This window comes from Schistocerca gregaria, chromosome 2 (assembly GCF_023897955.1).
Source record: "Schistocerca gregaria isolate iqSchGreg1 chromosome 2, iqSchGreg1.2, whole genome shotgun sequence".
NCBI lineage: Eukaryota > Metazoa > Arthropoda > Insecta > Orthoptera > Acrididae > Schistocerca > Schistocerca gregaria.
This window is the reverse complement of record NC_064921.1, coordinates 482,204,523-482,276,611: the sequence shown is the minus strand read 5'-3', so window position 1 is coordinate 482,276,611 and position 72,089 is coordinate 482,204,523. Positions and strand designations below refer to the sequence as shown.

Sequence of the window (72,089 nt, the reverse complement as noted above, 5' to 3'; positions counted from 1 at the left end):
TCCAGTAATGAAATTAGAAAATCCAGTGATGAACTTCGTGGAAAAATCAAAGAATCTGCGAGGCTCGTTCAATAAGTGATGCCCCACTTTTTTTTTAAGCCATTAATATACAAAGACAAATGTCCTTGTTGGTACCTCACATCTGATGTTTGTTCTGTGCGCCGGTGAAGTTCCGAACCGTTCCGGCAAATGGCAGAGTCATTACATAGTACAGAGTCAAAATGGAGTGTACATAGACTCAAGTTACACGCTGCGTGCTGGTATTGAACTCTTGTATGCAGAAAAAGAAACCGTGGTGAACGTCCATAAACGTTTGTGTGCATTGTATGGCGATTCTACAGTTGATAGTACAGTGGGGCGATAGTTAAAGAAAGTAACAGCCAAAGGAAATGCAGAAACAGAGTTCCATGATCGGCCACGCACGGGACGTCCTGTCAGAGCCATTGCTCTATACATGCTGAGTCATGCGGGTGACATTATTCGTGCCAGCTGGTGCATCACAACTCGAGAATGGGCTCTACAGTTATCGGTCAGCATTGGAAGTGCGTCTGCAGTGATCGAGACTCTCGCATATTCAAAGAGGTGCTTACGATGGGTTCCACGAATGCTATCAGATTCAAAGAAATGTCATTTGATCTGAATTGTTGTAACGTTTTGAGACGGACTGGGAACACACTTTTGAAGACGACGTGAGTGTCAGTCATACAATGAAAACGTGGCTACACCTACAGGGCAGCAGGTTGGCTGGTTGACTTTGGGGAGGAAACCAGACAGCGAGATCAGCGGTCCCATCGGATTCGGGAAGAATTGGGAGGGAAGTCGGTCGTGCCCTTTGAAAGCAAGCATCGCGTCATTTGCCTGAAGCAATTTTAGTGAAATGACAGAAAACCTAAATCAGGATGGCCAGACGCGGCTTTGAACCGTCGTCCTCTCGAATGGTAGTTCCGTGTGGTAATCACTGCACCACCTCGCCCAGTTTACTAATAGGGAATATATGCTCTTCCACAGCCTTGGCGTACGCCCACAGAACATGATGGTGACTACGTAGAAAAAAAGGACATGGACAAGACATGTTGATGTATATTGTCAGCAAATTCTAAGTCTTAGCAAAAAATATGTTCTGAGGGGAAAAAAGTGGGATATTACGTACTGAACGTAAATTTTAAGCTACCGGAAAAGAATTTCCTGATTAGACTAGTGACAATATGAATCGTAAATTCAAGGAAAGGTTACAACGGTTGAAAACTCACGTACGAGAGGAACTCAAGTCGGATATTAATAGTCTTTAGCCCAGACTTCACCATGTACAATCTGTTGATATTTTTGAGTAGAATTAGCACAAAAGCTGGAGTTATTACAGCTACAGACTAGCTTGAAGTGTCAAAGACACGAAATCAGTTGATGACTGTTGCAAAACGTGTCGAATAATTATCCGAGATAATAACGCAAACGAACGATGATTAAGATAAAGGTTAGACGACAGTCATCCGCTTCCGTCCACTGATAACGAAGCATTTCAGTCTCTACAACGTTTTAGAGAAGGACAGGTGACGATAAATCTGTAAATTAGTGCACAATTGAGAAAGATAAAGGAAAAGCTTGCGAGTATCGAAGAAAAGATGGGTCGCGACAAGGATACCAGTATCCTCAATAATTATCACGTTACAATCACAATGAACACTCTAATTTTGGAAATATTGATCACTTATATCGTGAACGAGATATGTTTGCAGGACATAATGACTGGAATGCGAGTTATGATATGAATTGGAACTCATTCGTTCAGAAAAACGGTGGCTTTGATTAAATTTTCTCAGAGTAAGGAAACTTAAAATTTTTCGTGATGTTAGCAATGAAATACTCCCAAAGGAAGTGGTTACATTAATTTGACTATTCTTTGCGACCAACGTGACTAATTGGCCACAACCTTGAATTCATTTGAAGTTATCGCGGAGGAGAACCTGCAATAAGAATGAGATGGATAGCATGTGAATGTCGCACGTACAGTGATTTTTATCACTCGTTCGTGGCCGCCTAGTGCTCTGAAACAATTTAAGATCGCGTGAAACATAACATTATTATGATGTACACCTATTAACAATCGAATTTCTCAACTTCTGTGCAGTACTTTGACAAAAAATCGTCCAAATGGCTCTGAGCACTATGGGACTTAACATCTGTGGTCATCAGTCCCCTAGAACTTAGAACTACCTAAACCTAACTAACCTAAGGACATCACACACATCCATGCCCGAGGCAGGATTAGAACCTGCGACCGTAGCAGTCGCGCGGTTCCGAACTAAGCGCCTAGAACAGTACGGCCACCACGGGCGGCTACTTTGAAAACATAATGCGCATGAACACATATTTAAGTAATCCGTACATTCCGTCGGAAATAATCCGCACTTATTTGGCTAAATTACGCCACAAAGTTTTGGCAGGACGCTGTAAGGATGACTTGGAAGCTTTACAAGCAAGATTTGAATTTCGCAACAATGATCACACACACTAAGATACAATAAGGATCAGTACTGGGAAAAAAACCATCAGCGACGTAACCAGAAACGTAGATGGGATTCGCGTAAACGATATGATGAGAGACGCGACGAAAACAGGCATGATATGAGACTTCAGCCCTACAATACGGATTACAGACACTTGAGAATGATTCTCACGACTGTCGGAACTGTCAGTACAGCAACAGAGATCGCAGACTGCTTAGACGTAAAAGTTGTGGCAATGAAGATACTTTTAGAAGTAATGCTAGTGACAGAGTAAATCGAAATTGGGGTGACCGCACAAATTTTGATTCCAAACGTGGCGCTCAGGTTGTAGAAATCAGAGCATCGAGCTCACGGGACAGTCTAACGAATAAAAGTTACGCTAGACAAATTAATTATGATGGTAAATCAAATCAAAATTGGCGTGATCGTAAAAACTCAAATTCTGAGCGGGGTGCAACCGTAGCAATCAGACCACCCAAAACACGCAACAACTATAGGCAAGACGAACCGTCACATCAGTGAGTAGCAGCCACGACTGCATACAAACCGTTTGCAAATGCCGGCAGTCTACGTGGGAACCATATTAACTTCGTAGGTTTTTATTACATTAGACAGACATTGTTACAAGAAAATGACGACTGTGAAAACACGCTTGTTCATCCTGTTGTAAATATTTCCGTAGGAAACTTCCACTTTCTGCCGTACTTGACTGTGATAGCTCAGTTCATGTGATTAGTGAGACAGCGTTTAGTAACTGTGGTCAAAAATCTGTTTGCCCAACTCTGCCACTATTAAGAACTACTGAAAGGAGTAATTCAAGGAAAGAGCGTAGATGTACGTAATCAGACTTCGTTAGTTAACATCAGAGACACAAATTTTCTGCGAATTTTCCTGTAGTTCCTCTTTTGACAACAGAAGAGTTTCTACGCGATTGTAAAGTTATGTTAAATTTTTGCGATTGTGAAGTAATGTTACGATTAAATCATATACCAGTGATGCTTAAATTTAAAAGTTGGTTGACAAAGCAGGATGAAGATGTGAATAGTTTGCGTTTTCACTTACGTACGAGGCACAACATTCACTGAATTGTCTGACGATTGCATGAACGATATAACAACATTTCTTTGTTAAGTTCAATAATCCAGATGAAGTAGATTCTGATCGAGACACACATGAATTATTCGAAATTTTAAAGGAATATTCTGAACTTTTTTGATGGCAAGGTAGGAACTATACGAAATTATCTTTATGAATTCAAGGTTAAGGAATCTAACAACTTTTTTCTACCTCCTTCTGTTATTCCGTTGACAAACAGAGAAAAAGTTAAACAGGAGATACAATCGGTGCTAGATCAAGGAATAATTAGGATGTTTTGAGTTCATACAACAGGTCGTTACACGTCGTTAAGAAGAAGTATGATTCTATTACACTTGGTGTCGATTCAAGATAATCAATACTGTAATACAACTGGAGACATTTCGACCACAAACACTAGACGAATTATCACAGAAATTTCATGGGGTCATTTCAGGCCGTCATTTCTCTCGATTTACGATTTAGCCTTCGGCAAATCGAATTAAGTCCTGAATGTAGGAAGTACACAGCCTTCTCTGTTTCAGAAACAGCTAAGAATGTTTCACTAACTGCATTTATCCGAAGTCTGAATACTATCTTACCAAAACATCTGAAAGACAGAATCACCACCTATGTTGACGACATTTTGGTTGCAGGCAAATCGTGGCCAGAACACAACCATGTACTGAGCGAACGATGACAGACATTTCTTGAGCGTGGCATCACAGTCAGTTTATAAAAATCAGAATTTGATAAAACGGAAATTAAAATTCTTAGCCACATTGTCTCTACGAATGATGTGTCACTAGAGCCAGAACAAGTGAAAGTAATTGAAGAAAGGCCCGTACCTACAAATAAACGACAACTTAGAGGATTCTTAAGTCTTCTGAATTTTTATCGATGTTTCATCAGTTTAAAGAGGTTGTCTACATTTAGACTACGTCAACTGATAGGTAAGTATAAAGCTTGGGACTGGGATGGTGTCGCCCGGACAGAATATAATGATCTGAAAACTGCACCGGTTAACTCTTTCGGTGCGGCTGGCGCTTATACGCGTCCGCGCTCACTGTCGGATTACCCAGTCTAGTTGTAGCGTCTAAGCGAGCATCAAAGCGAGTAAAATTTTGTTTTCTGAGGTCAGTTATTGAACTATATTGTTCGTAATGGCGGCTGATGAACTGACACCAGGACCTTTCAATGTGGAAAGGAGCAGGAAAAGTGTTAAACTGACAGAGCAACAGTTACTCAGTGTACTAGACGACAGTGATTTTGTGTGTAGTGAGGACGAGGCATACCACGGAGTTTGTTATTTAGAGGCTGCAGAAGAACTGCAGAGTTATGATAGCATGGAAGCACAGCTTTAGAATCTGTTTCGTGACAGTTCCGAACCTGACGATTCGGATCACGACGACTGTGTGGAAATCGACGACGAAAAAGAGCCCAACCTGTCACACAGAGATAATCCAGGTGAGTCCTGGCATGAAGAACCACATAATGTGCAGTATTGCCCATTTACGAAGGAAGAAGTTTTGCAGATTCAGCCTGCTAGCAATTCTCCTATGGATTTCTTCTGATTATTGGTAACAGACGAATTGTTGCAACTTGTAGTTGACTAAACGAACGATAACGCAGTCAACGTATTGCTGAGCGAAAATACAAAAGTGGTATCTATGATCGGTAAATGGAAACCTCTAAGCATAGGCGAAGTACTAGGTTTCACGGGTATTTCATTACATATGGGTAACGTTAAATATCCGCGGTTACAAGGCCACTGGAAGAAAGAACCGCTGTTTGAGGATAGAGGAATAGCGATGAGTATAAGCAGAGACCGGTATTTGATCATATTACGCTCTCTGCATTTTGCAAAAAATCGACTTCCATGAAAGCCGAAACCAGAACATCGTTTATATAAGATACGACCTATATTCGATTATTTTAACACGACAATGTCTCAAGTGTATTACAGAGAAGAGATCTATCAATAGATGAATCAATGATTCTTTGGAGGGGAAGATTGTCATTTAGACAATACATAAAAAGCAAACGTAATAAATATGGCATCAAGATACGCTCAACAGTCCAGACGGTTTCATAAATAAGTGCGCTGTGTACACGGTAAGTAGTGGAGATATGCGGCGAAAAGGTCACGTTGAGGAGGTAGTTTTGCATTTGATTGCAGAAAAGCTGCATGTTGGTCATCACATTTACTTGGGCAATCATTAGAACAGTTTTCATTTAGCTACAACTCTGTTGAACCTAAAAACACTTTCCACAGGTATTCTGAAGTTAAATTGGAAATATATCTCCGAAGATGCTGTGTCGACAAAACTTGGGAGAGGAGAGAGAACTGAGTGGTATTCTAACGGAGTGATAATTGGAAAATGGAAGGGTCGACGAGAGGTTTCCTACATTTCCACGGAACACCTGAATGTTATGGAGCAACTGACGAATACGCGCCAGTAAATAGTCACGAAACCTTTGCCTATTATTAGGTACAATGCGTGTATGTCTGGGACTGATAAACAAGATCAGATGTTATCGTATTATTTATGTGAAAGACAGACTATCAGCTGGCCGAGAAAGCTATTCTTTCAAGTCGTAGACGTACTAGTTTTCAATTCTATACATTTGTACAACAAATTCTCAGTAAATAAAATCATGTTGCACGATTACAGAATGAACATTACAACGGGATTTCTTCCACTAATGGACGTTCCACGGAATGTGAGCGAGTAACATAACAAACAAACAAACAAACAAACAAACAAACGCTGTGCAAAAGCGGGAAGAAGCAAGTTATGAGGAAGCGGTGTAAGAAGTGCGCGGAACAAGGTTAGAGCATTGATAGAGCATACGAGTGTACAACCTACCCAGACAAAACCTGGATATTGCTTGAACTGCTGTATAATTTCCCATAAGTAGGAAAAACGCGATAATATCAGGGAAATTCCGATTATCATAGACAACTTTTATTTCTTTTGACATTGCACGGTTTGTTTTTATGACGTGAGAGGTTAGAACTTTTGCTTTCTTTTGTGTTAAGTCGACTTATTTCTTATTGCGTTGTAAAACTTTCACTTCACTTTTTTGCGAAAGAATTTGTTGTCCTAAATTTGTTTTAATAGCACCGCAATTGAAATGATGGGGGACACAAGAGAAGCCTCCACGTAGGGTGTGTTTCGCTTACTAATGTCTACACATCCGGTGGTCCTCTGGGCGTCTGTAACTAATGTAGACGGCTAATTCTCTCATAACAGGAGCAAACATGCTGCTAAATTGACGACCTCTGTCAGTCTGTCTCAGTCTTAAAAATGCGCATTTGAAGTAAATATAATTTCAAATGAATCCAGTTTCCTTTCTCCTTAAGAATTTGCATTTTGGAATCCAAATTTTTCCTGAATTCAGTGGATTTGTTGCTTGTCTGAACTGAATTATTTTTTTACATTGTCAACAAATCACAAACATTTTAATGACGCTCGTGACCCCTGTAGGTGTCACATAGTAAACAGACTTTAAAACATGACCACAATACAGTCGGAACTTATTTGAAGTAATGCATCTATGGTGTCATTATTGAACATGATCCTACAGATCTTTTAAGGTCCTGACATCAGGCTGCAGCTCAGGTGTGCCTAGGAGCGTCGGCTACAAGCGGTACCTGTCGTATCAGAGTGTTACCTGCCCGCACTCGCACGTCGCCGGGCCGCAATGGAGAGTTGCACGCCTGCACCGATGCCGCAGCGAGTGTGTTAAGGCACTCGTATTATCATATCCTGATTTATATCCCGATTTTTGTCTTTCGACGAATAGTTCAGAATTAGGTCTTGGTGCACTCTTGTTTCAAGAAGTTGTATAAAATGGAATTCTTACACAGAAAAGTATACCTTATGCCAGCGGAGTCTTAACCCAAGGCGAAAGTTGCAATTCTGTCTCTGAGCTCGAAGCATTAGCCATTATTTTGTCTTTTGATGAATTCCCTTTGTTTCTACCAGGTAAACAAATTAAGATATATATCGATTAGCTAAACTAAATCGTGATCGTTATGACGTTGGGATTTGTTCCTTCAGGAATTCGGTTTCACTTTGATATTCACTCTGGGTTCAGAAATCAATATTTCTGATTCACATTCATGTGCACAGTAATTAGGGTATACATGTTTCAACAACAATATGGGAAAGCGAATTCGTACTGTCTTGGCAAAATTCAAACTGTGCCAAAAGACAAAACACCTAACGTTACGCTTAGAACGCCACTGCTTCTGATCTTTCCCATGAAACTAAGTGAATTAGTTGGAGTTGACATTTGAGGCCTAGTTCCGAGATCTAAACAAGGTCATTGAACTATTTGTGCAGCTGTTGACCTTACCTCTAAATTTGTTTCACTCACATGGATCAAAACTTTCAGACGTAGAAAAATTAAACCAATATTTATATCAAGTTTATCGCAACTCTTCGGAAGGCTCTATGAAAGAATTAGATATACTTTCGAGAATGTATTGCTATCGTCGACACAGGAACTGTCATTTACACTTATAGGATATTCAAAATATCATTAACGAGCTGCCGAATGATTCCACAATTTGGCTCCCCCTCTTTTTTTTTTTTTTTTTTTTTTTTTTTTTAAGGATAAACCACTACCAGATCGAATGAAACAGTTACTGGCCTTACCTACATGACATCGCTTAAGACACCGCGAAATAAGTAATGAACGGAAAACTTCAAGAAAGCCGCAGAGAAAAGGAAGAAGCCACAGAACACAGGTGCGGACAGAAAGTGTTTACAGAACTGAGGTGTGGACAGAAAGTGTTTACAGATAGAGCAGAAAGTGCTGCTCAAATCTCATCGTTTATCTCAGAAAGTGAAGTCTTTAATCAGAAGGTTTTTCTTGACCTATGAAGGTCCTTTTTGCGTACAGCGAATGTCACATGCAAATACTGTAGAACTTGAAACCTTACGCTGCTGCCTGCTGTGTGTGTGTGTGTGTGTGTGTGTGTGTGTGTGTGTGTGTCATGTCTGATGGGCAGTAGTTTAACTAGGAAATTTTCTAACTTGCTTATTCTGTTACTTAGAAACTGTCTTGAATACTGATAGTATTAGTTGTTTGCATACATATGATCACTCTACGGAATACTGTGCGATATAGATGAGGAATACTATGACGAATTTTGCTTTAGAATTGCCATTTGAGGCTTATGATAATGTGATTTATTAAGGCGTAATTGTGTGAAGTGGATTACGATCCGTAGGATATTATGGTGAAGGTTAATGAATAATGTTTCTCTCAGGAAAACACACGAAGCATTGTGCATGATTTAAGGAGGAAGCATATATAATTTATTTATTGTTTTTGCAGTTATTGATGGAACAAGACAAGCGATGTACTCTTCAAACGAAGCAGTCCACAGCTGTAATAGATGCATGTTGGTTCTGTTTGTGGAAATTTTGTACGGAGGAAGAATCACAGCGATATTTTCAAAACAGATTTATTTTGTCACGAAAGGATTTCTGACAGGATAGTACAACTGAAGTTCTGTTGCTACCAATGGGATGTGTTATGACGTGTAAAAGCTATCTATTACGGAAAGAATAAGAATTAAAGTCTGAGAGGTCAATCATACCTGCCGTCCTCATTGAAAATTCCTCTGAACTCTACCTTTACGTGTATGAAACACCCGCACATTGAGATGACATTTTGTTTTCATCTATTTGGAGATAAGAGTGCATATTTAGATGTACCTGACGACTAATTAGCGTGACTGGGTTTACATATATTTTTGTTTACTTCTTCTGAACTACGTGATGTACTTACGAATTTTCTAGTTTGTCAAAAATTTAGAATGAAACTATCAGCGAACAAATTTTGTCTTTGTATTTATTACTGTTTATATTTACTGTATGATTTTTCTGTGTCTCACACCATTATAATTGAGTTTTGTTCTATTGCACAAGTAATAAACTTTGCTTTTGTGGGAACTAAATATTTTCAGATCGGAGTGTGGCGTACGTACCGGGCGATTTACATTCTAACAGTGCGAATGCTGCAGTGGTCTGTTACGGTGAACAGCGCGTTCCTGAAGTATCCGGTCGTGTTAAAGTCATTAATACGTGACTTTTATATAGGTAAGTTATACACTTTGACAACTTTTATTTTCAATCTGCAGCTGTTTTACACCTTCACGCAAGTTGATCGCTATATTTGTTATGTATGTTAATAATTGCGTTAAACAAGTTACTTCAGTACTGAAGTGCCCATTTAAAAAACTGTATTTCAGAAGTTCTCTTATAGTTCTGCTGCAGCAGCGATGCAGTGCCGGTTCTCCGACGTTATGTTAATGACAGACTTTTTTTCCTCTTTCAATTAAGCAGTACTGAAGCTGAAAATAAGTTACTTGATTTAGTTTCGGTTAACGAAGCATTTCTTTCAGCTACAACTAAACCGTTTGTGGACAAATCCTTGTGTTGCATCTTAGAGTAAGGTATGTCTCTTGAATATTGTATTTACTTTGTTATTAACCAAAGCATTGCCATACAATTCTGGCTCCCCACACAGACGAGCTCACATTTGATATCGACTATTGGCATTGTGACGCAATCAGCTTTTTAACGATCAGGTAAACAATAACAATTTATTTTCAAAACGAAGTAATTATTTTTTAATAAGAAGTAATTGTGATGATCACTGACCCCGTATTCAATTTCTGATTTTGAAGTTATGACAACTAAACTGACACTGCAGTAACATGAAATGACACTCTTTAATAACTTATTTTGACTGGAGCGAAAGTCATTTATACCGTATTAGAAGGGATTCCATGTATACTATTTTTTAATGTCTGCCACATACCTTTACCTACAATTTTCTGGATGTGAATGCATCTTCGAGCAACGTTGATTTCCTGTTGTGCGGTAATTTAAGTCACTACATTAACTCAATCTACTGTTAATTGGAACATTTTTTAAATGTATCACAATGTCTTTGGACAAATCTGTATGATGTACTATGTCACAGTTGATGTACTATGATGTACTATGTCACAGTTTGCATATTCTGGATCAAAACTACTTCGTGGTACTCCATTGACCGTCAGGATTTGTATAGAACAAGTTTGCCCCGTGTGGTCGGCGTTGACTTGATATTTATAACAGTACTACAAGAAACATGAAACACTGGATCGTTTCCTGAGCACTGAGCTGATGTGCCTATTTTCATAACGTAGGTCCTATATTGAAATATATATATATATAACGTACAAGTATTCATTTATTCGCTGTAATTTGTTACCAGGTCATGAGGCATTCGATCAATGTAAGTTACGAGAACCTGTTTCCTCAAAGTGATATAACGAAGCTTTTATGGTAATGAATTCTTTGGTAATCAACACACTTGGGCCTGACGCGACCAGTACTAATTCTGTACAGTATTTTTATATGAATATGAAAAGGAGTGACACAAACCATTTTGGTTTAGTCTTCAGTGGACAGTTGTCAAAGTCTGCTGCACCTAAACCGTGTATTTCTTCACCTGGTTTTCTATTGCCAGTTGAATTTTTGCTCTCTTGAGGAACTAAACTTTTCGTTACCTTATCAAATGAACTACCGCCCATGTCATGCACATATGAGTGCTTTCCTTCACAGTACTTTTTTTATTTTCTCACTCTTCGCAATTTTGTGCAGCATGTGTCTGCAGAAGTGAAGGACTTTTTTTTTTTTACACTCTTGGAGAACATTTCGTTATCGTAATCTATGTACTAACAATGTCACGTCGATATGATTGCTTATATATACGGAATGATATTTATATATTTTTTACTATTGTGTATAGTTTATCAATTTCCTATTGTGCATGTAATATGTTATATTTATGTACTTTACCACTTTTGTAAGTAGTCAGGTGCTGTTCTTTCTCAATTTTTATTTGCTCTTTGCCAAAGCTTTAGCCAAGAATAACACCACGAAGTTCTTAAAAGTGAGGGTGGGAGTTACGAAAGTTAGCTATGATTCTGTTGGGACGTGCATGAACATACGCAGATACCTCATAAGTACCGAGCGAACAGCTGTTTGAAGGAGTCTTTCGTGTGACAGCCTGTAGTGAAGAGATCGCGGCCTGCTGTGATTGAGCTATTAATGTCGGAGTACTCTCTGGTATTAATTGAAGATTTTGGTAATTTGCGGTTTTGGTACACATAATTGTTGCTTGGGCACTGGAGGAATTTTGTCAGATTTCTGTATGCATACATTGAGACTTATATTCGCATCTTTGTTGTTGCCAGAATAGTGATTGATAATAGACATTGTGGACTAATTAAAGTTATAAGTCGAACGAAAGGAAAGGTATGTGTGAATTTCAGTATTTAAATCAATTTTATGAATATACCAAACCGCGATATTTATTCGTTTCTTTCTTTTCACCGCTTAAGACTTGTTGACCAAATCACACCTGAACTATTTGAATATATGACAAAATATTGCAGAAGTTGTGTTAGTAGTTGTGACCATGAATTGCAATGTGTGTGGATCGCAGTATATCTTTTGACGTATCTTAGTATGTTGCTGGTCACGCAGTTGCAGCGAAAAGACGAGGTACGTTGTCTGGTGCGTGCAGATACTGGACAATGTATTTCTTAGGCTCTGTAGGAAGAGAAATTTATTTCTGATTTCATTTGTTCTCAATCTGAATACTATTATTGCCAGAGACGCAACAGCACACATTTTCATACGTCTTTCACCAGTCCAAATAATAATTAAAAAAATTAAACGACTTCCAACAGTTCGACTGGAAATCCATCGATTGTATAATGATCCAGTTAACTATTCGCTGATACCTCTGCAATGATCGTGCTCGGGTTTTCAAGAAAGAAATGTGGCCCAACGATTCGAGTATACTGTCTAATAGCACACCAGGCGTCGACCTTTGGCTACCCTGCGCCTTCCCATGAATGAGGTGCGGTTTTGTGGACGAGTAGTAGTGGGAGCTTTGATTACTGGAAAATCCATTTATATGAAACTTTATCTCATCGGACATCAGAAGTTTTGTCGCAAATGCGTCATACTTGTCACGTCTGTCCAGAAATGTTGCGCCTAAATGGTGCTTACTATATCTTCTGTCCCTACCTTGTAGGCATGAATGCTTAAATCCTGTTCCTCAATTCTTTGCAGACACTTGCGACGGAATTTTAATCCTCTGGAGTAGTGAGAGATATGTCCTTGCGTGCTTTGTTGCAGAGCTGCAATAACTCATTGGAAACTGAGGCATTGGAACTATCATAGCTTTCAACTTGTTAAGAACCGGTCCCACGCTATTGTTGTATGTATCTGGAACATGTCGTTGGAACTTTTTCGTAGCGCATGCGTTGCGCATAGCACAGCTGCAACGCTATGCGCGTGACGGAAGTAGTCCGCTACCTCAGTGGTAGCCAATGTTCCACACTGAACTGAATGGCGTATTACGTTGGTCCGGGTAGCCGTCTTGCCTATTTGCGTCTTAGAAAATGTCCAACTGGAATTAACTATTCCACTGGCAGCCTTGTGGAAACGCAGTGAGTTCTGAAGTGCTTCGTGGCCTTAGCATTCAGTTCCAGCCCTAGTTGTAACAGTGCGACCTTGTGGCGTCGCATACGACTGAACCGCCTCAGTTTAACTATCGCTAACCTGTAAAACCATGGGCTAGTGTGACTATGTGGCCCGCCAATTCTCCCTGGAGTTTCACACATAGACCTACCCCGTTTTGGACTCTAAATGTAACATGTAAGACATATCGCGTGAGACCCAACTCACTTTATTTATGAGACCCAGAAAATATTAGATACAGACTCCCAGTTAGATGGCATTTTCCTTTACTTCCGGAAGGCGTCCGATACAGTTCCTCACTGACGTCTGATAAAGTAAGAGCCTATGGAGTATCAGACCTGCTGTGTGGCTGGACTGAACAGTTTTTAGCAAACAGAACTGGTGCAGGTAGTAGCAACTGACCCTTAACGTAGACAAATGTATTGCTAACACACAGAAAGAAGGATCCTTCACTGTATGATTATATGATAGGACATACACTGGTAGCAGTTACTTTTGTAAAGTATCTGGGAGTATGCATAACGGAAAGATTAGAAGTGAAATGACCACATATAATTAATTGTTGGTAAGGCGGGTTCCAGGTTGCGATTCATTGGGAAAGTTCTTAGAAAATGTCGTCCAACAAAGAAGGTGGCTCACAAAACACTCGTTCGACATATACTTGAGTATTGCTCATCAGTGTAGGATCCGTACCAAGTCGGGTTGACGGAGATAGAGAAGATCCAGCGAAGAGCGGCCCGTTTCGTCACAGGGTTATTTGGTAAGCGTGATAGCGTTACGGAGATGTTTAGCAATGGCAGACTCTGCAAGAGAGGCGCTCTGCATCGCGGTGTAGCGTGCTCGCCAGGTTTCGAGAGGAGGCGTTTCTGGATGAGGTATTGAATATATTGCTTCCCCCTACTTATACCTCCCGAGGAGATCAAGAATGTAAAATTAGAGAGATTAGAGCGCGCACGGAGGCTTTCAGACAGTCGTTCTTCCCGCGATCCATATGCGACTGGAACAGAAAAGGGAAGTAATTACAGTGGCACGTAAAGTGCCCTCCGCCACACACCGTTGGGTGGCTTCCGGAGTATAAATGTAGATGTAGATCAAGAAACGTTCCTCATTCCGGCCTTTGGTCCAGCCATTCAAATGAATACTGAATACATAGTATTCAAGGAGCACGAAAGAGGCAGTCTCACGACATCGCTATATAAGAGAATCGAAATTATTTTAACATTCCAGAACGAGATTTTCACTCTGCAGCGCAGAGATTCGAACTCTGAACGTTTGCCTTTCGAGGGCAAGTTTTATACCGAATGAGGACGTCCCATGGCCAGTCAACATTGTCAACTATTTCGTCTCTTGTATCCCCAGTACCATCACATCCATATTACCAGGAGACTATCCAGTTGCAGGTTGCCTCTTTTTCTTTATTTCGCGTAATTATTGAACGAATTCCAAGATTTAGAATGTTGCCTTCTACTCATTAAGAGTTATTTTACGTTTAAAGTTTAACACAGTCAGGTAGGTATTACATTTGAAACTGTGTGTTTCCAAGCAGCGCAACTGACGGCTACCAGATACGCGGACTTACTTCATTCAGTATCCAAGAGAGAGCACTTACCTACTTCCAAATACTATACTCGTAATTTCAAATCCTTACTAAACATGCTCGTTCATACCTCCCGGAGCTTAATGAAAGGAATAAAATTTATTGCTGATTATCTTCGCCTTCATGTAATAAAGCTTCAGCATCAGGAATGACGTTTTATTTTTTTTAGTAGTTATTTGTAACATTTTGCAGACAGTATCAGTATGCATCACTAACTACCTTCGAGATTTTATCGCCGTACGACACAGTTCAGGAAGTGTGTTGTCAAAATTTGAGAGGCGTGAAAAACTTGCTGCTTCTTAAACTGGTGTGGAAATTACCCAGACTATATCATTCCCTTGCTTCATAGTAAGAGTACCTTGACTCCCAACAAACCTACGCATAATTTAAACCTTTTGTAAAGTTTCTTGCTTAGATGCTTGTCACATTTTTAACATACTAACTCATTTGGAAAGTGATCAGACGTCCGACGCTATTTGATAAATCGGAGTTCAACTGCTGAAGGAACTGAGCTTTTCTGAAATACTGTAAGTAGCATCAAATTTGAAGTGCAGTTTTATTGCTGACCAATTTTATCAATAATACTAAGCTATCAGTTGGATAATTGAGGCTTAAGATAGGAGACAGGTGGCTACTGATGTTTCGTAATACGTGTTTAGCCATCTGTTCTGCCCTCGTGCTTCATTCTGCATTAATTATAATGGCTGTTATGCGGTATAATTATGTGACTAGCCGCTCACTTCTACATTTTTGCTGTTTGCGTCTCGTTCCTAAATGAACGCACTTACGCATAGCAACTATTTCAATGTTTTTGTGTAGTGACAAGAATTAGAAATTAATCCATTTTCAAAAATGTTTCGTACTATGGAAGAGTTCGTCTCGTCGATTCATGGTTTTTCCGAACCAATTTTTAAGTCCTCGGGAAAATTTGGGTCTATTATATTATCTGTGTTCGTAGTTTTCTCACATGGCAGTTGGCCACAGGTGGTCATGTTCTTTAGAGTAGGGCTTCCCGAGCCTGCGGAAGCTGGCCACCTCTCAGTGCTGCCAATCTTATGCAATAAATCCTCGAAACTCTTACCTTGCCACTTTACAGCCCCTTAAACACTCAGTTCTGTGTAAATGTACATAATATTACAAAGCGGCCTGTATCATATCTTGAGAAAAAACATTTTAAGCACAAATTTAGCCCCGGAAGTGTATTTGACTGAAGGATAAAGTAATCTGTAGTTATTAAGGAGAGGAAACGTACTCACTCAAAGCACAACAGGAACGTCAAAGGTTACCATGTAGTAAAAATTGAATATTGAACACGTTCAATAAATTATATAGCCACGATACCACCAGAAGTCTTGGAAAAGATGTCTCATTTGGCACCTATTTTGCCTACACTTATTAATATTTAGCCTGTGTTGTGAATGGAGTTATCTATGATCACGTATTTCAGTACAAATGTAGTGAATAGTCGTTGTCTACGACTTACCTTGTTCGAAGAAAATAGTCTATGACATAAAAGCTTAACAGGTAACGCGTACAGTAATGCAACCCTATATATGAACATAGTCTGGAACAAGAAGCACACTACCCCACGAAACTGCATGTAACGTGGGTGAGAATACGTGACAAAATTGGGAGTATGAGGAAAACTTCTCTACGAAACCCAAGTGCTACACATGGAATATGGACACTCGTGCGAATAGAAGTGTTTGAAATTGGTAATACGAGAAAAAATACCAACTGGAGCCAAATGACTACCATTTTAGTATAGAAATAGACGAATAACGAGTAATAATAGTGAACACATGTCGAAGGAGCTTGTCAGTATCACATCAGTTGTATTACAATTCCCCTGAGAGGTCGCAACTGTGGGCAAATTTATCTGCCGCGCGTGTCTGCACATTCCAAACGCAAGATACTGATTGAGATCACGACGTGTTCTGAATCAAGAAGTGTGGACAAATCTCATTTTGCGTGCGTGACTCGCACACAAGAGCTCACGAGGACGACTTAACGTATTTCCCTATTAACTAAACACGATTACAAAACTTGAAGTGGGTTGCCAACGTACCGAAGATCCGGTATTTTTTGGTCGAAGGTCCTCATTCACACTTCATGTGTCCTCCAGACTATTTGCTGTACTATACAGCGTCGGGTGACTAATGAGGATCGAGTAGTTCAGTTTCACATGACGAAGGAAGGAAGGAAGGAAGGAAGGAAGCTATGTCTCGCGAAACTAAACTATTTCTGTCGCGTTTCGTTTTCAGTTGTCGAAACTGGTCAATGACGTTACGTATCACTAACATTCCTGCACTTTATCGATTTGATAACCGGATCTCTTATAAGCAGAAAGAGGCAACGCACAACTGTGTGAATAAAAGAGATAACTGAGCTGTACTAGAGACGCTCATTCTACACGACCATCATTCAAGATAGCGACTGACACTCGACCGATATCCTCACTTCAGTAAAATGCCATGTGGCATTTTTCTTACCTCCATTATCGTTCAGTATCGAATTTGACAGAATTGTTACCTATGTTGGCTATCGTTAGCAACGTTCGGACCTGTAATACATTTCTAGAGAGGAACCTGTTACAAATTTTCGTGTCCTAGAAGTATCTTGCTCGTATACTTACGCTAGTCACACTTCGGTTGGAAAAAAGCGTTTATTAATGTAATAGCAGCCAATAATACCTTAACATTTCTTTTGAAACTAAGAATTACCATCTGATTAAAATGCTTGAAATAAACTATTTTATTAAAATTCTGTTACAAATTCATATTTTGACAAAGCTACACACTATTTCACAAGTTGTCAGGTGGTATTAACGAAGAGCGATTAAAACGTTAAATTGATTCTTAAATACGTATTTCCCCACACGCAGATGAGATTGCGTGACCAACTACTTAGAAACTCATTTGAAATTTGGATCACCTAGCACATTAACAATGGCATGTCTTAACTTAAAACTTGAGCCGGTTTTCAGCTCAGTTTCAGGAGTTCAATTTTTCTCGGTTTGTCAATCGATAATTTTTAATATTCCAGAGTAGTATCACGACTACACTGATCCGTATTTAAAAAATTCACGTATGAGAAGTCTCAGCAATATGATTCTCAGAAATAGTTCTACTGTCCCATGATGTTCCATCAAGTCATTACTCAAAGTCACTCACCTCTAAAGTGTGTGCCATTGTATCACCCACCCTCAACTTTAAAATCCTCTTCTCAAGTATCAATATGCGCAACGAGTGGGGTAAATACTGAACACTTATCTTACAGCCCTATTAGTCTAAACTGAAATGTTTTTCACAATCAACATTTCTTCTGAAGTACCGAATTTTATAATCTAGAAATTTATTTTTCTGAAATTGCTGACTTGTGATTTTTCTCAATCTGACTGTGATGAATAACCTGTAACTTACTTTTTGAAACGGTAGGGCAGTGTCAGTTTCGCAATCGAAAAATCTTCGAGACCCTTCAGTGTCATCTCCAAGGCATTGAGAGAGCTCTGAGAAGCCCACATGAGAGCTTGGAGAACGTCACACGGGCCGTCCCCACTGTTTTCGAAAGCCATACTCAGGACAGCATCGTGGATTACGCCGCTGGCCGGGAGTACGAACGAGTTTCCTGTGTCTGGATAATATTTGTCCTTCAGTTTGTCCAGGTAGGTTTTGCATACCTGACTCACCTGCAACTCTACAATTTCCACATCGGCGACCAAGTGCCGGATCAAGTCAATGCCGTCGCAAGTTTCAGTCTTTATGTTGAACAGTGCCCTTTCTGCCAATTTCAGACAGTCCACTACAAGCTTGTGAAGCTGTACCGCCTCCTCAATCTCTCTCACAGCCGTCTCCGCACACTGCGAGGCTGCTATCGCTGATTCTGTCACCGCAGCGATATAGTCCGCACTACGTCCTGCAGATCGGAAAGCCGCCGCCTCTGAAATAGCCCTCTGCGCCATTCTGTTCGCCTGCAGTGACTGGTTCACGATTGGAATCACGGTCTTCAAGCAGCTCAGCATCACCCAGTTCATGGTCCTCATTCCACACACGCGCGCTTCAACCATGGAGAAGATTTTGAACACTGCTGCTGCCTGGCGCGACTTGCGAACTTTTCTCTGCCTTTCCGTTTCGGGGTAAATCTGTTCATAATGGCTCAACAAAGCATACTCCCTGTGATCTTCCTCGCTGCTGCTGCTGCTGGAACTTGAAATGTAACTGGAGATTGAACTTGCGCGCGATTTTGATGCTTGTTTCGTTCCCTTGAACACACTGCTAATTTTCATTGCCACCCTTAATTGAGCTAAAGTCTCTTGCTCCATACTCCCTGAAGCAGTTTGGCCAAGAGAATCGGTCTTCTCAGCTGGTAACCCCTCCAATGGAACTTTCTGCACACCACCTGATTTAAGCTGGCTGTCAGAGCTTACTTCATCTGGTAACACCCCACTCTCCGGAACTTCAGTTTCGTGACAAGCGGAAGCAGCTTGAATAGCAGAGCCACTTCTTTCGTCTGATAACATGCCACTTTCCGCCATTCGCATCTCAGCCTTATATTCCTGGATGATCAGTTCTGCGATTGCCTCCCCTGTAGTGTCGTCACTGGCGGATCTCGCATAATCTCTAACAGCCTGAAGCCTACGTTCCAAACTAGCACACAATTCTGACCACTCGACCCCGTTATCCAAGCTGTTATTAGAACCAGAGGGTTGTGCAACATCAAAATTATCGAAAACTTTTGTGGCAATAATACGCAGGTCTGCCATCGAAGTGGATGCTAAATCCACATAGCCTTTGATCACGAATATAATGTACTCCTCTGTCTGCTGCTGTTCCACATCATCGAAATAATCGCTAAAGGCGTCTACCAGGTTCATCAAAGATGTGACAGATGCGACGTCATCCATCTCTTCGTCGTCACTATCTGAAATGCTTGAACTTCGTAAACTTAAAACACTGTGCTTCGTAGGGTCGCTGCCACTGTTGCTGCTTGTACTGAAATTCAGACTCATACTCGAGCTGCTCGTCGTTACACCGGCGTCTGTATGGCCAATGTGTGCAGTCCAGCTATTACTGCCATGTGGGTGTTGGTTCAGAGTTGCTACATGTTCTGACGTCCCATGGGTTGAGAGAGGAGGTTCAGATTCCATTTGACTGCTTGTGTTCTGCCTCACAGTACTGCTTGAAGGAACACTGTCACTTGCTCCGTTTCCATGATCACTTCCGCTTGTATGTGGATGGCCATTGTATGTGTCTGCGATGATACCATCAAGGGAGGAGGCTGACCATGTAACATCGGTAGCGTTACTGATCCAGTCTGAACTAGAGCCTGCTGAGGAGCCTGGAATGCTTTCTGGGGGCAGTGGGGACAGGTGCACTGGCTGCATCTCCATGGTGGGAGGTGCGGATCTGCTGCGTCCACTGCCAACGGCCTCCAACACTGAGGGTTCTGGCTCTTGGGCTGCCATTGGTGTATCCTGTCCAGCGCTGATGGGGTGTGGTTGTTGGGCTAATGCTGTTGCACCTTCTGCACCCATAGGTTCTGGCAGTTCGATTGGCGTTTGTGTACTCTCTTCTGCACCCATTGGTTCTGTTTGTTGGACTTTTACTGGTGCACCCTCCTCTGCACCCACGGATTCGCGCTGGGCTGATACCAGTGCACTCGCTTCTGTAGCCACATACTCTGACTGTTGGCCTGCTACTGGCACACTAGTGTCTTCTGATTCCATTTTCAGTACCGTTCCAATACGTCAGCCATCGATGTGTAGATACCTGTGGACATACATAATATTCTGAGGCACATTAATACGTATACATATGGCGGGGAGGGAGGGAGAGAGGGAGGGAGGGAGGGAGGGAGGGCTTTTCCCTACACCCCGATTCCAGACGTTTTCCAGTGCAGGAAAACTGAAGGCTATCCCCAGGAACACAACCTAGTATTACCACGCCAGCGTATAACATTAGTGACCTCTGGAGCCTACGCATCTCATATTCCCGTCAGTTAATCGTCAGGCCCCAACCAAACTGATTTTCTATCATACATCTTGTATCGTGTTTTATACGTACCATCTACGGCATTTACTGTCAAGACAAGGAAAATGATTGGTTATTTATCGCCACAACTGGGCGGGAAGTTAAATGATGATATCGGCAATGAACTAAATCAGTGTGGAAGATTTAATTTCACACGTCATTAGTAAATACTTTATGATGAAGTTTTCACTGACCGGTACTCGACCGTTGCTGTAATTCTTTTAGTCAGTAAAAATACACTACTGGCCATTAAAATTGCTACAACACGAAGATGACTTGCTACAGACCCGCAGACGCGAAATTTAATCGACAGGAAGAAGATCTTGTGATATGCAAATGATCAGCTTTTCAGAGGATTCATGTAAGGTTGGCGCCGGTGGCGATACCCGCAACGTTCTGACATGAGTAAAGTTTCCAACCGATTTCTCATACACAAACAGCAGTTGACCGGCGTTGCCTGGTGAAAAGATGTGATGCCTCGTGTAAGGAGGAGAAATGCATACCATCGCGTTTCCGAATTTGATAGAGGTCAGATTGTAGCCTATCGCGATTGCGGTTTATCATATCGCGACACTGATGCTCGCGTTGGTCGAGATCCAGTGACTGTTAGCAGAATATAGAATCGGCGGGTTCAAGAGGATAATACGGAATGCCGTGCTGGATCCCAACGGCCACTTATCACTAGCAGTGGAGATGGCAGGCATCTTATCCGCATGGCTGTAACGGATCGTGCAGCTTTTTCTCGATCCCCGAGTCAACAAATGGGGACGTTTGCAAGACGACGTTTACAGCAGCATGGACTATCAGCTCAGACCATGGCTGCGGTTACCCTTGACGCTGCATCACAGACAGGAGCGCCTGCGACGGTGTACTCAACGAAGAACTTGGGTTCACGAATGGTAAAACGTCATTTTTCGGATGAATCTGGGTTGTTTACAGCATCATGATGGTCGCATCCGTGTTTGGCGACATCGCGGTGAACGCACACTGGAAGCGTGTATTCGTCATCACCATACTGGCGTATCACCTGGCGCGATGGTATGGGGTGGATATGGTATGGGGTGGCAATGGTTACAAGTCTCTGGCACCTATTGTTCGCATTCAGGCACATTGAACAGTGCACTTTACATCTCGGATGTGTTACGACCAGTGGCTCTACCCTTCATTCGATCCCTGTGAAACCCTACATTTCAGCAGGATAATGCACGACCGCATGTTGCAGGTCCTGTAAGGGTCTTTCTAGATACAGAAAATGTTCGACTGGTGCCCTAGACAGCACATTCTCTAGATCTCTCAACAACTGAAAACGACAGATCAAAGGTCGCCAAGCAACTGGCTCGTCACAATACGCCACTCACTACTATTGATGAACTGTGGTATCGTGTTGAAGCTGCATGGGCAGCTGTACCTGTACACATCATCCAAGCTCTGTTTGACTCAATGCCCAGGAGTATCAAGGCCGTTATTGCGGACAGCGGTGGGTGATCTGGGTACTGAATTCTCAGGATCTATGCACCCCAACTGCGTAAAAATTTAATGACTTGTCAGTTCTAGTATAATATATTTGTCCAATGAATACCCGTTTATTATCAGCATTTCTTCTTGGTGTAGCAATTTTAATGGCCAGTAGTATATATTGTATGCTTTGAAATGTTTCTGGAACAGAAGTTATACCACTCTTTGCATGAAGACAGTTGTTTATTAAACAGTTTTTTTAGATACTTGAAATCTAAACATGTCGATTCTTACGAAGTAACAGCCCATTGAAAGTAACTAGCTACTTGAAACTAGGTTTGACGGTTCACGAAGGAAGGTTGATGGGCAGTTTGTGGCTGAGGTGGTTTATGTAACTAGTCTCGTTCCTTGTGTGGGTATTTTCATGTTTCGTAACAGGTACTTTTTTCCTTCAATTCAACTCCAATATAAACCCAATGTCTCTGCTGACCAGTCAGCACCTTACGAAAGGTCAACAGACAAAGTATGTATCACTTTATTCCAAGTCCACACTGGCACTGTGGGTGGTATAAGAACTGGGATTAGGCAGTCGTCTAACTATCCGAAGCAGACAAATCACGGCCGTCTAGTGGTTCACGTAGGCCCACTGCCAACGCTTCCCGTATGGAACGGGGCAAATACAGAAACCGAAAAGTGTCTGGCTGGAGCCATGTAGTGTGGTCCAGCAGATTGCGATTTTCCCACTTTCCAGATCATGCTAGGCATAGACTGCACAAACCGATCAGTGAGGTGTCCAGACTGCATTATGTGCAAGGGAGTATTTCAGGCTGGGAGTGGTGTTTTAATGTTTGGAGGTGTATCCCAGCAAAAGTTCAGTCCCCTCCGGAGAGCTACTATATACATGAACCAGGTGCTTTATTTCAACATTCCTGCAGACGAAGTATTGTCCTTACAACGTGCTGGGACACAATCATGTTCCAGACTACGTTTACCAGGATGGAATACCTAAGTTCCTGGTTTGACTGATTCAGGCACCATTTCGCCATTTTTATCCCATTAGAAATATAAATGTTGAGGCTGTATAGAACAGTGAAAAAACAGCCACTGTCATCACCGCCATTTTTTAGTTTTGCAGAATCGAATTATCGAGGACTTCAGCTGGATAAGGCATAACTTACTATAACTTCACTCTTCCTAGCCGAATTGCTATGCTCAAGGGATGAGTCGTATTCCACGGAAATTCGTGGTGTCTCCTGGCGGGGACTGTTCGGAGGGCTCTTCAACGTCTCACACCACCACTACAAACTGGCTCTCAGGAAAATAGCGTTTAAGCAGTACTTCTGATAGTGTGAAAGCAGACCTGACACCAATAACTTACCAAATTCTCGATTTTGGCTAGTAATTGGCAGTACACCCACCGCCCCCCTAATATGGTAAGCTTAGTGCCGTAAACGATTTCGACCTGTTCATGTCGAGAGAGGCCCAGCTCTTGTGTATGCGCGCCAATGCACACATGACAACTTTAAAACTTAACATCTGTTATTATATACCAATCCACCTCTTCATCAAACTTTCCTATGAGGTGGCCTGTGACTGGATCTTGGCTGTAGAAAAACTGGCGAGCCTGAATTCGTCGAGCGTATCGCGACCCTGAATTCCTGTAACGTATCTTTGTGGGCATCCCATCCTCCTACTGATCAAAAGCATCAAGCTTCAGTCTTAGATTTTCAGTAAATGATATCTACTAATGTGTGTAACACACAGCAGTTTATGATTTGCCAGTTTAAATGGCGTTCTACCAGTAAAAATTTTGTCTATCACGCCCTTACCCCAACGAAAACAGTTCACTTGTTTTCAGTATTATTAAATACAACGAATGGTAGTGGTATTTGACATGTGAGTCACTCTGAGAAGCAAGACCTGTCCAGAACGGCCGGATACTTAACTAATAATGTATTGGCAGAGACTGAGAAGAAGACTGCTGGTTATTGGGTGCACAACATTAGGCAGAGAAGCCTCTCACACAGAAGAGAAATGGGTTAAGGAAAATTCCAGCGTAAGCTGTACCTGCAATCGAGATATTCGTTCCTTACCGTTTACTCGAAGCGGGATGCAGATGGCTTATATTGGTTGCTGTCTGGTGGAGAACTGGAGGCAAAGTAGGCTGGTCTGCTTTACCCACAACCGAGTGTGTATTGCGAAGTGGTTCAAATGGCTCTGAACACTAGGACTTCTGAGAACATCAGTGACCTAGAACTTAGAAGTACTTAAACCAAACTACCTAAGGACATCACACACATCCATGCGCGAGGCAGGATTCGAGCCTGCGACCGTAGCGGTCGCGCGGTTCCAGACTGTAGCGCCTAGAACCGCTTGGCCACTGCGGCCAGCTGTGTGTGGCACTCATATGAGAGTATTTTAGGGGTGAAACTTATCAGTAAAATAGATATTTATGTGTAGTACCCTAGAAACTTATGTATAGTCTGAAGCAAGGAATAACTGTTCACCTCATATCATCGGTAAATTGTTCCTGAAGGCCATCTGTATTTTAAGGAGAAAAGCCTCTTAGTAAGTTCAGTTATTCCTAATTGGGTGAGTATGGTTTAAAAGTAATGAAAAGCAATAAGCCGGTAATTTGTTAAGAAATAACACTCTGCTTCCGATGGCAATACCTTAAAAATTCTAGTAACAATTTGTTCCGAAATGATACCGAAAGGAGGCCGATGTCTCCAAATGGTGGTTGTAACCAATGGTTAGTGCAGTTAAGAGACGCTCAGCTTAGATAGTACAACGAGGAGTTCTAGCCAGTTAAGCAAGCTGTGGCAAATATAACCGTCTACGAGGAAACAGTATTGACCAAGAACAAAACGGGCCGACAGGAAATATTCGCTATGATTAAATGGTTTGAATCTGATACTACCTTGAAAAAAGTTTTCTTCGTTATTGTTAAGAAGTTCTGAAAAGCATTAAAATCACAAAGCTGGACACAGGGCTGAAATCCATGTCGTCACTGGCGCGAAACAATGCAAGGATAAGGTTGAAATAATCCAGTTCCACTAGTCGCTACACTTCCTCCTGTCCACCACCCTGAAGTAAGAAACTCCGCCATATGAACAACTTAAAAAGAGGTAAGACCACCACATGTAATTTGTACAACTACTGTTATCAGTTATTAGAAAATTGCCCAGTTTTTAGCGTCAACGTACTGCATATAGTAGTAATCAATTGTGCGACGGCAGCAAGCGGAAACATTTCCGCCCTCTCGCCGTCTGGGTACAGATTTCTTCCTTACGGAATTATTGCCTGTTTTCAGCACTTCTCTGCTAAGTTAAACCGCAAACTTAATACTACCAAGGAACGACGGGCCATTGTAAATATCGTTGGTATTTCTTGTTGCCAGGCTGTTACTGGAAATTTGTTCTTATTCTGTCATGATGGGTGTGAGTCATTAGAGAATAAGGTCGAAACAGTGACTTCCTCTCACTTCCACGTACTGTCTACCGAACTAAAAGGGGTCGCTCCAAAGCCCTGGCGCTGGTTCCTAATGCACCAAAAACGCAGTCGCGGCGTATCGGACTGATTTGTTCCGAGTTCCCTCAAGGACGAATTTTCGAGAGCAGAAACCAAGATACAGCTTCTTTGAAACTGATAAATTGCATTCCGAAGCAGGTCTCTTCATTCACAACTAGGTTAGAGGTAATGGTACCAAATTTGTTGACAGATCCACTCTCTCTTAATAGAATTACAAGCTTGTTATCACATCATGCGAGTGACTGAGTTTCTCGAGCTACTGTTACGTAGTTCACGACGGAGGGGCATGTCAGATGCTGATACAGCATAGGAAATACTGCGACGAAGTAAAACACAGTTGATGTACTCCAAATACATTTCAAGTACCTGTCATCGTATTCTGACAGTCAGCTCTGGAATCCGCTGTAACAATCCCATTACTGTTAGTTTTCCTCTGGGGTGTTTTGTTGACAGAAGTCACAGACGCTCAATGAAAGAACTGAAATGCTATGGTAAAACTTAACATTCCCTGTCAGATTTTGCTGAAATTTCAGGGCGCCTAAGTTTCAAGTTAAGGCAAGCAAGATATTTTGGTTAGTAAGGGGAGCAGTAAAGATATCCTGGATTACTTAAACGTTCCATGTGATTACTATCAGAGCAAACTAAATACTATATACTGTAACGTTTTTACAATTGTTAAGCTACAGAGTCAACCGTTACCTAAGTTATATTTGAACATTTCACTCGCCGATTAGCTCCCACGATTATGAAATAGAGCAAGTAATTTTTTCACAAATAATAACGGAGTTGGAAGCTAATCAATATGGTGGTTTTGTAGCGGCATTTTAAAAGAAAACTCCGCTCTCTCATAAGACGATTGTGAAGGAATATATGCTGGTTTATGGATCGGAACCACAGTCTGGAGGATTATTTGCTTCACGTAGTAGGCGCGGGAGCAAATAAATCCAGGCTTCCCGAACATCGGAGGCAGGCTTGATACAACAAAAATGGTTCAAATGGCTGTGAGCACTATGATACTTAACATCTATGGTCACCAGTCCCCTAGAACTTAGAACTACTTGAACATAACTAACCTAAGGACATCACACAACACCCAGTCCTGATACACAACCACCAACGACTGGAACGCGGTATAAGAAAGCATCTTTATCTATACAGCAAAGAACCTTACGGTATGCCGCAGATTATAAATATGGCTTCAGTAACATTAACGTTTCCCCTCCCCAATTCCTCTGGCAATCAATGTGAGAGGAGAACAGTTTTGTTTCGGAAAGAGCTCCGTTCGTTATTTTCTCGTTGTCAGTCCACAGGGCGTGGTCGGTTGGCTGGTCCATTAGTTGAAAGTGATGGGACAGTCATCTGTTCGTAATTCACGAAAAAAATCCATGGACAACTGATTTGCTAACCGAAAGAAAGCCATCAGACAATTTTGCCACGTCGTCCGAAAAGCGGTACGAATAAGGACTCCGGAATAATGGCATGCTAAAGTTAAAAGCACATTTAAGACAGGTGCAGGGGTGCATCATCGTGCCGCCGTCTTATTCAGGAGCAGATAAGGCATAATCAAGGTTTACCTGCAGCGAGAGGAATAAACCACGAACACACTCAGCCAAAATGAGGAATGATTAACTGAAGAATGAGGGGTCAATGCAAGAACTAGAATACAGCTGAGAGTGCATCTAGTATATGAGAAAAGGTGTGATACGATAACGCAAAAAAAAATAACCAGTCTGGCAGATGCAAACGTTACGTTTGTTGTTCCTAGACATTACTGCCTGCCCTTAGGCATATTTGCTTCTTGAAGGAGAAGTTACTGATTTTGTAAATCTAATAACTCATTTCAGGATTCGCTAATGGTCATTGCCTCTAGAGCTGCTCCAGTAAGCCTTTTACCTACAGCTTCGCTTGCGTACACGTTCGACACTGCCGAAGTCGTCGTCTCCGGCGTAACCGTTGCCTACTGTTCAGCCACGTTGGTGGTGGTGGTTGTTAGTGTCTAACGTCCCGTCGACAACGAGGTCATTAGAGACGGAGCAGAAGCTCGGGTTAGAGAAGGATTGGGAAGGAAATTGGCCGTGCCCTTTCAAAGGAACCATCCCGGCATTTGCCTGAAACGATTTAGGGAAATCACGGAAAACCTAAACCAGGATGTCCGGAGATGGGACTCAACCGTCGTCCTCCCGAATGCGAGTCCAGTGTGCTAACCACTGCGCCACCTCGCTCGGTGTTCAGCCACGTTATTCTGTTCTATGCTAGTTTGTATTACTAATTTATATTTTTATATTCTTCCACACTATAATTAAAAATTACAAGAATATTTGTATGCTATTATTAATATTAATTATTTTCTTTCTTTATTTAAGTGTAAAGTTTGTTTTTTAAGAAGTTTGTTATCGAGAGTGAGGAGTCTTTCACATCGATTTTCTTAGAAATATTGTTTTTATAAATGTAGTGTTAGGAATAGATTTTACTTAATTACATTTTCTAAATATCATGTACAAGACACTCATTTCAACATTGTTACACTAACAAATAAGAATTATTTCTAAGCATTGCTTTGGCAAAGAAATATACACACACACACATATTGAGATATAATCCTAACAAATGGTACAAATGTTAAAAAAGGGAAAACATCCAACAAGGTAATTATTTATTCTTTGTTTTTATAAGGAGAAAATAAGTAAAATATATTTATTCTATTATTTTTATGAGTAGAAAATAAGTGGCATATTGTTTCTTTATATACTGTCAATTTCAGAACTAATGACATTTTTATCTATAGTCTATTTTTATTTAAGTCGATAGTCAATGACTTGTTTTGTAGTTTATTAGCTGTCTGGTGTGCTTGTTTAGATTTTCACACATTTCTTTTGCACAATTCCTACATCACATAATATGATTTCACACAATCCTATGAATGTTGAAGCATGAGGTTGGCGAATGCTTTTGCACGAAGGTGATGGACTTGAGAGAGATGGATGTGAGTAAGTATTTGATTTACAGCTTCGTTCGTCGTTCCTTGTTGGCTTTGCAAGTGTGTGCTGCTGTTGTGGAGGTCTCATACTGGAATGGAGCTATAAGCTCAGAATCTCGTGGTTTACTGGCTTTGTATGCGTGAAAGTCATCGTAATGTGTCACTGAAAGCGGTCGTTTTTCGTTGTAATACCTGTACTTCGCAGACGACTCGTTTACAATAGGATAGGGATTTGGGAAGGTATGTCTTCTATTCTTCAGCCATCTTTCTTTGTCCCTATCTCGCAAATCTAACTTTTGTTCTTCCTGCTTTTTCTCTGCTTCTTACTTGCTTCCTGGTTCTTCTCTGGGCAGGATATGGAAATATTTATTGATGACTAGTCGCTTTGAAGTTCTCCTACTAGTAAAAGTTTGATAAATTGTTTGGGCGCGTCATTTTTACTTTGTGGAAGTTGTTCTTCAGTTCTGTGCATCAGCGTGCTGTTTAATAGCAATAGTGTGACTTTTACACAAATTTTTTGCCAGCGGTGGCTTGCCCAAGCGGTCTTCTCGTCGGGCCGATTTTTGCTCGCTCTGCTGTGTCGGGGGCGTCCCGAGGTTTATGAGCGGCGAAAGTCGGGTGTCTGCTTGTCTATATGAGCACCAGTCCGTTCTGACGTTCGGCGTCCCGTCGCGTCTCTGCAGGGCACCGGCACTCTGTGGTTCCGCTTGGCAGATATACAGCATCCCATTTCAGCTACAAGGGCATTCTGTTCGTCTCGCTGTCCTTTCCCTTCTCTCGACGCTCCTGCTTTGTAGGAATCTTGTCTTGCTAATTACGTCCTTTTTTTCTTGATACATCTCGCGTTGCAACTTGAGGGTCGTTGCATCTCTTCCTTGCTGGAGTTTTTACAATGGTTCTTACAAAAGGTTTTACTTATAATCATCTAACATATGTCTAGTAGGTACATTGTTTTGCGCCTTCTTAAAAAGCTTGACAAATTTTAGCGCCGTTTAAATGTTACAATTCTAAGATATTTGGAGTCTTAACGTCTACTCAAGAATCCTCAAATTCGTTTTTTTATTTTTGTGTAGTGTCGTGGTGTATAGCATTTTAGTATTTCATGCTGTTAGACTATCTACACTTATCCCTTCACTTTAATCTATGGTACTATTGGTGTTATTGAAACTTTCTTTTTCCCACCTTCCTCTCTTCATTCTTCTTCCTCCTGACGATCTTATCTGGAACATAATCTTGAAAATTTGTGCGAATTATTTACCAGTAATAAAATTAATCTTCAAACTTTTTGATATGGCTCACAAGGTGAAGTCCTAATGTTTTGCCTGTTTTTGGGATCATTAGTCCCACAGCATTATCATGAGCAATTCGGCTAATTATGACAGGTCCTTTGTATGCAGCGTAAAACTTATGTATTTTGTGTTTCTGTTTGCTGGAGAGATGGTGTGTTTTTACAAATACTTTCTGGCCTACTGAGAATGTTCTTTTAATTGCTGTTCTATCTCCTCTTTCTTTTCTTTTAATGACTGTCTTTCTGATGTTGGAGAGTGCTGTTGCTATGACTTGTTTGTGCTGTCTACGTGGTACAATAGGAAATCTAACATTTTTCTCTGGTTATGTTTGGGGGTTCAATATTTTTAAGTACAGTAACAAGAGGTAGTAGTGTAGTGCTATGTGGCATTACATTTATTACTTCTTGAAAATATTTAAGGTATATATCCCAAGTGTTGTCTTTTGCCTGCATATAATCGGCATAAAGTCCTTCATAGATCGTTCTGCTGGATTTACGCTACGTTTGTACTTAGATGTGTAGATGGGTTTTATTTTGTGTTGTTTTAACGTGTTCTGCCATTGCACTGATTTGTATTGTGGGCCATTATCAGAAATTATTCGTTCCACTCGACCTACTTGTCTGAGAAAATCTTGTCTGAATGCTTTACTTATAGTGAGACCTGTTGCCCGTTTTAATGGTGTCAAGGTAACATATTTAGAAGTAAGTTCCAAAACGACAAATATGAAAGTATATTCATTTTTGTGCGTGAGAGGGGCCCATCAAATCTGTTGCAGCTATTTGTTTGAATCTTTTAGGGATTATTGGAAACATAGGTGGTTTGGTTTGGAAAGAGACGTGTTTAGCCCTCATAAATTTTTTGCATTTTACTAATACTGTTCTAATTCGTCTTTCCATATTAGGAAAATTGGCTTGTTTGTTTTATTTTTAAAAAGCATTTCTTTGGTCCAAAGTGGCCATTACTTAAATTTGTATACCATATTTACTTATTAATTAGTTCATCTGGGATATAAATTAACCATTCATTCGTTGGAACATTTCGTCTAAAAATAAAAAGTTTTTACGAGATAGTGCTCTCGAATGTCTGGAAAATCCTTACTTCTCCACCTGTGTTTGATTCCCAGTATTTCGGGATCCTTGTCCTGTTCTTTGACTATGTTTTTCAATGCTGTCGTAATGTAGTTTTAGAAAGTTACTTGTTTCATATAGTACATTGTAAACTGGTCTTCTGCTGCTTCCAAACGTATGTTATTGGATGCACTCTGTGGACATCGTGATGAAGCATCTGCTGGTCCTGGTATGTGTGTAATAGTGAAGTCAAATTCTTGTATTAACATCCATCAGGCTAACCTCCCATGAGTTAGTTTGGCGGATAAAAGAAATTGTAATGTTTTGTGCTCATGTATACTTTTGTTTTTCTTCCGAATAGGAAGTATCGAAAACGTTGGAAGCTCCAAACAATGGCCAATGCTTCCAGCTCCGTGACTGAATAGTTTTTCTCGCTTTTTTTTGAGTACCCGACTGGCAAAGGCAATTGTCCTATATGATCTTAGCCCTGCCTGTTCATATTCTTGGAATAAAACATCTCCTAAACCTTCTTTCGCGCTATCAGTGGCCATACAAACATTTTAGGTTAGATCAGGATGTGCTAAAATCAGTGCTGTTAGCGCGTTTTTCATTTTTAAAAATTCTTCATTGGCTTGTTGATCCCATACCCATGGCGTGTTTTTTCCAGTCAATGCACATAGATGTGGTGTTGCGAGAGAGTCGATCCAAATAAATTTTTTATAGAATCCGGCGAGACCTAGAAATCCTCAGAGTTTTCTTATTATATGGAGTATAGAATTCTTTGATTGCCGTTAGTTTTTCTGGGTCGGGCATTACCCCTTTCTCGGAAATTATGTCTCCTAGAAATTTGACCTCTCGCCCTCCAAATTTGGATTTTGTAATATTTACTGTGACCCCATGCCCTTTCATGATCTGTAAAAATTGATTTAATATGTCGTCGTGATGTTCCCAAGAGGGTTCTGCTATAATCACATCATCAACATAAGTAATTTTTTGTAAAATTGCAGGACTGAGTATAGTATTAAACCCTCTAATAAACGCTGCTGATATGTTTAAACCAAATGGCAGTCGTTTAAACTGGTAACATCTACCGAATACGATAAATGCTGTAAATTTTCTACATTCTGGGGCCAATTCTATTTGCCAGAAACTACTCTGTAAATCAATTGGTGAAAATATCTTAACACTGTGGAAGTTTTGTATCAGTTCCTCTAATTCTTCTGGGCGATCTGTCTCACTGATGATTGTGTTGATCTGTCTGGAATCAAGCACTAACCTGATGCTCCTATCTCGTTTTTGTACAATATGGAGCGGGCAGTTGTATGTTGAGGTAGCTGGTTCAATAATATTGTCGTCTAACATTTTAGATATCTCCTGGAATACTTTATTCCTGTAGCTTAATGGGATTGTATAGGGTGGCACTCTAAATGGTTTGTGCCGTTTTACTTCAAACTTATACTGAAAGTGTTTAATACTGCCAGTCTTAGGTAAAAATACCTCTGCTTTATCTCGTAAAATTCCCTCTAATTCTCTTTTACTGTGTTCCGAAATACCGTGAACTTCTTGCAATTTTTCGTCGATTTCTTTATGGACTTCTAACACGAGTTGAGGCGATTCCTTCTTTTGTGCATTCCTTTCTAATTCTTCGTCTTCTTTATCTCGTGTCATTCTTAATTGTTTGTTTATAACTGGTATTTCTTCTAATTTTAGCTTTTGCTCAAAGTGAAGCGTGACATTACCGAATGTTACGCTACCTTTCCCCTTATCTACTATCACTCGTCTAATTTAAAAAATCTGCACTTATAATCATATCTACAGTTAGTTTAGGTATAATCACGAAGTTGGCTTCGATCTTTTGACCTTGGCACGAAATAGTTAACCTTGTTGGTCTCTTAACTTCAGCAGCATTGTTTCTAATAGGACCTCTTACTTTAATCTTACGTGTTTTCAGAACTGGCAATTCCTCATTGGCATTACACTGCATGAAAAATTTTCTGAGATCGCAGTCAGTTCACTTCCGCTATCAATTACAATATTGACTGGGATATGATTTACCATGGCCTTCACAATTGGTTGAATTTGAAAGGGTTGGTTGTGTTCTTTTTGCATCAACGAATCCTCCACTGAATCACACATGAGTCTTTAGGAATTACCCTTGTGAATTCGAACTTTCTGTAGGATAAGCTTCGACTGCTACTTCTCTCTCTTTTATATCCTCTTCTCTATTTCTTCCTTCATTTACGCTTTCTTCAACATCGTCTACCTTTTCCTCATCCTCGTCTATCTCCTCCTCCTCCGTCGCTACTTCCAAATAAACGCATCTAAATGCTCTAATTATCGCTTCATAACTTCATTATATACGTTGGGTTGTGTGCCCACCCGTAACTTATTTTCAACATCTGTCGACTGCGTATCATCCTCACTGAATTCGATTTCCCTGGTTCCCCTATCAAATAGTTCTGTAATACTCATTATTTCGTCCTTTCCTCGTATATTCGTTGTGCATTCCTCTGGTAATTCATCTTCCTCGTCAGTATTCTCCCAATTAACTTCCTCCCAACACCATAGTTTTATTTTCTTGTCTTAGTTTTCATCTGGTCACTGCGGATTTGTTTCTTCCTTCTCTTCTCGTGGTAAGATTTTTACTTCTCTGTTCAAGGTGCTGCAATTGTCCTGGGTCGGTGCGTCATTCTCTTTAGCATGGGCGCTTAGCCGTCAATTCCAACTTATCGGGGTTTGGTGGTCTTATCTCCACCTCTTCTATCTGTATTCGCTTTTCTTGTTCAGCTTGTTGGTAGTGGTTTCTTTGGTGATAATTTGTCGGTCTATTGGTTCTCCAGTACCCGTTCCAGTTGTTATTTCCTCTGTAATAGTTGTTGCAGTTCCTGGGTGAATTATAGTTATTGCCACAGTCTCTTCTAAATCCATAACCGGTTCTTTGTTGAAATCTATTCTCGTTTCTTGGTGCGAAGTTATCACGTGGTTCGTAATTGTTTCTTCGTACTGTGTCTTGTGGATTCCACTGCTTTTTGCTTTCGTTTTTACGTGCGCTTCGTCTTTTTCTTGCATCATATTCCGAAAATATGAACTCTAGTTCCCTTAGAATACCTTTAAATGCTTCGACATCATTGCATCCTCGACCTACTAATGATTGCTGGTATTTCAATGGTAGCTTCATCGCGCATAATTTAATCAACTCTCCGTCACTGTATGGTACATCTAAGCATTGATTTTTGTTTGCCATTATTTCGAAAAATTTCACGGGCCTCTTCTCTCCTGAATTTTGAAAATATGGGTTCTGTAATAATTCGTACTTCACTCTGTCATGTGCTTCGATGGACCAATATCGTGAGAGAAACTTGTCTCTGAAATCTTCATACGATCGGCATGTCGCTGCAACATTCTGCGTGGTTTCTGCGACTGTTCCTGACATGTCTGCACATATAAAGTCTAATTTGTGTGCTAGCGTCCAGTGTTTTGGTAATCCCACTCGGAATTGATCAAATAAAGTTCGTGGACGTAATGAGTTTCATCCTCGAAAGTGTTGAAATTTTCTGACTGAGGAAATGATCGTTGTACTTCGTCATAGTTCCAAATGAAATTCGCGATTCTTCGCCACTTTTGTTTCTGATCATTTCTCCCGTCGTTCTTTCCGGTTGTGTTAGATCCATTGCATATTGTGCACTGTAGCTTTCGCCTACCCTTGCGTAGTATCGTTGGGGGTGGTACGCAATAATTTTCTTCCATCGGTTGTGCACATGTAGCTGAATGCATTGCACTGTACTCTTCGCGACCTGGCTTTCCACTGTTACGTATTGGTTGGGTATCTTGTCTGGCTAACCTTGCTGCTTCATTGCACCATCCAAACTGTCTTCAAACATACATTTGTGGTTCCGCATGTGTTTGTGATGACGTTTGTTCATCAAGAATATCGAAACGTGGTTGTTGCTGTGCAGGCTGTCTGATTTAATGTATGTTACTTTCCGCCTGTGATTGGAATCGCAAATGCGTAATATCTTCGTTAATTTCTTGCTATTCCGGTGCTGTTACAGATACGGATGTGGTTGCAGATTCTGTGCTTGGTTTGATCGTGTTCACTACGCTCTTCAATGGTTTGCAACAACTCTGTTCGCAATTTCTGAAACTGTCGCTTCGTTTGCGCTTCTATTTTGACTTTGCGGTTATATCTTTTCAGCGCTGCTTTCGTGATACGTTTGTGTAACACACTGTTTTCAACAATTTCACGCGCTGTACCTGCTGCTTGTCTAGGAATAAAGTTTATCTGTTTCTCTAGTTTCTTGACTTCTCTGTGGGTGTTGTTACGTAATGTTTTGATCTCGTCCTGAGTGTCATTACGCAATGTTTGTACGTCCGCTTGTACCTTGCCAATGTCTGTTCTCAATTGATTGGAACCTGTTATTAAGTTTCCTATCACTTCTCGAGATTCTTTTGCCTCGTCTTCAATATGACTTAGGTGTAACTGATTTTTTTGTTTTTGTTTTGTTCTTTAACCTCACGCATTTGTCTCGTGGTTTCTGCAATTTGTTTCGTCGTTTCTGCATTTTTAATTTTAATTTGGTTCGCAATTCCTTTACTTTGCCTTGTCATTGTTTCCGTAATTAATTGTAATAATTCTGCCAGGTTAATGGGTCCTATTGCGTTTTCTTCCGACGTCCTACGCTCTGTGTTTTCGCCCAATTGTTGGTTTGCAACCGATTGCATTGAACTGTGCTGTGACACGGTTCTGCTGGCATTCCTTGTACTCTGTGGTGAGAGAGCTTTGATTACTTGTACTGTGGCTTCTACGTATTCAAGACGCAAGTTAGAATCCTCATCAACTGAGTCTCTACTTTCCTGCTCCTCTGTCCTATGCTGACCTTGGTTTTCTATGCCTTGACGTACGTTATCCTCGTTATGGTGCGTTATCTGTCCTATTTATCGCGATACTGCATCGTCTGTTGTACTGTCCATTTTCATGCTGGGTCTCTACCTTAATTCGGTCAATGTCTCCATCTGCCATTGCTAATCTATCCGAATCCCTTATTTTCTGTTTTAAAAGCAATTCACGCGCCCTACTTCGCGTCAACATGCGCTCATACGATCTCATGCGTTTCATTAATTTTTGTTCACACGACTTGACGAACAATGCACTTGTTGGGGCAGAACCAACTTGTCAACGATGTATTTGCCACCTGTGCGCTTGCATTGGAAAGAAAACGTAATTCTAACAATATTAAAATTCATAACTTAATTATGCTATTGTCTCTGTTAGAATGTCTATTTATTGAATACTTTATTACAATCTATCGCTGCAGCTACTGTGTTCGACTATGTGTAACTTTAGAAAAAATATATTTACTACGAAAATTTCACATCAGGATATTTTTCTGACCTAGTTAGGCATGTGGTCGACTTTCAATCATGGTATTTTACCATTTTCTAAACATTCATGGTGGTGTCGGTATGCTCTATATCGTGTCTCCCTACCACTTTCGCGCAACGACGCTCTGAGCGTGTTTTTTTACGGAATTGACTAGTTTGAACCTGGGATCTGTTGCTGGTAAGGAGACGCCAGACCACACATGAGATGTAGAATTCAGAAGAGTTCAGTTAGACTAGCGATGATATAACCAAATACTTGATGATCTCAGCGTCAGCTCCACTGCACTCTCTGTAAAAGAATCTTAATACTAACTAAATTTAGTGGAAGGGGTTCAAGGCTTTATTATTTTTAGTTAGCTGGTAAAACAAATGATTTTAAAGTTTGCAACATAACAGATGCTAAAAAGTCTCACACTAAAACCTGCAGCTGGTGTGGTTCTTTTAGCGTTATCGTAAGATCTATGCTGTTCTTCTGGAGGGCTCTATCTTTTGACATGGGCTAGGGGTGGTCCTAATGTAACAGACACGCGAAAAAGTCGGGTGCTAAAACGTGCGGGTGGTAGTCTTAGAGGTAGGCTAGCGACGTGGGTGTCCAGTCCGTCCCTTATCGTAGGGCCCTCTAGCTGTTCTCGTTTCTCCCCTCGGAACTGCTTCAGTTTCACGGTGGGAAGGTGTGACATGCATTTAGGCATTCTTGTGTTAGTCTGTGGTATTCCGTTTGCTCACTCGTTACTCGTATTACTTTGGTTAATTTAATGTCACGATTTATTCGGAGCTATGTGACATACTACTGGATTTGCTTATCATGTCAGGCTTTTCATTGAAGGTGTTGGATTTGCCTGACACCTTACACCTTTTCTTCCGCCCGTCTGACCACCCAATCATTAAGTCCTTTATCTGTCCATCTCCTCCCCTCTCTCTCCTCCTGCCCCTCCCCTTGTCCTTTCCCATTGCCCCCTCTCTGACGATTTTCCCTCCATCCTTCCCTCATACCTCAGCTGACTGCGTTCAGAGCGCTTTCCACTAATCTGGCAAATCTGCAATGACGTAATAGATGTCAATGACATTCACTGGTGCCAGATATACCCCTCACCCACCCTCTGACTAGCTGCCCTGTGCATGAATTGACAGGAAATTTTAAAAATTCAAGATGGCATATTTTGCTGGAATTCAAGGTTATTGACCTGTGATATTGGCGCAGTGTCTGACGTTAAATCAAAGTCACCAGAACAGAGGGAAAGCCTGTCTGATGACCCACTTAACGTATTTCCCCAGTTGTTAATTAACTCTGATGCGTACAGCGATTTGTAGCAGTCAGGTCACTTGATGGAATTCCAGTGTGTTCCCTCTGGTTAACGGATGTCATACAGAATCTTTATATTTAAATTTAAAAATTCGCTCCTGACGGCCCTAGGGACAGTCTGCAAGCACCCACCGCTTTGGGAGTCCTGGATCTGGCAGCAAGGCGCAGCCACACTGTGCCGAGTGCAGAGAGCGTCAGCAGGGTAGGTAATATACATATGTGTGTGTGTGTGTGTGTGTGTGTGTGTGTGTGTGTGTGTGTGTGTGTGTGTGTGTGTGTGTGAGCACACCCACACATTGACGCGTGGAGTGGTCCAGCTTCTAACTCTTAACCTCGCAAAGAATTTGCTATACAGGGAGGTGGCTCCCATCCGGGTGTTAGAGCTTAGGAGTTGTTCGTGCTGCGATACTACATCAGGAATGCAAGAAGTAGTCTATGCTGTTCTAGGGGCAGTCTACCTCACTTTAGCCGATGCTGCTACATGTAACAGACGGCTTTCCGACAATGCCAAGGATACAAAAATTTAGACTTAAATGCGTTCTTATTTTGGAAAGAGTAGCGAGCTACTTTTCTCAAGGAAAAGAACGTTACCTCACGCTCCATAGCTGGGGTAACCCATATGGTTCTCTGCAGACGGCCCAGTCGGAGCTCGCCGCGCTCACCGTGTCTCTTGCACGTAACCAACAAACCGCACCGTGTTAACAAAGAAACGCCCCATAGCACCCCTTCTGATTTAGTGGTAAGTTTGCTCAGTGGGCAACTCGTCAAAAACTTAACCCAGATCAAGTACGATAACAGGAAGTTGCACTAAATTGTGAAGAAAAGCAAAATACGAACAGTTAACGGTCCAAGAAAAGGAAGTGCAATAAGGAGCAGCCTGAAACAGCAACGCCGTTATTGATGAGTGATCATGATCTTGGCCTGCCAAGCGGGCGAGCCATATTAAAAACTCCTTCGTGCCATTTATTTCACATTATGAACCGTCCGTCTCGTCATTGAAATATTGGTTCTCTTTATGTAGTCATGGTAACTGTCGTACTATACCTTGGTTATAGATTAAGAGTCATGTGGCAAGAATACGCTGCCGTGCAAGTAAATGTGATTGGTGGGAGCTGGAGAGATGCCGCATAGATGTCCCAAAGAAGTGAAAACAAACGGGTTTAAACTATGCTTCAACAAAGGAATTCAAGAGTGAAGTCTTTCGAAACGGAGCGCAACTTGAAAAACGTTGTAAATACTGATGTGTTTGACTCAGCCCGGAGGAACTGTGATTATGAAACTTTTCTATTCATCTGTTACAGATTATGTCAGAAACTATGTTTTCATTATTTTCATGGTAGTGACCGAATTCATGCGTACACCTGTTCGGGCAAGTTTGCATACCTCACCATGCGTACAAATTAAGCTTATCGCTAAGAGATTCCTGTCATATGACACACGTAACGTCACTAATGCCGCGTATGACACTAGACGTGTAATCCGATTAAGGATTCAGTTAACCTGTCACCCTGTCATCAAACTTTGCGGTTTCCATTCAATAGCCACTTTCCACTGCTGAAAGAGTAGTTGTGGAGAGTCAAATGTCGTTACAGGTCCCTACATCACACTTCGCTGTTGCAAACCGACTTTACACCATAACTCGGACAAAACTGAATAAAGCGGACAGAAAAAAAAATTATAGGTTTGAACACGGCTCTCTCGCTTGGCAGTCCAACATCGAAAACGTTTAAGTACGACGCCATTTCTGTTCACAGTTGCTCTATTTTGCACTGATTCTTTGACCGTTCGCTGCTTCTACTTTGCTTCTTTCTCCGCAGTTCAGTACACCTATCCGTTTTCATGCTTCACCTGTGTTATGTTTCTGACGAGCTTTCCTTTGGGCCATCTTACCACTGAATGCGAGGGAGGTGCGATGGCGACTTTCCGTTTTAAGACTCCGCTGGTTGGCTGGTGTTGCTCTGCTCGCTGCGCGCGTTTGACGGAGCGCGCTCCGTCTGAGCGCAACCGCCACCTTCCTCCTGCAAGAGACAGGTCTGAAACAGCCGCCGTCATGTCAGAGAGTTTGAATGCAAACGCGCATGCCTCGCCTCTCGTCCGATTATAGGGTGTGCACCCCGCACCAATGTGCGCTCTATAAGGTGACTAATTTGAAACAAATTCTAAGGGAAATATGATTTAGAAACATCTCTCATTTTAGAATTCTTTGTCGTCTGGAAAGCGATGTTATTGCCAATTCAGCACAGAAATGCTTTCCAAAGCCTGACATTAATGTAGCAAATTTCCGTTTTACAGAGATCCACACATTATGCTAGACAACGTTAAGAGTGTGGAACTGCCACCTGAACACAAAATTAACATTAATTCCGCACATGTATAACGTAAACTTATGAAGTTTGTTCCGAAACTAACAGGAAAATATCACCAAAATGCTCAACAAAATCTGAAATGCTGTGCTGAAAGCTTACATTCCAAGTTACATTTTGTAAATAATTCACAGGGAATTAGTTTCATGGCCTCGAGCAGGCGCACCCATGTATAAAGTGCACCAATCGCAACTAGCACTCTTGTACCACTGCATCGTTTTTACATTTCGAGGCCTTATCTATTCCTTCGTTTCTACTTTAAACAATGCTCAGATGCATATACTACGCGCCCAAGCGAGCGGCAGTAATATTAAATAAACACAGAGCTAGGTAAGAGATCCCTGCAACAAAATGACACAGATTCTGAACTAGCAGCACAACTCCACTGAGGCAGCTATATATGAGATGATCATCATCAAATAAGCGGCTGGTTGGGATCTGATGCAGCTGCGCTGTTTAATGCTTTCAGGGAAAGTTACTCTAGGGTGGTACTTCTAGACGGCAGCAGAGTGATAAGTTTAATATGTTATTGTTTGGTTAAGCAGCGATTTAGCTCATTTTACAGTTGTTTATACTGAGATACAATTTGCTCGTGTGTTTACCTTGGTAGCAAATAAACTATTCTTTATATGTATACAAAAGTACGGAAACCGCCCGTTCGAGGGTTAAGCAAGAAAGATATTTCGCGTAATAACGGTAGAAATAAAGATTGTGGGGATTGCTTCCATGATCCATGTTAAGTACTATCAGATTATTCAAAGCTAGATAAATTTACCTTTTCATAAATGTAATTACCAACTAATTTGAAGACAGATTTGGAGCGGAATTCTAAGAATATGCTACTCTGGGGTTATGTTCCTGAAGGAAAATCTGCTACTGTGACGGATGCGTAGACAGCACCGTCATGCGTACGTGGTAACCTACTACACACTGACCTAACATTTTAGCTTACTAATTTATCACTTTGTTTTAGTACGCCGATGTGTGGAAGAAAGGATAGCGTTAGTAGACGGACCCACGACGTGCAATGTGTGGAAGGAAGTATATGCAGCGCTCGGACCAAGGGGCACCTTTCTGAATTATTATGGCTCTGAAACTTCCTGGCAGATTAAAACGGTAGGAGATGAGGTGCTGGCGGAAATAAAGCTGTGAGGACGGAGCGTGAATCGTGCTTGGGTAGCTCAGTTGGTAGAGCACTTGCCCGAGAAAGGCAAAGGTCCCGAGATCGAGTCTCGGTCCGGCACACCGTTTTAATCTGCCAGGAAGTTTCGTATCAGCACACACTCCGCTGTAGAGTGAAAATTTCATTCTATAATGGCTCTGCTTAGGTTACTGTGCAGCGCCATTTCACTGCTGTTACTGGCTCCCTCTTGGCAGCTTCTCCTTCCCCCGGTATATGGTTAAAGACTATTATTCGCTACAGGTCAAAAGACCAGTGATGTAAGTCACCTGTCGGGGGGGGGGGGAGGAGGGGGGTGGCTGGGAGGGGGGGAGGAGGGGGGCGATGGAAGCCGCACACAGCCGGTGGATCAGGACGAGGAAACCTCCCCACGATGGAGACTGACTGATTACTCTTTTTGCGTAATATACTGAGGACCACTCTTTGCCATTGGCCGAGTAGTTTGACGGCGACTGCGACGCCCGCGGGAACCGACGGCTACGGGGCGCCTCCTAGCTGATCGCTCAATCGAGTCTAACTCGGAAGTGGTACAGCTCGCAGATGGCCAGGCTTACCCACTGCCGAGCCCGGACACCCTCAGACTCACCAGTTCTACCCAGCTACATCCAAATTAGCCACAGGTTCTGGGCCATTGCAACCAAGTCCCAGATGATCGGGACTTGGACAGATAAGATTACTCGTGTCTGTGGTTCAGTCCCATCACGTTTGACGAGTAACCGCCGAGGATATTTCACATTGGATACTCAACCACACATCTTATACTACCCAAATCGCCCATTGCCCTGGGGAGAGATGACAAAAGCCAGGGGTGAGGTAGAGAGCAAGAAGTTTTATGGCAAACTGCCATACGGTCTGCCAACGGACTCATCGTATCCCCCAAAGGAGGACTGACACTAGTTCACGCGTGAACCGACAATAACGACTACCCCAGCAGCTACCCAATGGCCCCATTTGCCACACATCGTTTTCGTACTAAACTCCCGTTGCCAGCGATTCAAAGCCCAGGACTGGGTAGTTTCTGGCAGTTCTTTAGGTAAACGCCGTGTTGTCTGACAAGGGACATCGCCGGTACCACACACGGTTAGGATACTACATCACACCACCACGTGAGCCGACACATCAGACGGCTATCCGAGCGTTTACCGCTTGTTCGCATGGTTCTTACCCAGTCCAACTATACAGGCTGGAGCCTGGCCGTCAGAATGATTTTTACGTTTACGTTACATAATGTTAAAAGATAGTGAGATCGCTGTCATTGTCAAAGATTAGAAGTTGCTTGGTAGGTGGCTTAAGGTGCTGAAACTTTCTAACATATTAAAACTGTACGCCAGACCGAGACTCAAACTCGGGGCCTCTGCCTTTCGCGGGCGAGTGCTCTACCAACGGAGCTACCCAAGAATGACCCACGGGTCATGTTTGGGTAGCTCAGTTGGAAGAGCACTCGCTCGTGAAAGGCAAAGGTCCCGAGTTTGAGTCTCGTTGGGCACATAGTTTTAATGTGCAAGGAAGTTTCGTATCAGTGCACATTCCGCTGCAGAGTGAAATCTCATTCTGGACTTAAGGTATCATTTGAAGATTAGAGGTTGACGTCCTGTCGACAGTGCGCTCATTAGAGGGGTCTTAAAAGCTTTCTGAAGCAGAATTACATGACTTAACCTTACGGGAGCTAAGATAGCGTCGGCTGCTCAAATTTTAAGTATCCGACATCGGAAAAATCGGTGCCATTTCAGTGAAATTTCTAATTTTAGAAAAACCCGACTAACATGTCCCTACTGTATATAATTTGCACGAAGTTTCAGATTACTTGCTCGGGAGGCCTTGGAGTTTAACAGCACTTTCGCAGTCAATTGTTGATATGTAGAATCAGTGAACTAAATGCAGATTTGTAACTTATTGAGCTACCTAACGAGTGGAGCGTTCGACGCTTATTAGTAATACCATTTGGGGTGGCTCTTTACATTCATCATACCTGTAATGTCAAAAAAAATATGGATTTAATATCTTGATATTCAGATCACACTCTTTAGTTAAGATTGTTATATTCACATACTGCCCTCACCAAACTCACACTTCGTAACTACGTAGGTTACCTGCATGAAAATATTCGGCCGAGTCTTGATGTGGCAGAGAAACCAATATGGTTAATAAACATGTAAAAAAAAAAAAAACAGGAAACCGGTGAAGCTATCAAAGCATGTACTCGCTACATTAAGGTGCAGTAAGACGGCTGATATGCATACTGAGTACCGGAGACATATGCCATTTAACATACGTGTAAGCAGGATGGAAGCACATTCAATGGATCTTCATTCTAACGAAGTGTACGCGTGATTTAAAAGATTTCTCTAGTGACGGTGACAAACAAAAAAAAATGATAGAGAATTACACATAGCGTAGTGAACGGTAAAGTTAGTGCACGTCAGTTCGGATCTAGCTTACCACAGCTGCTTTGCAGGTAAAGTAGTGAAAACCAATTTACCTATAAGTTATCTAGTTCTTCTAGAATAAGGACGAGAACAAATTCTACAACGAACTGAACTTAAACCTAAGATACGTTTTCCCTTCTGTAAGTACGACTTTGTTGACGAAACAGTCAAGTCACGGAGTATGTTTATTATTTTGATACTATCTTATTTGCATTAAATGAAGCTATTACCTCGTATGACTCACATTTTGCATTTCGAAGACAAATCATAGCAGCTCGTTAGATAACCAAACATTTTGTATGGAAATATAAATACGGACTTATCAGCTTCAATGTCAAACCCACACCAGTATAGGGCTGATGTCTCTGATTTCCCGCTTCGAAGTTTGCTGTTGACATACGCTGAGAAACTTTTTCTTGATGGGCGGCTCAACGTACTAACAGAGCCGTCAAATGCAGAAGTTTTCGAGCAGCTGATTTACGGTGACCATAGGCAGATTCCGAATCCTTTGTGGTGCGCTACGAAGTTCGCCGAAGTAATTTCCTGCCTTCTGTGACATTTAAACACCATAGATACCTGAAGTCAATGCTGAATACATTGCCGAAGTGAAAAAGGCTCGCACGGTAATTTATTACACAAATTCCTATGGGCAGAGCCTGTTTAACTTCAATTCCACTACAGCTAACCATCTCCTCTAGAAACTCCGAGTCGCAACATCCGTAATTTTATGGTTATAAATTTCTGTTACTAAGCAAAACGAAATGGTGTTATCAACCGACTCTTGGATTGAAGGGATATGTGGGAAATCTAATAAAGGACTAAATTAAAATTATATATTAATACCTTCAGCTGCTGACAGGCGTTGATATATATCAACGGGGACAGGTGAAAATGTGTGACCCACCCGGGACTAGAACCTGGGATCTCCAGCTTACATGGCAGACGCTCTTCATTTTTTATTATTTTGTCCGTTGTTGATCGTTGTGTGTGGTTTTTTGCGGACGTCACATAATATCCGTTCAAGTTCGTTTGTTGATCTTTCCACTCAGTTTTTTTAATTACAGAGGCCAACCGGCTAAGCTACCGTGCCGGCAACCATTTGAGCCACCGAGTGCACAAAGGATAGTGCGACTTCAGGGACTATCTCGCGCACGCCTCCCGCGAGACCCACATTATCACCTCGTATGTACACACACTACTTTCTTAGTGTCCCTACCCTACACACTCATTACTCGTGGAAGACATTCTTACTCAAGTCGCGTAGGAATGCAACCGCTCAGAAGGTCATTGCCGGTATTGCCAGAACCAGATACTTATGTGATATGGTGTCTTCTTTCGGAAAGAACTGACACCATACCCATCTAAGTATCTAATTAAGGACTGGTGGATAGGCCATTTGCTACACCGTTAAAAAGTTCCACGATACTAGAGGGAGTGGTAGAGCGTGAAACCAGCAGCGGCAGTCAAATGTCCAACAATTCGTGACATACGTTGCAACCGTTTCTGACGTGAAGGGTGAGACAGGAGAAGTAATAAGGGACAGCAAATAAGTCAGAACAATAATGGAGAGGGAAAAGCTGAGCAAACCCGATGAAACCATTTGAGGTGAGTCACGTAAGAGGCTTCTGGCTATTATTTATAAATAAGATTTTTTTATTTATGCACTGCTGTGATGGTGCTGGAAAAAAATTTAGTCATTTGATGTTCAACTCCGTTTCATTTAAGAGTTTCAAGTGTACTCGTCTTCAGAATATTCGTGAAGAGTATAACCTCCACAGTTACGTAGCTCAGATGTGGCTATTACATGGGCGACTTTACGCATACTTTTTCTCCATATGCACTTCTGGACACCGGCTGACGCCTTCGAGGCACAGCTGCGGCAGAGCGATTCCTCGCTCCCATAACCATCTACCATGCTGGAAACCAGCGTAAATCTGTATCTACTCCGCCCCATAAATACAGGTATGGGTGACTGCATCCCAGAAACAAATCACACTACAAACCGCCTACACAATTTTCATGTAACTATCGTGGCGAACCAGAAACAAGAGGCGTTGTCTACACGTAAGTTTCGAAGAATACAGCGTCTAAATAAAGTTGGTAACAGAGCGTTGTTACTAAATTGAGACGTAAAAATAGTTTAAGTCTAAGCGGCTCAATGTATGTGAAAGAGCGAAGAGTTTCATGCGAGTTCATTTATCAATGACTCGATTGTAGAGGCTTAAAAGCTATTTGCACAAACCAACGTTCCCTTTTTTGGCAGTCCCAGTTAGTATGAATGCGTGAAGGCAAGTATCGAGGAACAGTCTTGAGAATGACGTCAAACGAAAGTAGCTATTTACTACGTTCTGTATACTGAATTTTTCAGCCATATATTAAACTCCATAGTGGTCTGATGCCATGCTGATTTAACGTATTCCTATTGGATACGACTTGCTGTTCTACTTTTATCCGTACAAGAGCTACTTTCGAACTGTCTGTGGTAAAGAGCGATCCTGTACAGTAATGCACAGAAAAACTAATTTGCTAGAGCTACGTTTTAAGCCTTTCCATTACTTCATGACAGGGGTTAAGTAGGAAGGCATATTCAGTGAATCTAAAGACATTCAAAGCTTAATATCCCCTCTACGATGTACTCATTGATAGAAGTGGAACATCTCGGCACAATAAAAGGTTGTGCTGTGTTGCTGTTCACGGTTGCGAAGTAGTTTCTGCTATCCACTCCTACAATCTTTATTTTATTGTAGAAATTCTAGTCTGCACCGTAAAATGGAATTTTAACAGCCGTGACAAATCAGGAACGTGGACCTGTGTGGGGGCCCAAGCTTACAGCTCTTAACGTTAACGTAAACTTTCCACTGGCACTTATCGTGCAAAGAATGTTACTAAGCCTGCTCATGCTGGCGATACCTTCTACTTGATAAGTAGAAGCGTAAGACATTTTGGAGAGGAAATTCGAAGGCTTTCGGCGAGAATGTACTTCTGGTACTGTATTATAAGATCCGGCATATCACACCTTAGAAAGCTCGCAAATGTTAACAAGTGGAATTAGTAATGCCGATCAGCGCTGGGAACTAAGTAGCAGAAATGCCGAGCAGAAGACTGACAGTTCGCTCCTGAAAGGTGATTTTGTTTTGTATTGATCACACACTTTGTATTGGTGGTATCTAAATTACTTAAAATTAAAACAGTAAAATCACTAAGTAATTAATACGTTACTTTGGATTCACTGCGGTCTACTTTCACTATTCCATCCTTAGACGATAACCGCAGACTTCACTATGAAGTTGGAAATTCCTGACTCAAACGAATAGGTTGTCAGTAAGGCTGTAACGGTGAAAATCGACCGTACTACACTTCTGCAATATGCATGTGATAAATTTCATGAAGCGAAAACGTGGACAGTTAGGACGTGCACTGGTACAAGAATTCCATATAGGAAAGCGTTAACTGCAATGTAGGACATTAACATATTTCTTTCAAGGTAACGCTAGTTGACAAACGACTGCCGAAAGAAATTTTGGTCGACATTTATTACGTTCAGTCACAAATGCGTACCTAGTCTTTGCCAAACGAATCAGCAACCAGGAAGTATGAATACAGGTAATGGATTTCATCATAGTACATGAAAAATTTAACGAAACACTGAATACCGACAAAAGAAAATGCCAGTTCATCAGATTACATCTTGTACATGCAGATAACACTGGCACCAAGAGTTTTCCTTCCAGCTTGTAATATCGCTTATAAAATTTCCATCCTGGTCATACATAAAGCAACCAACTGCAAGACAATCAGTACCCCACACCCCCCTGTACGATAAAGGTGAAGTCACAAATGACAGTACCACTAAAGCAGAATTATTAAACACGGTTTTTCGAAACTCCACTAAAGAAGTAAGTATTCCTGAATTCCAATCGAGAACAACTGCCAAGATGAGAAACCCATAAGTAGATATCCTCGGTGTAACAAAGCATCTCAAATCACTTAATGAAGCCAAGGTCTCCGGTCCGATCATGTTCCGCTCAGAGTGTGCTGACACAATATCCCCACATTTAGCAGTTTTATACAACGGCTCGCTCACAGAACGATCCGTACCGAAAGACTGGAAAACTGCTTAATTCACACCAATGCCCAACAATGGGATTAGATGTAATACGCTGAATTACAGGCATGATCACTACCGTCTATTTGGAATAGGGTATGGGAACACATACTGAATTCGAACATTATGAAGTACCTCTGAAAACTATTTGACACAGTCAGGACGGATTCAGAAAAATATGGTTCTTGAGAAACTAGCATTTTATACTCATGAAGTAATGAGTTCTATCGACAGGGAATGTCAGATGCCATATTTTTGGATATCCAGAAGGCTATAGACACCGTTCCTTCTAACACTGCAGTGGTAGGTATGCACTGCTTCTGCTGAGTTTAATTTACAAGACGTTCTACAATGTATATTCTTGCTGTGTTGGAACTGTTTATCAATACGTCACCGTAGTGACAGCAATATTCAAACGGAACTTTTTTTCATCACTAAAGAACAACAGTGTTTAATGTCACCTCGTCATCGATGGCAGACTAATTAGAATCTGACAAAGGCAGGGGAAAAAACTGGCAGTGCCCTTATCATAGGGACTGTCCCGGCGTTTGCATAAACCGATTTAGGGAAATCACAGAAAACCTAACCTAGATGATAGATCCGAACCATCGTCATCCCGAATGCGAGTCCAGTGAGCTAACCACTGCGCCACCACGCTCGGTGTTTCCGTTTTTAACAAGTTATGGACTAAGTTCTACACCGTTTGAACGGTTATATGTGATGAACTGTAGTCTTGGGCGCTTTCGCATTATGTTGTGGTAATAATCTCATATAGAAATCTCTGGAATACCCTGCGAATACGTTGATACGCTGATAATTTTTCTTCTTAGATTAATATTTTCGTTTCAAGCGCTCTGTAAATCATCTTACTGGTATCCATAACTGAGGGGAGATGTATCAGTCCAGGAACAGAAACATGCTGTACATTTTATACATCGTCAGGTGATGCCAGATTCATGTACAGCTAATCTCGTGTTGTGGGTCATGTCAACATTAAAACTTAATGACATGACTAGTTTTGGAAGCAACTGTCACTTTTCTATCGCGAAAGTTAGAAGTCGTTACCACTGAATCGATGGAGTCTTCAGTTTTTAGCCCAGAAAGAAAGATGAACACTGCGTGTCGTGTGTAGTCATAAGATTACAGGAAATGTACTGTAATACAACTATTAACCGTCATCAACTAGTCACCTGTTTTTCGGAGTCCCATGCGACCGTGGCCGCTGCAGAGGAGGTGCTTCGCGGACGAATGTTCCCCGACGAATGGCGCGCGATGTTTACTCCTGCCAGAGAAGCATAAGTGGCACCCTCTTTCGGTTGCCTTGCGAACTTCAATATAACGTGTCTCGAAAGTTTAAATCAAAGCTGTTCCTACTATGTTTTTCAAACAATTTCTTTTATTATTTTGGCAGAAATCCAATCCAAATCTATACAATGCACCTACCTTTAGTACTACACCCATCAAACAAAATTGGAATTTACTTCATTTTATCCTTTTGTCTTCACTGTATAACAAGCATGAAACTTACATGACCTTTTTAAAAATGATTTTTGATATGAAACGAATAGAAATTTTAACATGTGATGTAGGTTTTAACTGAACGAATGTCAAAACTACAGTCTGTTGTAAATGAATGCGTTAAAACATCGGTAGTGACTATGACAATGATGATGATGATGATGATGATGATGATGATGATGAGTGGAGAGGAGATCAGAGATTAGGATCTCGTCCAGTCATGACAACGGGGCAATCTGCTCAATTGTCGTAAAACAACGATTATTTATTAATAACATGGTGCTATGAGATTAGGGTGAAATGCGATACACGAAAAAATTGGGTATGTTATAGTGGAAGATATTCTGGATTGATCCCGCGCCATCGTTTCACACACGAAAAATGTACAAAGGAAACTTCACCTCTTTCCATTTTTGAGTTTATAGAAATCAAACAGAGATACGTCCCCCGTGTCCTGAGTTATATCAGTTCCCACAGATTAAGTTCTCAGCACCATACACCAACCACCAGCTCTTCTACAGATCAGTAACACTACACAGAACCAGCATTTGTCCCTGTCTTAAAATGTCTACCATCTTCCTATTAGGTCTACATAATTTATGTGACTGTACTGCTTTTCTGTTCGTCCGTGTTCGGCCATATCTCGTGACAGAATTTCTTCATCAAAGCCTTCATTGCCTCCCTGGACCATCAGTCGTTCCATCAAAACCATCACAATTTCAGCAGACGCAGTAAGGGTCAGAATATCAGCTGTCTGTCTGACGACAAATTTTACTTTAATAATATTTCTACAAATTTTAGTATCGTTGTCTACTACTGGCTGTTAACGTATTGCTTTTTCAGAGTACTACAATTATAATCACAAATAGACCGTAATATATGATAGAGATTTCAAGGTTAGCATTGGTGCAGAGTGGAGATCTACAGATGACGTCATATGAATACAATCAGCAGCAAATAAGTTAGAAATGATTACGTAGCAGCCTGTAGCATCCTCTTACGCTCTGATGAAGGCGATGAGGCGCCACTTTGTGGGCGCCATGAGGCACCGATAGCGCTGGGGAACCATCGGGATCTACGGCCGCCCAAGCGCCTCCAGCAACTCACTGAGTGGTTGCTGTTTGGTCCAAAGCACCGTTGTGCTCTGAAGAGCTGGAATCACCTGACGTGGTGGCCACATGTCCGTGGAATGTTCCTCAAGGTCACACGTCTAAGTTTGGGAGCAATGAGATGGCTCAGGTCGCCCTCGTCGGGCAGCAGGAATGTGCTTTATGGGACAGTAGATCCCTGTATCGTTAGTCACTGAGAGGCAATGACGGATAAATGAAGTGGTAAAATTTTTTTCTATTTAAACATCGTAGTGTCGTGGTCTAGGGGTAGCGTCTTTGATTCATAATCAAAAACGTCTTCGCTCCCGGGTTCGATCCCCGCCACTGCCTAAATTTCGATAAATAATCAGCAATGGCGACCGAAAACTTCCGGCACAAGAAATCAGCCTCGTTCTGCCAACGGCCTTGTCAAAAGAGGGCGGAGGAGCGGATAGAGGTTCAGGGCACTCTCTTGTCCTAAGGGTGGGAAATTGCCCCTAAAGGCGGAAGAATCAGTAATGATCAACGACATGAGGATGCAGAAGGCAATGGAAACCACTGCATTAAAGACACGTAACGTGTATCCACAGGACATGTGGCCTGTAGTTGAAGAAGAGTCATGATGATCTCTCCATTGGCAAAAGATTCCGGAATAGCCCCCCATTCGGATCTCCGGGAGAGGACTGCCAAGGGGGAGGTTACACTGAGAAAAATATTGAATAATCAACGAAAGGATAACGTTCTACGAGTCGGGGCGTGGAATGTCAGAAGCTTGAACGTGGTAGGGAAACTAGAAAATCTGAAAATGGAAATGCAAAGGCTCAATCTAGATACAGTAGGGGTCAGTAAAGTGAAGTGGAAGGAAGACAAGGATTTCTGGTGAGGTGAGTATCGGGTAATATCAACAGCAGCAGAAAATGGTATAACAGGAGTAGGATTCGTTATGAATAGGAAGGCAGGGCAGAGGGTGTGTTACTGTGAACAGTTCAGTGACTGGGTTGTTCTAATCAGAGTCGACAGCAGACCAACACCGACAACGATAGTTCAGGTATACATGCAGACGTCGCAAGCTGAAGATGAACAGATAGAGAAAGTGTATGAGGATATTGAAAGGGTAATGCAGTATGTAAAGGAGGACGAAAGTCTAATAGTCATGGGCGACCGGAATGCAGTTGTAGGGGAAGGAGTAGAAGAAAAGGTTACAGGAGAATATGGCCTTGGGACAAGGAATGAAAGAGGAGAAAGACTAATTGAGTTCTGTAACAAATTTCAGCTAGTAATAGCGAATACCCTGTTCAAGAATCACAAGAGCAGGAGGTATACTTGGAAAAGGCGGGGAGATACGGGAAGATTTGAATTAGATTACCTCATGGTCAGACAGAGATTCCAAAATCAGATATTGGATTGTAAGGCGTACCCAGGAGCAGATATAGACTCAGATCACAATATAGTAGTGATGAAGAGTAGGCTGAAGTTCAAGACATTAGTCAGGAAGAATCAATACGCTGAGAAGTGGGATACGGAAGTTCTAAGGAATGACGAGATACGTTTGAAGTTCTCTAACTCTATAGATACAGCAATAAGGAATAGCGCAGTAGGCAGTACAGTTGAAGAGGAATGGACATCTCTAAAAAGGGCCATCACAGAAGTTGGGAAGGAAAACATAGGTACAAAGAAGGTAGCTGCGAAGAAACCATGGGTAACAGAAGAAATACTTCAGTTGATTGATGAAAGGAGGAAGTACAAACATGTTCCGGGAATATCAGGAATACAGAAATACAAGTCGCTGATGAATGAAATAAATAGGAAGTGCAGGGAAGCTAAGACGAAATGGCTGCAGGAAAAATGTGAAGACATCGAAAAAGATATTATTGTCGGAAGGACAGACTTAGCATACAGGAAAGTCAAAACAACCTTTGGTGACATTAAAAGCAACGGTGGTAACATTAAGAGTGCAACGTGAATTTCACTGTTAAATGCAGAGGAGAGAGCAGATAGGTGGAAAGAATACATTGAAAGCCTCTATGAGGGTGAAGATTTGTCTGATGTGATAGAAGAACAAAAGGAGTCGATTTAGAAGAGATAGGGGATCCAGTATTAGAATCGGAATTTAGAAGAGCTTTGGAGGACTTACGGTCAAATAAGGCAATAAGGGATAGATAACATTCCATCAGAATTTCTAAAATCATTAGGGGAAGTGGCAACAAAACGACTATTCACGTTGGTGTGTAGAATATATGAGTCTGGCGACATACCATCTGACATTCGGAAAAGCATCATCCACACAATTCCGAAGACGGCAAGAGCTGACAAGTGCGAGAATTATCGCACAATCAGCTTAACAGCTCATGCATCGAAGCTGCTTACAAGAATAATATACAGAAGAATGGAAAGGAAAATTGAGAATGCACCAGGTGACGATCAGTTTGCCTTTAGGAAAAGTAAAGGCTCGAGAGAGGCATTTCTGACGTTACGGCTAATAATGGAAGCAAGGCTAAAGAAAAATCAAGACACGTTCATAGGATTTGTCGACCTGGAAAAAACGTTCGACAATTTAAAATGGTGCAAGCTGTTCGACATACTGAAAGAAGTAGGGGTAAGCTATAGGGAGAGACGCGTCATATACAGTATGTACAACAAGCAAAAGGGAATAATAAGAGTGGACGATCATGAACGAAGTGCTCGTATTAAGAAGGGTGTAAGACAAGGCTGTAGCCTTTCGCCCCTACTCTTCAATCTGTACATCGAGGAAGCAATGATGGAAATAAAAGAAAGGTTCAGGAGTGGAATTAAAATACAAGGTGAAAGGATATCAATGATACGATTCGCTCATGACTTTGCTATCCTGAGTGAAAGTGAAGAAGAATTAAATGATCTGCTCAACGAAATGAACAGTCTAATGAGTACACAGTATGGTTTGAGAGTAAATCGGAGAAAGACAAAGGTAATGAGAAGTAGTAGAAATGAGAACAGCGAGAAACTTAACATCCGGATTGATGGTCACGAAGTCAATGAAGTTAAGGAATTCTGCTACCTAGGCAGTAAAATAACCAATGACGGACGGAGCAAGGAAGACATCAAAAGCAGACTCGCTATGGTAAAAAAGGCATTTCTGGCCAAGAGAAGGCTACTAATATGAAATTCCGGCCTTAATTTGAGGAAGAAATTTCTGAGGATGTACGTCTGGAGTACAGTAGTGTATGGTAGTGAAACATGGACTGTGGGAAAACCGGAACAGAAGAGAATCGAAGCGTTTGAGATGTGGTGCTATAGACGAATGTTGAAAATTAGGTGGACTGATAAGGTAAGGAATGAGGAGATTCTAGGCAGAATCGGGGAGGAAAGGAATATGTGGAAAACACCGATGAGGAGAAGGGACAGGATGATAGGACATCTGCTAAGACATGCGGGAATGACTTCCATGGTACTAGAGGGAGCTGTAGAGGGCAAAAACTGTAGAGGAAGACAGAGATTGGAACACGTCAAGCAAATAATTGAGGACGTAGGTTGCAAGTGCTACTCTGAGATGAATAGGTTAGCACAGGGGAGGAATTCGTGGTGGGCCGCATCAAACCAGTCAGTAGACTGATGACAAAAAAAAATCTGAGAACGATTCTACATCTACATACATAATCCGCAGGTCACCGACCTAGGCGTCGCAGTGGTTAGCAACCTGAACTGTTCAATCGCGCGTCCGGTCATCCTGATTTAGGCTTCCCGTGATTTCTCTAAATCGCTCCAGCCAAACGACGGGATGGTTCCTTTGAAAGGGCACGGCCGACTTCCTTCCCCATCCTTCCTTAATCTGATGAGACCCATGACCTCGCTGTTTGGTTTCTTCCCCCAAAACAAACCAACCTCACTCCATAGGTCACCGCGCGGTGCTTGGCGAAGGGTACCCTGTACCAATACCAATCGTTTCCTTTCTCGTTCCACTCGCAAGGAGAGTAAGGGAAAATTGACTGTCTATGCCCCTAATTTCTCGTTTCTTAAGTTCGTTGTCCTTACGCGAAATGTATTATGGAAGGCAGTTACAATATTCAGCAACCAGCATCAGTTGCCGGTTTTCTAAAGTTTCTCAATAGTGTTTTTCGAAAATAACAGCGTCTCCTCTCCAGGGATTCCGACTTGAGTTCCAGAAGCATCTCCATAACTAATGGGTGTTGTTAGCGCCAACCGTAACAAATTTAGCAGCCCGCCTCTGAACTGCATCATCGTCTTCCTGGTGCGGATCCCAAACACTCGAGGAGTACTCAAGAATATGTAGGACTGCCGTTGTTGTCTCCTTAACAGAAAGGCCACACTACCCTAAAATTCTCCCAACAAACAGAAACCTAACATGTTCGTTGCGTTTCACATCGCTTTGCAACGCTAGGCCTAGATATTTTAAAGACGCGACTTTGTGAATGAGGATATTATTAATGCTATATACGAACATTCCGATTCCGTAGAAATACTGGAACACGTGAGGCAATACTGACCTTACGACTTATCTTAGAAGAAAGATTAAGGAAAGGCAAACCTACGTTCCTAGCATTTGTAGACTTAGAGAAAGCTTTTGACAATGTTGACTGGAATACTCTCTTTCAAATTCTAAAGGTGGCAGGGGTAAAATACAGGGAGCGAAAGGCTATTTACAATTTGTACAGAATCCAGATGGCAGTTATAAGAGTCGAGGGACATAAAAGGGAAGCAGTAGTTGAGAAGGAAGTAAGACTCCCTGACTTTATTCAATCTGTATATTGAGCAAGCAGTAAAGGAAACAAAAGAAAAATTCGGAGTAGGTATTAAAATCCCTGGAGACGAAATAAGAACTATGAGGTTCGCCGATGACACTGTAATTCTGTCAGAGACAGCAAAGGATTGGAAGAGCAGTTGAATGGAATGGACAGTGTCATGAAAGGAGGATGTAAGATGAACATCAACAAAATGAAAACGAGGATAATGGAATGTAGTCGAATTATGTCGGATGATGCTGAGGGAATTAGATTAGGAAATGAGACAGTTAAGGTAGTAAAGGAGTTTTGCTATTTGGGGAGCAAAATAACTGATGATGGTCGAAGTAGAGAGGATATAAAATGTAGACTGGCAATGGCAAGGAAAGCGTTTCTGAAGAAGAGAAATTTGTTAACATCGCGTATAGATTTAAGTGTCAGGAAGTCATTTCTGAAAGTATTTGTAAGGATTGTAGCCATGTATGGAAGTGAAAAATGGTCGATAAATAGTTTGGACAAGAAAAGAATAGAAGCTTTCGAAGTGTGGTGCTACAGAAGAATGCTGAAAATTAGATGGGTAGATCACATAACTAATGATGAAGTACTGAATAGGATTGGGGAGAAGAGAAGTTTGTGGCACAACTTGACCAGAAGAAGGAATCGGTTGGTAGGACATGTCCTGAGGCATCAGGGGATCACCAATTTAGTATTGGAGGTCAGCGTGAAGGGTAAAAATCGTAAAGGGAGACCAAGAGATGAATACACTAAGCAGATTCTGAAGGATGTAGGTTGCAGTAGGTACTGGAAGATGAAGAAGCTAGCGTAGGATAGAGTAGCATGGAGAGCTGCATCAAACCAGTCTTAGGAGCGAAGACAACAATAACAACAACAACAACACGAACATTATGGATTTGTTTTCCTACGCACCCGCATTATCACACATTTTTTTCTGCATTTAGAGCCAGTTGCTATTCATCATAAAAACTATAAATTTTGTCTCTCTTTTATCACCATAAACAGCACCAGGAAAAAATCGTGTGGTTTGGGATGAGGCCATGCCCAGCAATCGATATGTGTCAATATGTAGCGTGACGTATCTGTCTAGGCGACCTTCCCGCACTCTTTGAGCATGCGGAGCCGCGGTTGCTGCGCTAATATCTATCTCTAATGGCTATGAAATACGCTGAGCATAATTATTCGTTTGGGGCGATGGGTTCAACCCCCAGCGCCTCTCCCCAGAAGTGAGTAGATGATTCCATATGCGTTCGCTACACTATTATTGTTATTCTCCAGCTTTGATATGGCTAGTGACTTTCCAGCCTCTGGATAAGAGGTTGCAGACAGTATTTGGTGGGTTTGTTTTCCCGGACTGAAGGTACTCGCGACAGCCCTTCAACACAGTGGCACATTAAGTGTCTGGACGATCCTGTGGATTGAGTGTTCTATATTTCACAACGTCGCCGCTTTCAGAAGCACCAATATCACCCATCCAGTCTATCCCGCAGTTTGAAGTGATAAGGGAATGTTACCGGTGTGCAGATGGCACATCGCCATGAATTGATTTATCTGTTGGATGCATACCATATGTGTCAAATGGTTCTATCTAGGCACAAACAGTATCGAATCAGTCAAGGTGGGAAACTTTTTTCTGATTAGGGAAATATTGTATTGTTCCCAGTGAAGTTAAGTTAGCAGAAAAACGTCGACACGCTGCCATGTAGCTTTGCGAAGCGATTGGCTAGCAAAGGACGCAAACCAGGGGCTATGACAGGTACCTAAAAAAAAGAGAAGTAAAAAAATAAAATGAAGAGTCCGAACAAGTGTGAGTAGGTCTGCGAGAGTTCTGTAGAAACGTAACTAATCGACATTGAAGTGCCAATGGCAGTGTTGTTCAGAAGTACGATGTAATATTTCCCTGGACAAGCGGCGATTACAGCCATTATGTAAACCATTAAATCTATTCACAGTAGCGAATGTGGTCAACCATCAGCTGTATGAGGGAATAACAACAGTGAAAATTTGTTCCACACCGGGACTCGAACACGAATTTTCCACTTTACGCAAGCGGTCGCCGTTCCAGTAGGCTATCCTAGCACGCTCCATTGCCACATCAAACTTTCAAATGTCATCAACCATGTGTCTACATCCCACAACTGTACATTCATTGCCTTTATTTACTGTATGTACAAGGGAGATGTGTATGCATGTCGAGAGCGCTAATGCGCTGCTTCCTGGACTCGTGTAGGTGCGCTGACCCCGGATCGAATCCGCCCGGCGGATTAACGACGAGGGCCGGTTTGCCAGCCAGCCTGGATGTGTTTTTTATGCAGTTTTCCACATCCCACTAGGTGAATACTGGGATGGTCCCCACGTCCCGCCTCAGTTACATGGGGGTACAGGGTGGTGGAAGGAAGGGCATCTAGCCACCACTTCCAAATGACCTTGCAAATCTTATTGTAACCAAGCTGACACTGCAAAAACTGTGGGACAAAGGCGTAAGGTAAAGAATAAGAAGAAGGAGATGGGTATGTATGCATGCATACATGTCAGCAGAAATACTGCATCGCACTTCCCATGAGGTATTTATTTGCGGACACCAGGCAAGTGATTTTCAATTAAAATGTCTCCCCTGTAAGGGAATATAAGCAATGAATGTACAAACGCCGGTTGTATACGTATGGTCGACGACATACGAAAGTTTGGGTCGGCTCGTTGAGCGTGGCCCGAGAGCGTAATGGTAAGGCGACCGCTCGCAATACGCGCGAAATCCTAGTTCTAGTCCCGATTCGCCACAAATTTTCATTGTCGTCGTTCAGTTACACAACTCACGGTCGTCCATATTCGTAACTGCGAATGCATTTCTGGTATAGATAGAACGGTTATCAACTATGATGTGTGAGTTTCCGAGTATCAAAATATGTGGCATCAGTGGCCGAATCGTTTGATTACTTTGTCTTAGAAGCTTAAATTTTTTGGTTTCGCCACGGACGTGAAGACAATATGTTTCATAAATTTATCTCCACCCGTTCCATAGAAAAAGTTGTCTTAACAGTCTTACAGATAGGCGAACAAAAAAGTGAAACATTAATTATTCTGTTTTCACCGACTGAGGTACGAAACCCTAAAATGATGTTCTTTGTCTTAATAAAGGCTAACCTGCCGAGTCTGCGTGGTAGAGACAGAATTTCCTACTTCAGAAGTGATGTGGTACATTAACTACAAGAATCCTCTGGAACTGCAGTAAACGGAAGAAAGGATGACCTTTCGAGATTTACTTCTTCAGGTACACCTTATCTTGTAAGACATTACAGAATGTGGCGGAGAGTACGTCGTACCAGTTTTATCGATTTTCTTTCTTGAAACAACAGCATCATCAGCGAACAATACCATAGCGGTTCTGATAGTTTATGTTAAGCACTATTTGTAAATTCAGAACGTTGGAGATTATCCAGATTTTACTTTCATCTGTTACACCATACTTCCACGAAACACGTACTCACTGCCTGCAACATCATAATTTCGCTGTCGGAACCCACGTTTCTGTAACTACCTACTCATACCACTAGACTAATGAAATGCTTGCTTCGGCCATTTTCTCCTAACTGTACATCTATAGTTCAAGGAGCTATCCAAAAATCAGTATCACCCGGTTGTTTGTCGAAGTGGCACATCGTTTTCCCCGCTTGTCCATCCAGAAGATGCACATTCCTATCCACCGCCTTGCAGTTACATGAACTAAGGGCAGAATTGTTAATTATTGGAGAGGTAGACAAATATTTACTACACTGCATTTTTGTTCATAGATGATGAAGACCCAGTTTAGGCAACGGACAAGTGCGGTAGGGGTCTTACTAGCGAAACAGTTAACAGCTACCCGTTATAAGGCAACTATTACGTCTTGAATTCTGCTCATTTGTTACGATAGGTTTTGTTAATCTCCTGAGAGAAGTGAAGGAATATAGAATACTCCAGCACCATTTCCTTTCAAATTTCTATTACGCTAATATGAATCAGAAGGAGTTTTGAGAGGCTCTCATGGCAAGCTCAACATAGCAGGACATTTCTCAGTGAGTTATCAAGTAGAATTTCACTGTCCCACGTATGATTAAGTGGGAAGGACTCCGCACATTGATAACAGGATGTGTAAACGGTGCATATAAATGGCTTTATAGTGGTCACAATTAAGTGCAAATCTCCTCTGTACAATATTATTTTACCCAGACATCGTACTAAATTCAGGGCGTATACACAGTTGTTTGGAATGGGAATTGTCGAAAGAGTTCTGATAACTTCTAAAACACCTAAAGACATCCAGATGAGATAGTAAGAGCAGTACCTGTTTCTGCTAGAACTCTACACTAAGTTCATCAACCTAGGATATTCTCAGGAAGATTTCGATTGTGTGTGGTGTCATTCTTTAGAAGGATGAGTGTCCACATAACATACAACGCTTTTAGGAGAATCTTCCAAGGGATGCAGCTTATCTGTGTATCCCTCTTGTGAACTACGATGGGGAGGATAACAGGTTCTGATACTTTCGCCTGAAGACTTCCACACTGTATCGATGCCACATGCAGTTTATGATGCGTGATGGATGATTCGTATTTTGTCTGGTGCAAACAACGTTGTTGTTGTAGTATTGTGCTGGAATTCCAGTCATTTCGTACTCTAATATAATTAGTCATCGCAAAACGCCTGATCCACATCTACGCTCCAAGCAGTTTGGCTTGCTTATAAAAATGTAGTCACCTACGTCTTGTTTCGTGAAACATATCTTTCTTATACAGTTATGTCATTTCCGCCACACAGCTAATGAAGCGTGAATATCACTGTAGCGATCCAGTAACTCAACTTTTCGTGTAATGTTACTGTACGGTGTTGATTAGTCTTCAAAACTTTGAGAAACACTATCCCCTGAAAAATGTTGTCTCATTCTCACTTTTAACTTTTTTTTAAACCTCTCAGCAACATGACTATGGACTGAATTTTACTTATTGCAGCCGGCCGCTGTGACCGAGCGACTCCAAGTGCTTCAGTCCGGAACCACGCGGCTGCTACGGTCACAGGTTCGATTCCTGCCTTGGGCATGGATGCGTGTGATGTCCTTAGGTTAGTTAGGTTTAAGTAGTTCTAGGTTCTAGAGGACTGATGACCTCAGATATTAAGTCACATAGTGCTTAGAACCATTTGAATCATTTTTTCGGCTGGTCCAGGCGGAGGTTCGAGTCCTCCCTCGGGCATGGGTGTCTGTGTTTGTCCTTAGGATAATTTAGCTTAAGTAACTTGCAAGCTGAAGGACTGATTACCTGAACAGTTAAGTCCCATAACATTTCACACACATGTGAACTGGGAAAGTCTGTATGCCTGCATGGTACCACTCTACTGCTCGACGTGGGAGCCAACGCTTTGCTGGATCAATAACCTCCCATCATTCACATACTGCTTCTCGTGGAATGACTCCTTCATTGGGGCAACAGAAGGAATGTGCGGGATCCGGGCTGTAGGGTGAATGAGGAAGAAGAGTCCATTGAAGTTTTATCAGCTCCTTTCGCGTGAACAGACTTGTGTGAGGCCATGTGTTGTCGTCAATGTGTGTTCGATGTGTGGTCGTGGACAAGGAGCAGTTCGACGTCACTTCTGTGGTCAGGAATACGCAGAAGTCATTTCTTCAGTTTCCTGAGGGTGGCACAATACAGAGTTGATCGTTGCACTACCAACAGAGGTCGAGCTGAGCAAGTTGGGCAGCCAAATGTTTGCTCGTGATCTGTCGATCACCAAGAATGAGAGCACTGGCACGTACCAACATTCTAGAAGTCACAGCTGAGCGCAGCCGACCTCGTTGCGATAATGAGAGACGCCTCGTCCAACGACTCACCGTGTTTTTGTTCGCTGACAGGTATCCGTAGACTTTCTGTAAGCTATTATGGGAAGCTCCGAAAGAAACCTCATGACATCCCTCTCCTTGGAACGTATCTCCGTTACAGAAGCCATTTTAAAGGCTATGCACAGCGCCACCTGTTATCAGAACTTCATAAAACTATAGGAGCTGAAGCGCGAACATAGCACGATGTCCCGTAACAAATTTATCGTTTTTCCAACCGACATTGGCCGAGAAAAGAAATATGTTGCATTACTTATTGAACGCAACTCGTAACTAAATTAGGTCTTTAACGGTTGCTTACAAAGCTTGTTGCGCGTATCACTTTGTAAGAAAATAACTGATGAAGGATAGGTCTTACCAGGGAGGTCAACAATTATTGCACTCTTGTTTGACTGAATGAGGCTGGAAAAGGACATCGGCCGTAGCAGTATCGAAAAAACAGGCCCTGCATTCATTGAAATGAATTAAGAAAATCACCACAAAAATGGTAGCCTGGGCAGAAATTTAATCACAGTCTTATAACAGACTAGCGACTCGGCCCAGCTTTCATGAGTAGCATTAAGTGTCTACGGTCAGACGGCTTGTTTGACATAACGTATTCTGATTGCGAGTCACTGGGTAGAGTTATGAATAAAACTGAGAAAACAACTTTAAGCGACTCAGTATCATCACTTCCATATAACTTACGCGATCTAAGCAGCCCACGGAAGAAAACTGTCTGAAGGCGTGAGTGTTATGTGTTCCATATTAAACTACAGTTTGGAGTGACATCTTATGGTAATGATGGGAGCACATTGTAAGTAACATTTTTACATCCAATGTTAATACTGTATGCGACTGATGGGTGTTCGTGTAAGTGAGTGATACAGTATGTGTGGGAAGCTGTCTGAAGTGTTCCATATTAAACTGGAGTTTTGAGTTACATCTTATGGCAATGATGGAAGCACTTTGTGATGTCCGTTCTTCAGTCAGTAAAACTATGTTCTTACAGGTTAGAGTCTGGAGCGAAAGAGACATTCTATATGATCCCAAAGGTGTTCCAATGGGAACATGTCGGGACTCTGGACAGACGAGACCATTTCGGGAATGATATCTAGACTTCATCTACATCTACACCCACCTATTTATTCCGCAAATCACAATGAAGTGCCTGGCAGAGGGGTCATCGGACCACATTCACAATAATTCTGTCACTCCATACTCGAATAGCGCGTTGAAAAAACGTACTCATATATTATTCTATTATGATGATCACTTCACTCTAAGTAGGCTGGTATCAAAATAAAATTTTCGCATTCGGAGGAGAAAGTTGGTGACCGAAATTTCGTGAGAAGATCCCACCCCAAAGAGAAACGCCTTTGTTTTAGTGACATCCAACCCAAATCCCTGATCATGGGCGTGACTCTCTCCCCATTATTTCTGTATAGTAGGAAACGTGCTTGCCTTCTCTGAACTTTCTCGATGTACTCCGTTAATCCTATCTGGTAAGGATCTCACTCCGCGTAGCGCTACTTGAAAACAGAGCAGAGAAGCTTAGTGTAGGCAGTCTCTTTAGTAGACCTATAGCGCCTTCTAAGTGTTCTGCCAATAAAACGCAGACTTTGGTTCCTCTTCTGCCAACATTTCTGTGTTTGCTTTACAGTTTTCGTTATTCGTAATTTAAATCCTAGGCATTCAGTTGAATTTATGGCTTTTAGAGTTGACTGATTTATCGTGTAACCGAAGTTTAAAGGTGTTCTGTTAGCACTCATGTGAATGACCTCGTACAGCCCATTATTTAGGGACATTGCCAGTTTTCGTTCCATACAAATGTCTTTTCTAAATATTTTTGGAATTTGCTTTGATCTTGTGATGACTTTATTAAACGATAAGTGCCAGCATCATGTGCAAACAACCTAAGATGGTTGCTCTGATTGTCCCCTAAATGTAGATAAGAAACGTCAGAGGGTATATAACACTACCTTGGGGAACGATAAAAATCTCTTCTATTTTACTCGATGACTTTCCGTCAATCACTACCAACTGTGACATCCCTGACAGGAAACCACAAATTCAGCAACATAACTGAGACAAAATTCCATAAGCAAGCATTTTGATTACAAGCCGCGCGTAAGGTACGGTGTCAAAAGCGTTCTGAAAGTCTAGAAAAATGGAATCAATTTGAAATCCGTTGTCGCTAGCAGTAAACACTTATTGTGAGTAAAGAGCTAGTTGTGTTTCACAAGAACGATGTTTCCTGATCCCGTGTCGACTGTGTGTCAATAGACGGTACTCTCCGAGGTAATTTATATGAACACACACAATATACTTATATATTTCAAAATCTGGCTGTATATCGACGCTCATTATAAGGGCCTATAATTTAGTCGATTACTCCTGTTGCCTTTCTTGAATAGTGTGAACTGTGCAGCTTTCCAGCCACCGGGTACGGAAATCTCGTCGAGCGAGCCGTTGTATATGATTGTTAAGTATGCAGCTATTCATTGCATACCTAATCGGTATACAGTCTGGACCGGAAAACTTGCTGTCATTAAATGGTGTCCTTCACTACTCTGAAGATATTTACCTCTAAGTTAGCCAAGTTGGAAGGTATTCTTGATTCTATTTCTGGAATATTTACTTCGTCTTCATTGGTGAAGGAATTTGGGAGGGATGTGCTTTGTAACTTTGCTTTGGCAGCACAGACGTAGATAGTACTTCCATTGCTATCGCGCACAGAAGGCGTTGATTGTGTCTTTCTGCTAGCATACTTTACATACGATCGGAATCTCTTTAAATTTTCTGCCAGTTTTCGAAACAAAATTTCGTTGTTGGAACTATGATAAGCCTCTCACATTGAAAAGGCGCTAAATTTCCAATATTGGAAATTTAGTTTTCGCTTGGATCTGGCATGATTTTTTTCGTTGTTGCTGCAACAGCGTTCTGATCCGTTTTGTGTAGCAAGGGGGATCAGCTCCGTCGTTTGTTAATTGTTTTGGTATAAATCGCTCAATTTCTGTCGATGCAGTTTATTTGAATTCAGGTCACTTGTGGTCTACATTTGCGTTGTTAATTTGGAATGATTGGAGATTGTGTCTTAGGAAGATGTCAAGTGAAATTTTATCTGCCTTTTTTGAATAGACATACTTTTCGTTCATTTCTGGAGGATATGAGTGTTACGGTATTCAGAATCGCTAAGCTGTGTACTCTAATCCCTGTATCCGTTTTGATGCTCATTATTGGCTCATGATTATGGTCAAATGTGTTTTGACAACCGTTTACCAATTGGGTAGGCACGTGAGATAATTGCTCGAAATAATTTTCAAAGAATGCGTTTAGCACAATGTCCTATTATGTTTTAGAAATACCATCTAATTTAAACATGTATTTTCGCCAACATATCGCGGGTAAATTGAAATCATCACCAACTATAACAGTATGAGACGGGTACGAGTTTGAAATTAGTCTGAAGTTTTCTTTTAGCCTTTCAGCAGTTGTATCATCCGAGTTGGGAAGTCGGTAAGCCGATCCAGGTATTATTTTATTCCTGTTGCCAAGAATGACCTCTACGAGCTCCAACTCACAGGAACTATTAACCACAATCATGCTCATAAATGAAGGATAATTACAGAATGTGGTGCCACGCGACGTGGCACTACACAAAACTGGCGCTAATAGCAGAGGCACATAGGGAACACACACGACACAGGTCCACGGTATTGATGAGAAAACTCTCCCGAAACACATTGCTACAAAACGCCACTGTTTCCTGCGCATATACCCCGACATCAACATGGGACATGATCACCATGCACACATACACAGGCTGCGCAAAGGGTTGGCAAACTCTGGATCAGGTGGTCGAGCAGCTGCTGGGGTACAGCCTCCCACTCTTGCACCAGTGCCTGTCGGAGGTCCTGAAGTGTGGCAGGGGTTTGAAGGCGTGCAGCGATACGACGACCGAGAGCATCCCAAACGTGCTCCATGGGGTTTAGGTCTGAAGAACAGGCAGGACACTCCATTCACCTTATATCTGTTTCAAGGTACTCCTCCACGACGGCAGCTCGGTGGGGCCGTGCGTTATCATCCATCAGGAGGAAGGCGGGACCCACTGCACCACTGAAAAGGCGGACATACTGCTGCATAATGACGCCCCGATACATCTGACCTGTTACAGTCCCTCTGTCAAAGATAAGCAGGGGTGTACGTGCACCAATCATAATCCCACCCTACACCATAAAACCCCGAACGCCATACAGGTGCCTTTCAAGGACATTGAGGGGTTAATATCTGGTTTCTGGTTCACGCGATATGAAAACCCTGCTAGAATCGCTGTTCAGACTATACCTGGACTCATTCGTGAACATAACCTGGGACTACTGTTCCTACGACCATGTGTTCTTGACACCAGGCTTTATGGGCTCTCCTGTGAGCAGGGGTCGGGGGAATGCAGCTTGCAGGTCACCGGGCGAATAAACCATGTCTGTTCAGTCGTCTGTAGACTGTATGTCTGGAGAAAACTGTTCCAGTGGCTGCGGTAAGGTCTCGAGCTAGGCTACCTGCAGTACTCCGTGGCCGTCTGCGGGCACTGATGGTGAGATATCGGTCTTCTTGTGGTGTTGCACACTGTGGACGTTCCTTACTGTAGCGCCTGGACATGTTTCCTGTCTACTGGAATCGTTGCCATAGTCTTGAGATCACACTCTGTGGCACACGGAGGGCCCGTGCTACGACCTGCTGTGTTTGACCAGCCTCCAGCCGCCTTGGTATTCTACTCATCATAACGTCAACAATATGTGTTCTTTGAGCGCTTTTCAACACACAGTCACCATTAGCACGTCTGAAAACGTCTGCACACGTACTCGCTGCATCGTACTGTGACATGCACCAAGACACCTTTGCGTATATGGACTGCTGCCAGCGCCACCGTGCGACGTCTGCAAGTCAAGTGCACCGCATGGTCATACCTAGAGGTGGTTTAAACCCGCAAACCGCCCATCAGAGCGTTGTTTCACCATTTATCAGCATTATCTTTAATTTATGAGCATGAGTGAACTTCACTTTTGGTACAAGGTAAGGTACCTCTAACAGCAGTAAACACACCACATCAATTGTAATTAGCCTATACTCTCTGAACACCGCTGCTTCAAATCATTACTTCACAGATGCTATCTTATGACAATGTGCATTGTCACGCTGATACAAATTGTCAGTGTCTTAGAATTGTTACTCTACTGCACACAGTACAGAGTGCTATAAAATCTGTTCACATCTTTCGGCATTTAGCGAGTGCTTAAGAGATTTAAGGGGATCACAGCGTAACCGCGAATAAAACCCCATACCGTAACATCACTTCCTCCCTATTTTACTACTGACACTACAGACGAGCCGCGCGGTGTAGCCTCGTGGTCCAAGACGCCTTGCTACGGTGCGCCTGGCTCTCCCCGTCGGAGATTCAAATTATCTCAGGCACTCAGGCAAGTGTGTGTGTTGTCCATAGCGTAAGTTAGCTTACGTTAGATTAAATATTGTGTAAGCCTAGGGACCGATGACCTCAGCAGTTTGGTGCCATAGGAACATACAAGCTTTGCCATTACATTACTACACACGATGACAGGTACCGTAATTCTTTGCAGCCATTTGCTAAACACAAACCCTCCCAGAGTATAGCATGATTTATCTCTACATACCATTCACACCTCAGTGAGTCATCCTTTACACGACATGTGTCGCCTATAACTGACTATAGAAATGTTTGGCTTATTACGATTTGCTCGAACATTGTATCGCCTCCTTCATAACTCTCTACGCACAGTTACTGAGCAAGCTGTACTGCTAGTAGCACTTCCCAATTCAACAGCGATCCCTGTACTTCAATACAAGTGGCCTTTCTACTTTTGGTTTAGCTGTGATTGTTCCTGTGTGTTTCAAGTTTACATCACCAACCGCCTATTGGGCACCTTTAGAAACGTTGTTATGTTCTTACCAGAGTTGTTAAGAGACGTCCAACGGCTAGTCCACGTTCGCTGACTGAGTGCTGTTACTGCTTCTCTACTGAAAACACAGTAGTCCTCTAGTCCTTTTCTAATCGTACTCGAACTCTCGTAACATCTACTTATTAATTTTGTATTCCAGATTTAAATCCATTTTGTCTAATTGCTATCGTTAGTTGTTCAGGAAGGTATTTTTGGTTTAATAAATATTGGTTTTGGGTCAATTTAAGTCTACACCAGTGCATCCAAATGCCCGACCACCACTCCACCCAAATGCTCACTAAAGATTTGTAGCAGAGTTTGGCTGAACAATGTGCGCTAGTGTTGTGTTCGTAATGCCAAATTACTGAACTACAGTATGTGTGTTCCCACGTGCTGTTGCATGAATGCACTCTATAGATGTGCTGCAGTTACTCATCGTCATCGATTTCATCCAAAGTTATGGTGTAGGAAGGACTTGTTCAGAATAGAAAGTGACGGGGGTGTGAGCTCCAGATGGCCAAGCATTTAGAAACAGAAAAATGCACTCTTGGCACTAGTTAGGCGACGCATGAGGCACTTATGTTACCGTGCCTTACATGCAGTGGGTGCTACACTGGACAGAGTGCAAAACATTGTTTCGAGGATCGTGCGTTCGACTCACAATGCGGACATTGTTACCTTTGTTTTCGATTTCTACGTTACTTACATGCAAACAAAGAAAAATAATGGTCAATACATAACATTTATTAATATTTTCATAAAATACATGAAAGAGTAAGGCAAAGGGAAATTTGAGATTACAAATACATTTTCAAGGAAAGATTCACTTGCAGCATCGACGAGTTCATCCACCAGTTCTCTGTAGATACCTTGCCTAGACGCGAGTGTAATTAAAGCATTCAGAACGTTGTATTCCGTTACTTTATTTTGACCTTCAAGTAGCCATGAGCAGCTGAACACGAACAATATAGGTTCTTGGTATTCTTTTGAGCTGAGGACTCATAAAATGGTGGATGAGTAAGCCAAAAATGTAAGTAGGTCGTCATTACTTCAGCAAAATCTCGGAAACCTAAAACAGACCAAAACAAAAATTTTTTGAGTAATGTGATGAAGCCCTGTGAGCAGTAGAACGAATTTCTACTGTTAACTGACTCGTGGGAAGGACAAGAATACCTAAAATTACACGACGAGCTTTTCCAAGATGACGAAAGATTGCCATCGTGTTGCATTAAAGTAAAATAAGATAAAAAATTGTTATGAGTGTACGGCAGCTTTGGGCGGGAGGACCCTAGTTGGGGAAGTTCTGCCGCCAAGTGCAAGTCTTATCCCATTCGACGGCACATTAGGTGACTTTTGCGCCGGCGGTGAGGATGAAATGATGATGAGGACAACACAATACCCAGACCCTGAGCGGAGAAAATCTCCAACCACCCGTGAATCGAACCCAGGTCCGCTTGCATGGGAGCCGAGCACATTACCACCTCGCTAAGCAAACGGACAGTATTAAAGTAATTCTCCCCAAATGCTCTCCGTTAGAGCAACCCTGTGATGTCTATTTTTATCGACACGTAAAGAATTCGATGAAAAAGTCTCAAAACTGTAACTCTCTCATCGAGAGTGGAAAACGAATTATGTACATAGGAGACTGTATCAAAATACTGGCTGGTTCAAACAGAAGGATCAGATTTCAATTCTTTATTACGAACGAGCTCTGCAATAGAGAAATACATTGCTTATGCCACTAGATAGAAGTATGTTCAAGTTTTATGTTCGCACAGACACTATACCATACACTCAACATGATCACCATGCGTTGTGCGGAAAAAATCAAAACGGTAGTTCACTTCATTCCATACATGAATCATCAGGTAGCCGTTAATTGAATCAACAGCATCAACAATTCGATTTCTCAGATGTTGAAGATCATCTGCCGTAGGTGAGACAAATACTTTGTGTTAAATGTACTCCCACACAAAATAATGTCATGAGGTGTGATTTCTGGTGACCTGGGAGGCCAAATAGAATGAACAAGATCATGTTGTTCACTTCTTCCAATCCATCGTTGTGGAATGGTGTGGGACGTATTGTTAAGATAACGCTGCAGCTTAAAGTGAAAGTGTCATGGACTGCCGTCATGCATGAAACTGAAATCATTGGGATCTTCGTGTAGCTGAGGAATCAACCGGTTTTGGAGCATGTCCAGGTATGATATTCCTGTCTCCGGTTCGTCCACTAAAAATTAAGGTTCATGAACTTGGTGAATAGAAAGGACGCGAAACATATTCAGTTCCGGCGAGTCTCTTCCATGTTCGATAACGAACCAGGATTTTGTGACACCCAAATTCTTACATTATGACCATTAGCTTTACCCAATAGATCAAACGTCGATTCGTCCGAAAAGATGAGTCGTTCGGAAAAAGTGATCTTTGCCAAATCCCGGAGCACTGAAATGTAAAATTCGTACCTATTGTTATAGTCGCTGGGACGGAATTGCTGCAGTAACTACAACTTATAAAGCTTGATATGCAGGCGTCGTGTCAGAACACGAGTCTCTGACTATGTGACTTCGTACCAGGATACGACTTGACCCTACTGAATTTTCTAAATTGTCGCAACACACTCTCGTACCATCTTTCCGATCTTGAGGTAACTCTGTGGGCACAGCCCGAAAGCCAATTTCAATTAAAGAAAAGTCCGAGATGGCCAAATGAGCACCACTCAGTTCACTGATCATGTTCGTTGCCTATCCCATGTCAGCTGCATCAGCTCATCCATTACCCGACCCAACTGCTGGGTAGTTCAGCCACCATGCTCGCAAGGGCTTCCTCGCGAATAGCTACTTCGTAAGTTAGCTGCTCCTTCGCAGCCCCGCTAACAAGGGCACCGCACTTGCTCGTCATCCTATTTCGTCCAGATTTATGGTAAATGCAGAACTTTGCTAGAAATGCAAATGACATAAATTAGAGATCCAGATGGCCAAGTCTTTAGGAAAAAATAACACTTTCGGCGTAGGTCGGAAGAGGACTGTAGGACACAAACTGACGCAGTTTACAGGCAGCGTTTGGTTCAGTGGAATGAGTAATAAATGTAATCAAAGGGGAGTGAGTTCAAGTCCCTACATTGACACTAGATTTTTATTTTCAGTTTTTATGTTACTGACACTGGAAATAAACCGAAATAATGTATGTAGGTATGTATGTGTGTACTAGGTGATCAAAAAGTCAGTATAAAATTCGAAACTAAATAAATCACGGAATAATGTAGATAGAGAATGAAGGCTTTCACGACCGGGTGATGTGGCTGTTGATATACTTTTCGGGATGTGAGGTCGTGGTCCAAGAACTTTTCTGCTCCTTACGTTTCGTCCAGGACTGCGCTGGACTTCCTCAGAGGCGCTGCTCCGGTGAGTCTTGCCGACTGACTGGTCGGGTTTTATTTTTTGTCTTTATTGATTTTCAATTCCCCCCGAAGGGGGGCGAGCTGTCAGCAGCTTAGTACGCTGCTCTACAGCCTACAGACTTTTTGGTAAGCAAATGAAGAAGAAAGAAACAAGGAAAAACAGGCGATAAAATGATGACTTAAAGTGTAAAACGGCGAAAAATGCGGAAAATTAAAACAGAAAGGAAGAGGGGTTGGCAATGTCGATAAAATACACTGGAATCGGACAAGTAACATAGTAGAGACACAATTTAAAAAGCATGGCGACAGTCTGGTTTCTGTTCGCAAGAGATAAAAAAAAGTCACACCCAGCGACAGTATGATGGCTGTTCGCTACACGTCCCTAAAGACACACCACGGAACACTCACTGGGAAAAACACACTGTAAAACACTGCACGAAAAACGGTGGCACAAATACGACACTCCCGAGCCAAAGGCAGATGGAGGGCGGGACCTTGAGGAGGGGAAAAAACAAGGAGGGAGGAGAAAACGAAAGGGGGAACCAAGGAGGGAGAGGACTCATACGGGGGAGAGGGGCAGGGCAGACGCGAGAGTGAATAAGAAGAGGCAGAGGAGGGAAATGCAAAAGGACTCGGGGGGGAGAGAAGGGGGCAGTGAGAGGGAAGGTGGGGAAAAAAGAGGGAGGAATGGGAGGAGAGGGAGCCCAGGAAAAGGACAAAGGAGGGGGAGTGAGGGTTAGACTTGATAGGAGGGATAAATGGAGGAAGAGAGGGCATCATCCAGGAGGGGGAGTTGATGAAAGCCACCTTGGGAAAGGAGAATAGGTTGTAGAGATGGAGGGTAGGGGGGATACAACAGTGAAGACGTGGTAGGGGGCGGGGATGGGAGAGGACAGGAGCAACCAGGGGGTGAGGGGGTTCAAGGTGGCGGGAGGTGTAGAGGATGCGGATATGTTCGAGGAATAGGAGCAGATGGTGGAAAGGGATGAGATCATAGAGGATCTGCGTAGGGGACGGGAGGTGTATAAGGAAGGCGAGGGGGAGTGCAATGACGCTCAAGGATCTGGAGGGACTTATAGAATTTGGGGGGGGGGGGGGGGGGCGGGCAGATATCCATGCAGGACTAGCATAGCAGAGGATGGGACAGATTAAGGATTTGTAGGTGTGGAGGATTGTAGAGGGGTGCAAGCCCCATGTCCGGCCAGAGAGGAGTTTGAGGAGTCGGAGGCAGTGGTGGGCTTTGGATTGAATGGAGCGGAGATGATGGATCCAGGTGAGGTGACGGTCAATGGTGAGGCCAAGGTAGGTGAGCATGGGGTTGATGCGGACAGGACGGGTGCAGACAGTAAGGGAGAAGTCCAGGAGCTGGAAAGAGCGAGTGGTGCGACCTACGATGATTGCCTGGGTCTTGGAAGGATTGATTGTCAGGAGCCACTGGTTACACCATGCAGCAAAATGGTCAAGGTGATTCTGGGGAAGGCGTTGGGACCGTTGGAGGGTAGGAGCGAGGGCGAGGAATGCGGTGTCATCAGCATATTGCAAGAGGTGTACTGGATGGGGGGTTGGGGCATATCTGCCATGTACAGGAGGTAGAGGATTGGGGAGAGGACAGAGCCCTGTGGCACACCGGCAGAGGGGTAGAAGGTGTGGGAAGTGGCATTATGGATGGTAACATAGGAGGGGCGG

At 42.1% G+C, this 72,089-nt stretch overlaps 1 protein-coding gene across 2 annotated transcripts; it reads right to left on the bottom strand.

Moving 5' to 3' along the window:
• Positions 1-17,387: 17,387 nt before the first annotated feature.
• On the bottom strand, positions 17,388-49,185 carry LOC126327375 (serine-rich adhesin for platelets-like). Of its 2 annotated transcripts, none has more exons than XM_049995882.1 (2): positions 49,039-49,185; positions 17,388-20,509 (listed from the first exon to the last, which is right to left on the bottom strand). In XM_049995882.1, exon 2 carries the CDS (start codon positions 20,464-20,466, stop codon positions 18,160-18,162), a length of 2,307 nt encoding a protein of 768 aa, XP_049851839.1. In that variant the 5' UTR covers positions 20,467-20,509; positions 49,039-49,185; the 3' UTR covers positions 17,388-18,159. The 2 variants fall into 2 exon arrangements, with proteins under 2 accessions (XP_049851839.1, XP_049851840.1); XM_049995883.1 differs by having other exon boundaries at positions 17,394-20,529; positions 49,039-49,159.
• Positions 49,186-72,089: the final 22,904 nt, after the last annotated feature.

Excerpts from the sequence above, each read along its gene's own strand:
- LOC126327375 (XM_049995882.1), bottom strand. The coding sequence starts at position 20,466 with ATGGAATCAGAAGACACTAGTGTGCCAGTAGCAGGCCAACAGTCAGAG.